Source organism: Gorilla gorilla, chromosome 8 (assembly GCF_029281585.2).
Source record: "Gorilla gorilla gorilla isolate KB3781 chromosome 8, NHGRI_mGorGor1-v2.1_pri, whole genome shotgun sequence".
In the NCBI taxonomy this organism is placed as follows: domain Eukaryota; kingdom Metazoa; phylum Chordata; class Mammalia; order Primates; family Hominidae; genus Gorilla; species Gorilla gorilla.
In genome coordinates, this window is record NC_073232.2 from 63,235,272 (window position 1) to 63,307,360 (window position 72,089).

At 38.2% G+C, this 72,089-nt stretch overlaps 2 pseudogenes; one reads left to right on the forward strand and one right to left on the reverse strand.

Annotated features, from left to right (window-relative positions):
- Window positions 1-19,603: 19,603 nt before the first annotated feature.
- On the reverse strand, window positions 19,604-22,185 carry LOC101147987 (52 kDa repressor of the inhibitor of the protein kinase-like; annotated as a pseudogene).
- LOC134759210 (large ribosomal subunit protein eL31-like) lies at window positions 19,924-43,989 on the forward strand (annotated as a pseudogene).
- Window positions 43,990-72,089: the final 28,100 nt, after the last annotated feature.

Below are 72,089 nucleotides of genomic sequence, written 5' to 3' on the forward strand. Positions count from 1 at the left end.
TCCATGTTAAATCCAATGATGACTTTCCTGTCCTTATTTTCCTATATGTACCTGCGACATTCAACTATTGACTCTCCTACTTCAGGAAAACAGCAGGACTCCTGGGAATTTGTTAGAAATGCACATTGCCAAGCACCAGTCCAAACCTATGCAAAAAAACTCTGAGGTGTGATTTAACAATATGTGTTTTAACAAACCCCCTAGGAGATTCTGATGCACACTCACATTTGAGAACTAATGAACTGAATGATTATACAAGGTTTCTTGGGATTCCAAGTTCTATCATTATCAATAATTTTATTATTCTAATCTAACATGTGGTGGGGGGGGTTTTCTTGGGAGTGTTCAACTTAACTTATGAATGAGATAAATCCCCAGATCCTGAGACACTCTTTGAATGGAGAGTATCACTCAAATTCCTATGGAAACATCACAGTGGGGATGGAGCAGGTTATGCAAATGACAAAGAAACAGAGGAGTAGAGATCATTTGATTTAGTTGCTCCACAGCCTGAAGGAAAAAGCATATATCATCCTTTATATTTCTCTCAAATTTTGTCACTAGAAACAATAGTTTTTATTGGGACATATTTCTCTCAAATTATGTCACTAGAAACAATAGAAAAAATTGTACTTCTGAAATATTATAGTTTATCCAAGCTTTATGTTTTTATTCAAAACTGAAATGAGCCCTCAAAGAACTAAAAACAGAACTACCATTTGATCCAGCAATTCCATTACTGGGTATACACCCAAAGAAACATAAATCATTCTACCAAAAAGACGCATGCACTCCTATGTTTATCACAGCACTGTTCTCAATAGCAAAGACATGGAATCAAACCAGGTGCTTATCAGTGTTGGATTAGATAAAGAAAATGTGGTTCTTACACCCCATGGAATACTACGCAATCATAAAAAAGAACAAAACTATGTCCTTTGCAGCAACATGGATGCAGCTGAAGGTCATTATCTTAAGCAAATTAACATAGGAACAGAAAACCAAATACCGCATGTTCTCACTTACAAGTGGAAACTAAACATTGGGTACTCATGGACATAAAGATGGCAACAATAGACACTGGAGAGACCACCAGAGGGAGGAGGAAGAAAGGGAAAAGAGGGGCAGGGGTTGAAAAACTAACTACTGGGTACTATGCTCACTACCTGAGTGATGGGATCACTTGCACCCATACCTCAGCATCGTGCAATATACCCATGTAACAAACCTGCACATGTACCCCTGAATTTAAAAATAAAAGTTAAAATTTTAAAGAAAAGAAAACTAAAATGAGCAATAGGCCAAAGAGAGGACTGCATGATTCCAATAGTTTTTGTCACGGAGCTTTAAGGCAACTAAAGCTGTGAGTTAGGTAGAGCAATTGAACATCTTTAGTGGGCAAATTAGAGAGGAAAAAAGGTAGAGGAAAGAAGATGGCCATTTTTTTTTAATCCAAACATATTTTCCATCCTTACAGAGGTAATCCATGGGCAAAGGAAGAATTATCCCCTTCTAAAACCCTCAAATGCTGGCTCATAGTATATAACTTTGAATGTATACATGGGTGTGGGGTTAAAAAAAAAAAAAAACAGACAAAGCTTTGTATCTTTGGGTGGCTAATACAACCCAGCCCCAGTGGCTTGTGCTTATGAGGCATATTTCTTAGGAGGCTGGCTGAGCTTCATCCATGACTATACAGGAGGCCAGATGCTAAAACCTAGATAGGTACAGTATTGGATCTAAAGGCAAGTGGAGGTTGGGCGCAGTGACTCACGTCTGTAATCCTAGCACTTTGGGAGGCCGAGGTGGGTGGATCACCTGAGGTCAGGAGTTCGAGCCCAGCCTGGCCAACATGGTGAAACCCCGTCTCTACTAAAAATACAAAAATTAGCCGGGCATTGTGGTGCATGCCTGTAGTCTCAGCCACTTGGGAGACTGAGGCGGGAGAATCGCTGGAACCCAGGAGGCAGAGGTTGCAGTGAGCCGAGATCATGCCACTGCACTCCAGCCTGGGCTGGACACCTGAGGGAGAATGCATCTCAAAAAAATAAACTAAAATAAAATAAAATTAAAATGGCAAGTGGAGAGCAGTAGTCCACGGGCCAGATGCTGAATAGTAATTTGCCTATTTTACCACATCACCTTCTAGGAAATTGTAATACATCCTGGAGATAAAATACAAGTAGGCTATTGGGCAGGCTTTATTCCTGTGATGAACTAAGTGTTTTAGCAGTCACAGAATTGACAATACATACTATGGGATGAGCCAGGAAACCCCAGGTGCGACCATCAAAATTATAAACACCTTCATCTGTAGGCAGTTTTGGAACATTACTCTCTCTGCCTCATGTAAGCAGTGGGCTCTTATAAAAATATTTCTTGCCAGTCGTGTAATAATAATAATACTGTCATATAACATGTTTTCTAGCCACTGTTGAGAGCATTTCACATATTTTCTAGCACGAATGAGAAAATTATGACCTCTTGAGGTATGTACTGCTATTATTCTCATCGTCATTCTATAGGGGAAACCTGAGGTAATTAATACGTCTAATGATGACCTCCTGAGGTATGTACTGCTATTATCCTCATCCTCATTCTATAGGAGAAACCCAGGTAATTATTGTGCCAGCAGTGGTGCTGAAAAATATGCTGGTCTTTAAACCAGGTTTATCTGGCTCTAGAGCTCACACGTGTCGTCACTAAGTCAGTGGTTCTTAAACATGAACATACAGAAGAAATATCTAGAAGGTTCGGTAAAACACATTGCAAAGCCCCACTCTCAGAATGGCTGGTCCAGAAGATCTGGGATGGGGCCTAAGAATCTGCATTTTTAACAAGTACCCACTTGCTGCTGATGCTGCCGATGGGCAGTCATACTTCCAGAACCACTGCATTAAGTTAACCTTGTGCCACATGGGCTACATTATATCTGGTTTCTTCACTAATGATACTATAGTAAGATAAAATTTCCTTACCAATTGGATTAGCAGTTAAAGATATCCCTCAGTGCGTTACAGCAGAGTTTCTCAAACTTTAACATACAGATCATCTGGGGATCTTGTTAAGATGCAGTTTTTGCCTCAGTAGGTCTGAAGTAAGACCCTAGATTCTGCATCTAAGGACCTCCCAGGTAATGCCCACGCTGTGATACCAAGGCTTTACGTCGGTGGTTCTCAGACTGGTCCCAGAACAACAGCATCAGCATCACCTGGGCACTTGTTATAAATGCAAATGATCAGACTCCATGCCAGACCTGCTGAAACAGAAACTCAAAAGGCAGGGTCCAAACATTTGTGTTTTAAAATGCTCACCAAATAATTCTGATGCAGGCTAAAATTTGAAAACCACCTACCTTATACCACTGCTTCTCAAACTTGGCTGCACACAGATTCATCTGGGAAGTTCTTAAAAATGCTGATGCCTGGGTCCCATCTCCGGAGATTCTGGTTTAATTGGTTTCAGGTGCTGCATGACCATCAGGATTTTAAAGCTTCTGGTAATTAACGTATAGCAGTATAAGAACAACTACCTTATAGTGTAGTGTAAAGCCTTGCTACTCAAATTATAATCTCTGCACTAAAAGTATTGGAACATGGAAGAACTTGTTAGAAATGAGGAGGTCATTATGTTCAGGGAAATAAGACGGGCATTGAAAGAAAAACATAAGGCCAGGCGTGGTGGCTCATGCCTGTAATCCCAGCACTTTGGGAGGCAGAGGCAGGGAGATCACTTGAGGCCAGGAGTTCCAGACCAGCCCGGTCAACATGGTGAAACCCCTTCTCTACTAAAAATACAAAAATTAGCCAGATGTGGTGGCAGGCACCTGTAATCCCAGCTACTCAGGAAGCTGAAGCAGGAGAATAGCTTGAACCTGGGTGGTGGAGGTTGCAGTGAGCCAAGATTGTGCCACTGCACTCCAGCCTGGGGCACAGAGCAAGACTCTGTCTTAAAACAAAACAAACAAAAAAGAAAAACATTGCATGTTCTCATTCATACTTGGGAACTAAAATAACAGATCTCATGGAGGTAAGGAGTAGAATAGTGATTGGTAGAGGCTGGGAAGGGAGGTGGGGATGAAGAGAAGTTGCTTAATGTGCACAAAAATACAGTTAGATAGAAGAAATAAGCTCTAGTATTCAATAGGACAGTAGGGAAATTATAGTTAATAATTTATTATATATTTCAAAATAAGTAGAAAAGAATTGGAATGTTTCCAATACAAAGAAAAGATAAATGTTTGAGGTGATGTGTATTCCCTTGATTTGATCATTATACATTGTATATTACACATCAGTGGTCCTCAACCCCCGGGCCATGGACCAGTATGGTCTGTGGCCTGATAGGAATCCCACAGCACAGCAGGAGGTGAGTGGTGGGTGAGCCAGCATTATCACCTGAGCTCCGCCTCCTGTCAGATCAGCGGCATTAGATTCTCATAGGAGCACAAACCCTATTGTGAAATGTGCATGTGAGGGATCTAGGTTGTGTGCATCTTATGAGAATCTAATGCCTGATGATCTGAGGTGGAACAATTTCATGGCAAAACCAACCCCCTCCCATAAAACAATTGTCTTCCACAAAACTGGTCCCTCGCACCAAAAAGGTAGGGGATGGCTGGTATACGTGTATCAAAATATCACATTGTACCCCCAAAATATGTACAACTTTTATATATCAATTTTTAAATTTTTTAAAGGAAATGAGAATCTCAAACCACATCCCAGACATACTGCACAAGAATGTGCATTATCACATGATCCTTATGCGTATTAAAATTTGAGAAGCGCTGGTCTAAACAAACACTGGAATAGCAGCATTATCTAATAGAATTTTCTGAGATGATGAAAATGTTCTATATCTGTGATATCCAATATGGTAATAACTAGTCATATGTGGCTGTTAAGCACTTCAAATGTGGCTAGTGCAACTAAGGAACTAGTTTTTTTTTAATTTTAAGTAATTTAAATAGCCACATATGGCAAGTAGCCACCCTATTGGACACTATTACACTCTATTAGCTATTGAGAAAGAACTATTATACCCTATTAGCTATAGGCAAAAAACAACGATTTCAATGTATAATTAGTTTTGCCAACGTTACAGCATTTGGCATCACCTCACTTGTGTAACAGAAAGCCAGGACTTGACAGCAGGTAATATTGTATGGTAGAAGAATTTTGTATCTGCAATTTTTTTTCTGGATACTTGGTAGCTAGATGTTCCAGAATCCCTAAAACTCTATGAACTTTGTTTTCCATTCTCTTCATAATTTATCTATCTACATCTTATTTAAGAAAGCTATGGATTCTTTATTAGTGGGAAATGACTAAATCCAGGATTTAGAACAGACAGGAACAAATTGAATAGAGGTAATATGGGGCAAGACTGAAAGGAAGCCAGCTCCAAAAAAAATCAGTGGAGAGGGAGATATATGGGAATAAATAAGACTCAGGAGATGCCTTTCTTCACATCCACTTTTAGGTCTAACTGGTGCCATAATATAATCACATGAATTAAGAGCTCAGGATGCTGGAGACAAATTGTCCATAAGATCCTACGGTTTCAGGGGCTTTTGCAGTCAAAGAAAGGTTGATGACTTAATAACAGTGTTGTCCCTCAAATCTGTATTAGTCAGGGTTTTCTGGAGGGGCAGAACTAATAGGATAGATGTATATATGAAGGGGAGTTTATTAAGGAGTATTGGCTCACACGATCACAAGGTGAAGTCCCACAATAGGCTGTCTGCAAGCTGAGATGCAAGGAAGCCAGTCTGAGTTCCAAAACCTCAAAAATAGCGAAGCAGACAGTGCAGCCTTCAGTCTGTGGCTGAAGGCCTGAGAGCCTCTGGCAAATCACTGGTTAAGTCCAAGAGCCCCTAAAACTGAAGAACTTGCAGTCTGATATTTGAAAGCAGGAAGCATCCAGAACAGAAAAAGATGAAGACCAGAAGACTCAGCAAGTCTGCTCTTCCATCTTCTCTTGCCTACTTTATTCTAGCTGCAGTGGCAGCTGATTAGATGGTGCCCACCCAGATTGAAGGTGGGTCTGCCTCTCCCAGTCTACTGACTCAAATGTTAATCTCTTTTTGCAACACCCTCACAAACACACCCAGGAACAATACTTTGCATCCTTCAATCCAATCAAGTTGACACTCAGTATTAACCATTACACCGTCTTTCATCTTACAGTAATAGAATATTTTTAATATTCAAATATCCAGTTGCTTACTACAAAAGAATAAATCATGGCCTGTTAGAAAAAGCTAAGTAAATAGTGTTGAAATGCTGATCTTTTACATGTTTTTGAACTTAAAAATTCTATAACTTGGCAATAATTCTTTTAAAGCATTGGCCAGTAATTTGGCAAATATGTACATTTTTTGACCCATATTATGTGGGCAGAAAATAGCTTTAAAAAAAAACTGATGAACAGGAATCCCTGCTAGTCTCTGACAATCTTTAAAGTCCGGCTATTTTGCTGTATTTGCAGTCAAATTAAAGTAGAAATACAAAAAACATTATAACAGGAACGTTTATTTCATTTGTCATGGGCGTGCTTTTCTCCTTGACACTCCCAGGAAAGCAGTATTCTCTGATCTAAAACAACAAAGTTTTTTTGTAGGACATAAATAGTCTTTTCCACAGTATGGCCTAAGTCAAGAACAAGTGTCATAACTGTAGAGTGTGCACAGCCTTCCGTAGTGAGGCTGGCAACACATGGGAGAGAAACTCAAAACAGAGTGATAGAAAGAAAAGAGTCAGGTTGGATCTGAACAGAGAGCAGCATTGAATTAGGAAACAAGTATACATGGCAGAGGAAAAAGTGCACAAATTGGGACCAGAAAATATAAGGGGGAGTTGTGTAGTTTTTTTTTGTTTTTGTTTTTGTTTGAGACAGAGTCTAGCTCTGTCACCCAGGCTGGAGTGCAGTGACAAGATCTTGGTTCACTGCAACCTCCTCCTCCTGGGTTCAACAGATTCTCCTGCCTCAGCCTCCTGAGTAGCTGGGATTACAGACGTGCACCACCACGCCTGGCTAATTTTTTGTATTTTTAGTAGAGATGGGGTTTCACCATGTTGGCCAGGCTGGTCTGGAACTCCTGGCCTCAAGTGATCCGCCCGCCTTGGCCTCTCAAAGTGCTGGGATTACAGGCATGAGCCACCATGCCCAGCCTCAGAATTTTTTAAGTACACTGATAGATTGATCTGGATTCAAGATTCAATTCTTTCACATCCTTATTAACTGACCTTAGATGAATTCCTGAGCCTGTAAAGGTCAGTTTCGTTATATGCCAAATGTGGGAAATAGTAGGACCTTCTTCACCAAGCTATTGTAAGGATTAAGTGAGATTGAGCACTTACATTCAGAAAGTACTCAAAAAAGGTGAGCTATTATTTACAAGAGACAGGAAGTAGTGTAGACTGCACGGAAGGCACCTAAACTGAAGGACGACTTCAGTATGAAGGGCAATGAAAGAGAAGGGATAAGGACATATACAGGAAAGTTTGTTTTTGTTTTTTTGGGGGTTTCTTGTGTGTGTATATGAAACCACCTTTGCAAAATGATGACTAAGACAGTGAAAGAGATCTAACTTAACTGACTCCATCTTGCTTCTAACCTATAACCCCCAAGCTGTACTTGTTCATTCCTGGCATGGGTGAACTAGCTTTGGGAGAAACTTATAGTTTATAGTTTAAACAAAGATGGTAACAGCCCTTTCCCAAAGCAGACCTCCTTCTTGCCTGAGGACTAGATTGCCTTTGTAGGACTAACATTAACCTTAGAAATTATGGTTTAGGAGTCATGCAGCTGGAGGCTACAAGATTCTGACCCTTCTAAACTGCTCCTAAGATCAGTGCTGGAGATATTTTGCAGACCCTGTACTTAAGAGATCAGCTGGCACCACCCAGATCAATAAACTGGCTCATCTGATCTTGTGGTCCCCACCCAGGAACTGACTGAGGGCAAGAAGACAGCTCCGACTCCCTATGATTTCATCTCTGACCCATCAGCACTCCTGGCTCACTGGCTTCCCCCAACCTACCAAGTAATCCTTAAAAACTCTGCTCCATGAATGCTGGGGGAGACTGATTTGAGTGATAATAAAACTCCGGTCTCCCATATAGCTGGCTCTGCGTGAATTACTTTTTCTCTATTGTAATTCCCCTGTCTTGATCAATAGGCTCTGTCTAGGCAACAGGCAAGGTGAATCCCTTGGGCAGTTTATTTATTTTATTTTTTCAGTATTCAGACATTAGGTAAATTGTGGAAAGAGTTCTAGACCAGGACAATAAATAAAAGTTTAGATGGCACAAAATAACTTAGAAATACCATGAGGTTTTGGGGGGTGTTTGGAAAACTTGAAAATGTATGGAAAATTTTAATAGGATTTCTATATAAGCATTTGGCCACCATAGCTTTGGTTGGATTCTCAAATTGGTCATAAATTATTTGAAAACATTAAAACCCACTGTTATAAAGTGTTGTAACCTACTTCAGAGTGTCCCTGACTCATTCTAGCAAAATTTACTAGCAATAACACTAAAGAATGTCTTCCTGATCTGTTCTTCTTCAGGCTATGCCAGGTCAATCAAGAGCCCAGTTGGGAGCCCATGGATGGATCATACAGATCTGTTTCATCATTTCTACACGTAAACACGGGGGAGTGCAACTGTAGTGACACTGTACCCAGATCACTGTTGGCAGGTAAATCAGGACATTTACCATTTCAAGTGGCTAAAACTCCATCAAAACTGGGTTAATCCAAAATATTTAATTGGCTCATATCATTGAAAATCTAGGTGTCTGGCTGGGCGCAGTGGCTCATGCCTGTAATCCCAGCACTTTGGGAGGCTGAGGCGGGCGGATCATCAGGTCAAGAGATCAAGACCATACTGGCCAACATGGTGAAACCCCATCTCTACTAAAACTAGAAGAATTAGCCAGGTGTGGTGGTGCACGCTGTAGTCTCAGCTACTTGGGAGGCTGAGGCAGGAGAATTGCTTGAATCCGGGAGGCAGAGGTTGCAGTGAGCCAAGACTGAGCCACTGTACTCCAGCCTCGGTGACCGAGTGAGATTCCGTTTCAGAAAAAAAAAAAAAAAAGAAAAGAAAAAAGAAAATCTAGGTGTCAAGCTAACTTTAGACATCCAAGGGCTCAAAGGATGACCAGACATATTGTGACTTGAGGGATATTCAAGGCTTCATCTCACTTGTTTTATTTCAGCTGCGTTTTCTTCTGTTTGGAATTCTTTCTTAGGTTTCAGCAGCTCCACACTTACATGCTCAGAGTTCTAAGTCTAGCAGAATTAAAGAATGTCTCTTTCCCCAGAAGAATGTCTTTTTTTTTTTTTTTTTTTTAATCACAGAAAACATTTCCACTAGAAAGCAAGCCCTGTGAGTACAGGGGCTTTTTCTGTGTGTTTTTACTGCTGTATCCCCAGAAGTTATGGTATCTTGCTCAATGTTGATTGAATGTATGACTAAGCTCAGGTTGAGTTAGTTAGGTCAGTTTTCTTCCCTGAACCAGTCACTGAGGCCAGGGGCATGAAAATACTGAGTCACGTGACAACCCCGATTAGACCAACCCAAAGTCTCACAGACTGATAGCACAGACTGTTGTGCTAGTTTCAGAATAGGGAGAGATGGATGCTGGAAGGCCAGAGAAGAACAGACATTCTTCTGCACAAGTTTTACATTTCTCAAGATCATACCAGATGATCAGAATCATTCCTTACAATTATTTTCTGAATTACAAAAATGCAAACACTTCTAAGATAAAATGAAAGAACATTAATGGATAGAAAATTAAGACTTTATCCTGATACAATTACATAGGGGATTTAGATTGACAAAACGTAATTATCTAAGTAGTAAATTGGCAGGATGCCTGATTTTTAGAGATCTTATCATGAGGATACTTATTTGTTGCTGATTTAGAAAAAGGGAGCTTACCTGTAACATGAGTCCTCCACTTATACAATGGTTTTCCATTTATCAGAACTGAAGTAGCTAGAAAGTGGGAATCACCAGAATGAACTCTGCACAGAGTATAAGGAGTCATCATCATAAATACACATCTGAATCTTCAAAAAAATACACATCTGAGTCTATTCCTGAATCAGCTGACGACAGATTACCCTATATGCCAATTTTCTTCAAATTGTTTGGCCAGCGAATGCTATAAAGATAGAAACAAATTCAATCAAACACTTTTTCATCAACTCCTCTGTTCACTGTGCATCATTTTATTTAATATCACATTTTAGAGAAGCATTTCATTATATATAATTTATAGACATAATTTATGTATTTATACATATCTATGCATTTTATACATATATTTATACAATAAGAAATAAGTAAAAGTATAATTTATTATTTGTATTTCTTATATTTTATCATTTTATGTCCTCTATTATTCCATGTAGATTATAACCATTTGAAGTTTAGGACCAGTCACTAAATTATGCCTCCATAGCACTTCAGTATTATACAAAGATCACATTACATACTTAACACATTCTAATTGAACAGATAAAATGACAGTCCTCATATTTTTACCACTAAAAACTGTTTTATAATACTTTACTATGAACAAATGTTTCAGAGATGTGGTCTCAAGCCAAATGAACTATTATATAATTTATTTTCCCATTTTTAATTAATCAAAGATATTAATATTTGATGAAACATTTTTTTGCACCACCCCAAACTCATACCTTTACCAGTCCCCTACCCCCATACCAATCAGTGAGAGAAGAAAAGACTTCGTCTTTGTCTGGGTGTACAATTTCTTTCAGGTTTTTGAAATACCAAGTGACCAACCTCTTGACCACCATTGGGAACCTATGATTGGAGACTGCTGATAGAATAGGGGCTTCTCCTAGAAAAGGAAGGCATATCTCCTGAATCACACTAATAGCTGGTCTAGTGTTTTTTTTGTCAAATGTACTTTTTGGTGCTGATCCAAGGCTATGAAGTGCAAGAAGCATTCATTTAACATGTATTTTTGAGTGTTTACGAGGTACTAGGTTCTACTCTTGACCTTAGAGAACCAGAAACAAAACATAAATAATCCTTGATCTTGTGATGCCTACATTCAAGTGGGAGAAACAGAAAACAAATGTGATCAATCAATAAAAATATATGTTAGATGGTGATAAGACGTAATTTTAAACATATTGTCTATTTTTTTATCTGAAAACATAGTTTGTATTTACACAGGGAATGTTAACTAGGCCAATATTTAAACAAAATAGTACATTTGAAACAAACATTTATTCTAGCCTGTAAAATGTAGTGTTAGTCAATTGTCCAAGGGAAGGCTACACTGAAACTATTACATTTGAGTAAAGACTAAAAAATGTGAGAGAATTAGATTTGAGGAAGAACAGCCAGGACAATGGCAGAAGGTCCCACACACTTTTAAGGACCAAGCAAGAGGGCTAATGCTCTCCACTGGGTTGCTCAGGTTTCAAGCTAAAGTTTAAGACAATTCTTTTTTTTTTTCTTTTCTTTTTTTTGAGACGGAGTTTCGCTTTAATTGCCCAGGCTGGAGTGCAATGCGTGATCTCAGCTCACTGCAAACTCTCCTTCCCAGATTCAAGTGATTCTCCTGCCTCAGCCTCCCGAGTAGCTGGGACTACAGGTATGTACCACCACACTGGCTAATTTTGTATTTTTAATAGAGATAGGGTTTCTCCCTGTTGGTCAGGCTGGTCTCGAACTCCTGACCTTAGGTGATCTGCCCACCTTGGCCTCCCAAAGTGCTGGGATTACAGGCATGAGCCACCACGCCCGACCAAGATGACTCTTAAAATCACATTTTGTGACTTTTTCCCCTGCCATATAACTGCCCAATGGGTTTGTCTTGCCCACTGTCCAAATAGAGCCCATTTATCAAGACAGGGGGATTATAATGGAGAAGGAGTTTAATACATATAGAGCCAGCTAAATGGAAGATGGAGTTTTATTATTACTCAAATTAGCCTTCCCCAAAATTTAGAGGCTACGATATTTTAAAGATAGTTTGGCAGGCAGTGGGCTAGGGAATGGTTGCTGCTAATTCGTTGGAGATACAATCCTAGGAATGTGGAAAATGGTCCTTGTGCACTAAGTCCACTTCTGCGTGGGAGCCACAGGGCCAGTTGTCATGAGTCATGGATCTGGGTGACCCAGAGTCAACCCATTATCAGAAATGAAAAAGTCTGAAAAGATATCTCAAAAGGCCAAGCTGAGGTTCTACAACAGTGATGTCATTTACAGGAGTAATTGACGAAGTTACACATCTTGTGGCCTCCAGAACAATGGCTGGTGATTGTTTACACCTATTTTTTAACAGAATTCAGGCCTTTTATTAGTTTTATAAAAGTGGCTTAATTTTGGGAAGGGCTATTATCATTTGAACCATAGATCACTCCCAAAGTTATCTTGGCCCACTCCCAGGAATGACCAAAGGCAGTTTGGAGGTTAAAGGCAAGATGAAATTGGTTAGCTCACTCTTTCAATGTCATAATTTTGCAAAGGCAGCTTCAACCAGTCATCACTGAGTTCTACATTGGTCATGGATGCCAATTAAAATCCAGGACAGTGGAAAACCAGTAAAAATCTTTGCAGAGCCTCTGGGTTATTTAGATCACAACTGCAAAAAGAATCTTGAAACCTCAACACTAACATAATGCAAAAGAAAAAATAGACAATTCTTTTTGAGAAAGGGATTATGGAATAATATTGCCTTCAATTCTTATGAATTATAACTACAAAGCAGCATGATTTTTAATAATTCACATCAGCTATAAAATTATTTAATTTAACCAGAGAGCATGAGATAAATCTTGCAAAAAAAAAAAAAAAAACTGGCTTAAATGGCATTGGTAAATGTATATCTATAAGAATGTTGATTTCTAAATTGCAATATCAAGAAAAAACAATTTCTTTATGAAAATAAAATAAGCAAGGAAAAGGTATGGTCACCAAAACATCGTGTAAAATGCAAATATACAAACATAGAGATAGACGGATAAACAGACTTTCGATATACATATATTTATTATATAATATATATTTCAACTGCTTGTGAAATAGGAAAAATAGTCCTTTCTTTTTAGTATATTAGTATGGTTTGTTTACCTGTTGTTTATCTTATTTTTAGGAATTTGCAAAATAAAGATGGGTGGAGATATGTAAACTATTTAACAGACAAAAAACCTGACTCCGAAGAGATAAAATGTGGTATATAATGGGATAGAATCATAAAGCTGAGATAGCAGGCAGCCCTCAGGATTCCCTAACAAAACAGGCCCTAGAGTACAAAATTCTGGTGACAGAGCTCAAAAATAGTTGGCCTTTACAGGAAGGCATAAATGAAAGGAATATTTCAAGGGAGGGAAGCCCTCTAAACTGGAAACATCCAAAGGTAATTCAGCCAATGTTATCCTTTTTGTTTTTTGTTTTTTTTAACCAAGACTATTCTGGTCAAATTTCATAGTGCATTTATATAGACATTTGAAAAATCATTGGAAGTCTCTATTCATAAAAAAGCTCACAAATTTTACCATTTTAATATCAATGCCTTTATTGTGAAATGGCCCCACCCTCTAACAAAGAACCTTTTATTACAAATATGTTGTTCATTCAAGGAACAGGCAAGACCCTTACAGACATGCCCTTTGGGTTTGGAAAGAGAAGAAACCAACAGATAGAGGAAAAACAATGAATAGACAGTATCATTTTATCATAAGACAAAGCCCAAAGGTAATTTAAATATTTAAACAAATATGCAGGCATTCCCCACTTTTAGGAGCCAAGTATATTTTGGCAGAAGGGAATTTCCATATTGTTTAAAACATGTGACAGTTGTTATAATTCTCTTTTAATTAAGATTGCTAATGAACAATTTTTTTTCTTTTTTTTCTTCATTGGCATTATTCATACCCAAATAACCAGACATCTCTCATAGGTAAACAGATATATTTGTAATTGTTTTATAATTTTAATTTAATTTAATTTTTTTATTTCTTAAGTTCAGATAAAACCTCATGAAGAAAAACTAGGTGAAATGCTAAATTTCAAACTCGGAATGTCCCTATTTCCACATGTTATTGTCGTTTGAAAAGTCACATTTTCTTGAGAGGGATGGAAAGAATACTAAGTTAATGTTACTTTCTGAATATTCCCAGAAAAAAGACAAAGAAACAGAAGGGAGGAAAATGCAGATATTACTTTGTTAATGTAAGTATATTACAGGGAAAAGAATGTGCCTCAGTGGAAAACTACGTGTTTTTTATGAGAGCTATTTTAGAACCTGTAAGTTGTAGAAAACATTCACATTAGTGAACAAATTTTATTTTTAACTTTTGTGAAATTTTCACATGTATTTACTTAATATTACTCATATTTTCAAGACCAAAATGCACTATTTCTACCTAGTCATCCAAACTCCAAAACTACCTGGACTAAACCTAAGATGCCACTAAAGGAAAAGGCTAAGTGATAATTGCTTGAGCCCAGGAATAATGCAATTCAGATTGAAAGAGATAGTGATACAGTCACTCAACTGTACTAATAATTTTTATCAGTCTAAGAAATGACATCATCTACCAAAACTCCTTTTGCATGGAAAAAGTTGGGTAATGTGGATAGGGGCTGTATATTCAGTTCCACAAGAGTGGGCTCCTTATTTTTATTTTATTTGAAGTGAATTTACAGAGTGTTATGCCCACTCACACACAAATCCAAGTAGCAAAATATCTGAGAAATTCTCCCACCATTAATCTAAAATTATTATCCTACAGATTCTCTGAAAGCTATTTTTTAAACTTATTCATCTAGTAAACTGAATGTCAGACACAAACCCTTGCCAAAAAAATATAGTGACTGCTAACAGGTATAGTCAATGCTCAGCAAAGGTAAAGATAAAGACCATTTTGGAGTATGCTAAAGTACACTCTACCTAGGCTTGTCTGAGCACAGAACCTCACTTGAAGTACAAAATATTATAACATGAAGGGAAAATGGATTGCCTGTAGAAAATATGACTGTGAAGAGGGTTTTTGTTAACTCACTAAAAACAAGCATGGAATCAAAATGCATTAAGTATTATACAATTTGTGTAGCAAAATCAAATCATATGAAAACATGGGAGCAAAACATGTGTTACACACAAGTCAAAATGTGGAATTCTTAGGGACCAGAACTAATTATGAATCAGACTTGCTAATATTTTAATTTCCTGAAACGAGTATCACCATCCAATTTTTGCCATCACTGTATTAGATACTATGGAGGATTCAATCTTAAAATATTATTACACATTAGCTCATGAGTTTCCTATAAGTTGTATGGCACATAAAAGTTTGTGATGTGGGCTGGTCGTGGTGGTTCACGTCTGTAATCCCAACACTTTGGGAGGCCGAGGCAGGTGAATCACCTGAGGTCAGGAGTTCGAGACCAGCCTGGCCAATATGGTGAAACCTGTCTCTACTAAAAATACAAAAATTAGCCAGGTGTGGTGGTGTGCACCTGTAGTCCCAGCTACTCGGGAGGCTGAGACAGGAGAATTGCTTGAACCCAGGAGGCAGAGGCTGCAGTGAGCCGAGATATGGCCACTGCACTCCAGTCTGGGTGAGAGAGTGAGACCCAGTCTCAAAAAAAAAAAAAAATTAGTGATGTGCCGAGTAGTTAAGTTTTTGTGTACTATAATATAAGAATATAAAGCAGAAATTGCAAACCAAGCAGTAAAAGACCAGGCAGGGGGGAAGTAGATTAACAATCATAATAAATACATATAATTTAATCTCTCAATTTTAAAAACAATAAAAAGAAATCTAAGCAAGAGAAAAAAAGCAGATTGGGTATGACACTATATGTAGTGATGGAGTCGGTAGTTAAACAGAGACTCCACAACCTAAAGGGGATCAGAAGCTATTGATTTCAGCTAGTTTTTGCCATGTAGGGATGTAGAACTAGTGTTGCTTGACTAGATTTTTCAAAAGAAGTTTGCATCCCAAGTTTTATGTAAAACCTCCAAATTTTAATAACTGATTAGAAAAGCAATTTTGAACTTCTATAGGTGAACTCTGTCCAGATTTGGCCACGAGGCTACTAGTTTATAATCTCTGAGTAAGAAATCAGAGAGAGCCCAAACAAAGCACAGAAAAATAGTATGGTGGATAGATGGAGGAATTGAGTGAATTGAGAAATTCAGGGTCAGTATGACACTAACTTTTATTATATATAGGATCAAATTTTCAGAACTCAGAATCCTTTTCTGTATTGTTTCTCACTGTTTTTCCAGCAACTAGCCAGAGTGTCTGGAATTGATGGTTTATATATATTTAATTAACTAGTTAATCAATTAATTGGTAGTTTGGGTTAAATAATTTCTTCTTGCTCTTATAGGCCTCAAAATAGTTTGAGTGATATAAAATGCCTTCTATGAGGAAATATTATAGAAATCAGTATTCATTTAAAATAAAGGAGGAAAGTCAAAGGGTGATTTGGATCATTAAACATTTTCTAAAAGATGATAGCAGGAAATGAACTCATTTATGTGTGTGTGTGTGTATGTGTGTGTGTGTGTGAGAGAGAGAGAGAGAGCGCGTCAAAATAGAGGAATGGAGCTTACATTGCAATTAGAATATTTGATTAGTAAGATAAAAGATTTTCTGGCTTGTAAGAGTAAGTCTGCTAAGAAGACTGTTAAAAGTTGGTGACCTTTAAAATAATATCAACAAACACCTTTTTTTTTTTTTTTTTGGCATGTAGGCAGTGACCAAACCAATATGACCTTATTGTTCTTTAGGAATCTATAGTGATTTTCAAACACTTCATTTCTAAATTATATAGCTCAAACAATATCCATTAAAAAGTCATAGAACTATGGTGGCTGCAGGGTGACAAAGGTATCAAGAGAGGAACCATGAAGGCACAGAGCTCAACAAAAGGGACCAAGGAGAAGAAGTGACCAGCAGATTAAGGGGACTGGCTACAGATGGGGATTGAACAAATAAACCACCATATACAGAAACCAGCTTTCTTGCTGTCTGAAAAAGGGTTTATAAAATTGAAGGGGGAAAGCCTAGAAAGTATCCCGAGGTTTTGCCTTGGAAATGAAGGTATGCAGGTGAACTCATGATTTTTAAAATATATATGACATATAAATAGACAAGAATGTGTGCATTTATGTGTGTGTGTGTGCATGTGTACATATTTGCATTTAAAGATCGCTCTATCCACTAAGAAGGTTAAATGCCAGGACAACTCAGCAAAAATGAGTCCACCTTTTGCCCAGATCTTGATTTCTAAATACCTTAGTGAAATGACTGGTCCCAAAGGGTGAAGCAGGGAAAATACAAAATGAGCCAGGAATATCTTGTGCCAGAAATTTGTTAAACGCGCAAAGAATTAAATGTCAAAAGGATCCAGGAGTTAGCCTGGAGATTCCAGTGACCATATCTGAGACTATTTGAACATCAAAATAAATAATGATGATAATATATTACCACACATTTAAAAATTGATTCAGGAGTTCATATTTATATAAATAAATTAAAAAACATATAGGAGAGAAAAATCTTTCTTACGGTAGAATGCCAAGTAATTAATGGAGAAGAAATGGTAGAAATAGAAAATCACCATTTTACACCCATCATTGTTGTGGCTAATTCAGGCAGGTATCATCAATGGTGGGTAGATTTTGATGTGACACTAGACACTGCTGTAATTTCAGAGTATCTCCCTACAAAATACTTATAAATTATGAAGGAATTGAATGGTATATTTTTGGTGAAAAAACAAAGTTAACATCACTTATTAACCTTGACGTGTGAAGGTTGTAAAGTGTTAGCATTGTGTACCTTCTCATGTGATCCCGTAAGAAGAGCAGAAATTATTTCTGAGGTGTTCCTTCCAAGAAAGGACAGCTCAAGTCCAGTGATAAAGAAATATTCCACGGACCACACTGAAGACACCCTAAAGAATGAAAGACCTGTACTCTTTTAAAACTGTCAGGGTAATGAAAAACAGAGAAAGATAGACATGGTTTCAGATGGAATGTCACCAAAGGGCTGTGACAAGTGCATTGTGTATTCCTGAACTGAATCATGTGCCAAAGCAGAGAAGAAATATTGTGGGTAAAGTTGGCAAAACTTGAATGAGGCCTATACATTGGATAGTGGTATTGTACCAGTGTTGATTTCTTGTCCTGTGATGGAGAGTGTCCTTGATTTGGTGAAATACACACTGAAATTTTAGATGTCCTGGGGCATCACATTTACAATTTGCTCTCAGAATTTTTGTAACTTTTAAGTATGAAGTTACTTAAATATAGATAAAAAAACTAGAAGGCACTTTTAATATACATAGTAAGAGAATAAGAGGATGGCATGAAGAGAAAAAAGTCTGCATTTGTACAAATTTAAATCTTTTCAAAGAAAAAGACAAATTTTTTAAACAAAATTCACATTCTATTTAGATTGAAATAAATGATACAAAATTGACTTTCTTCACCAAAAATAACAGCAATATTTTCCATATTTTTCTAGATAAACCACAACACTTATTTTTGTAGGTTTTCCAGGTTTTGCTTATAAATGAAGACAAGTCATGGAAAAAGACAGAAAAAAACAGACAAATGAGTTGTCAGTATCCATGGCCTCTGATTCTGTCTTATCCATGAAACAGAAGTGTTCAACACATACCTGCTAAGAAGCTTAGGAAGCTGTAGGCTCCACAAAGGAATGTAAACAGAAACAACCAGATGTGGAACAATGGCAGACTTCAATTCAAACTTTAACTGTCACTTGTTCCCTTAAGTTCATTTGAGAAAGACAAAATCTACACTGAAATCCTTGTTTGGTGAGCTCACTAGCTTTTCTTTCTCTGGTAATTTCTTGTAACTGTCCAGTATAGATTTTAACATACTTAAAACTCCTATTAGTCAAAGGTCAATTGTGGGCTTCACTATAACATTTTATAAAATGTATTCCTTCCTCCCATACCTCTTCAAAATATATTTCTTCAAAGCATTCATTAACACCCAATGAGTAGAGATCCACAGTGATAATAAATGCTATGTCTAAAATGACTTAACTAAAACAATTCCAGAGTGCCACCAGCAGAGAACATGCAGAAGGAAACATGGCACTTTCAATGTTCTCTTCTGGAAGAACAGATAGGTCCTCAAAACATGAGAGTTCAAACAGGGGCTATTTAAACAGGTAGATTACCAATGGCTAATGTATTCAATGGAGTCCTATACGCAAAGATACTTAGTGATTAAGTGGCCTATATACACCTTATTGCTTTACTTCCAAATATCAAATATAAGAAAGCCTATTTATTTGGGAGGCCAAGGCAGGCAGATCACGGGGTCAGGAGATCGAGACCATCCTGTCTAACACAGTGAAACCCCGTCTCCACTAAAAATACAAAAAATTAGCCAGGCATGGTGGCTGGTGCCTTTAGTCCCAGCTACTCGGGAGACTGAGGCAGGAGAATAGGGGAACCTGGGAGGCAGAGCTTGCTGTGAGCCAAGATCGCGCCACTGAACTCCGTCTCAAAAAAAAAAAAAAAAAAAAAAGCCTGTTTTTAAAAGTCTCTTAGGTATTTTCCATGGTTTCCCAATTATCTGTGGGAAGCTCTCTAACTTACTTGTATAGAGTTTAATATACGTGTCCACCATTAAATCCAGGTCATGTTTTATATCAAAATTTATGTTAAGCAAAGCCAAGTTACTTGATCTTTGGTCTGTCAAAGTGTACTTCAAATATGCTTTAAGATGCTTTCATCCATTTTCATACCACTCATTTTCAACCTTCATCACAGGAAGAATACACAGGACCTTCAGCAAATGCATACACATTAGGAAAAACTTGATGTCAGGCAGATGGAGGGCTTCACAGATGGTGGATGGAAGCTCTGTATCTTTCCCCCTGTGTTTCCATTTGATTCTCCAACAATGAAGCTCGGCTGAGAGCATGTTGGGATTAGGTAAGCCACTTCTACAACATGTCAGCATGATGTTCCTCCTAGGTATTAAATTTGAGTTGTCCCATGACTGCGGGTACCAGAGATAAGCATTTAAGAGCTTTGAGGTGCTGTTCTGAGAATATATCTTTAAGTTCCTGAATAATGTGCTCCACTTTTGGGACATTTAGGGTTTCTTTATAGTAACTCTCAGAGGTTAGCTGAGATTCCAAGTTACCCTGGTGAGCACTGCGGAATTTCCCAGGGAGTTTCATTTGAAGATCAAGTTTGGTTGCCAAATTTGTGGCTTCCTCAAACCAAAATTCATGATAAACTTCAATATTTTCTATCACTTCGTTGAGTGAATGCAGTACTGCAGTCAAGCTACCGGCTGCAAAGAAGACATCAGGTTTGACCCTGGAGATTTTTCCCAAAGGCTCTTGTAAAAGGACATTTTTAAGAACAACAGTAGTAACAATGAAATCAAAATCTGTTACTGCACTGCAGAGTACAAAGGCGCGGCCAGCTATACAGTTATTCCATCTAATATTTGTGTCACTATTTATACTCTCTAAACATAAAACAAGTGCTTGCTGGAATTCAAAAGCATCATGCCTGCCTGTTCACTGAGAATGGCAGATTTCCTTCAGTTCTTTACCCCTTTCTTTACTATTCTGAAAAAGGACAGAAATTACATTGTCAAGTTCTAAAAGCAGTTGTGGCGATCGATAGAAAAAAGAACAAACTTCCTCAATTGTTCCTAATGCAACAGATACTCCCATAACAGGTACTGATTTTGCCAACCACATGTTTATGGCACAGGAAGAGTAGAGCATGTAAATAGCTTGGGGATATTTCTCTAAAAGTCTAGAAGCAACAACTTTCATTTTTGAAGAGAATCCACTAGACGCAATGTAAGCCTGGCCACGACAATACTCCGTATTTAATCCCCACTTCTCAGTGATCATAGTGTGAAATTTCACAGCCAAAATTTCTGCATCAGCTTTGTAAGGCAGGAAGCCTACAAATTCCTCTCTCAGGTTATGAGATTCATCAACAAACCTCACCAACACAGGTAGGTGCTCTTCCCCTGCTATGTCCACTACATTGTCAGTGATAATGGAAAAGAAGTGTGAGTCTCTCACTTCCCTGAGAGTTTATTCTCGAATACAGCTCTCACAGATCTCTAGCATCTGTTTTTGTTGTGTTTTTGAACAAAACAACGTGTTAACTGCTGTTGTCTCAAACTGCTTTCTCAGAACCTCCTCACCAGAATTTATCCGGGCCGACACTCCAGCAGTGCTTGAAAGTTATCTGGAGTAAAGAGATCTTCTGGGATTTCATCAGCCTCATATCCATCCAGGGGTATGTTTTGCTTTCCCATCAGAATCAAGATTTCAAATAGAGATTTTAGTTATTCTTTGTTTTCCTTCTCTTCAAGGGTTAGAGGTAAAATGACCTCATCTTGTCCTTCACCCCCTTCTTCACTGGGGTTCTGAGCATTGCTGTTGTTGGTTTCTTTACGTTTTTGTTCCTGCTCAGAAATTTCATCAACTTTTTTTCTGTTTCAGTGTCCTGATTTCGTCTTCACTCAGTTCTTTTATTCGTTTTCTGTGTCTACTCTGTGTGTTGTTCAAATGACTGGTAAGATCAAATATTGTTGGTATTGCATTATCTCGAAGAACTGTCCTGTAAGGACTCTCCCAATGACTTCACGAGTATCTGCTTCAATTAGTTTTGAGAAATAAAATAAAACAATTATTTAGTTTTCTGATGCCTCTGCAAAATGTATAGTTCTACAGATCATAGAGGTCTCAAAATGTGTGGCACATAAGTGATAATGTTTATTTAGCTGATCAGGTGTTTTATCTTCTAAATCTGCTCTCCTACAATTGTCCACCCACTTCTGGCATCTGGCCGGGTCCCGCGGGAACTTGAAGAAGGCCAGGTCGGACTGCGTGCTCTTCCGCGTGCAGTTAGGGGCAGCGCAGAAGTGCAGAAGTTCCCCATCCTTGCCCGCCGCCGGCCGGCTCAGCCCCCTCCCCTCCTCCTCAGGGCAGTCCGCCCGCCCATGGGGCCAGGGAGGGGAGCCAGGCCGGCTGGCCAGCTCAGCAGGACTGGCGCGCGGGGACGACAAATTTTTATAGTTTGACTTTCCATTTTTAGTTTTAATTATGTTATGCCACTTATAAAAGAAAATATTCTGACTGCTCATTCCCAAAATATCTCAATTAAGTGCAAGGCAGAAACATTGGGTTAATTTCAACGTTTGTGAAAGTTTTCCCCAGAAAATTAAAATCTCCCATAGGTATAGAATGCCCAGTCAGGACCACCTAAATACAGCTCTCAAAGACAAAACTGTAGGCACAAATATTTCTAAAGTAAATGATAAACACATGCATCTACCAAGGATATTTTCATGATGCTGTAACTTGAAGCTTCTTCATGTATTGAGAAAGTATCTTTTTAAAATAACTCTGGAACTGTGGAACATTGAAAATGAGTGTGTTTCTGTGCAGCATTTGTGGAATGCTGGCCACCAAAGAGACATTTACAGCAATTGCAAATTTGCTTTTAAATGGATCCCCCATGACCCCAAAATATTTTTATCCTTTGCTAGTTATCTATTTTCTCTCTTAAATAATCCTGCTTTTTTATAACACTTTACTACTGTTGCAAATTTTTTCACCAAATGCACAGTTAACTTTAAGTCAATTTTAAAAGGCAAAGAGAAGATACCAGTAACTCTTACTTTGAACCTATATATGCTTTTGTCCTATTTATGTTCAGTTTGTCAGACTTTCCCCAAAACTGAGTTATTCTATTTAATTCAATTTAGCCAAATATCATGGGCTATAAAGTCAAGATTATACCAGAAGGGGCAATTGTCATAATTTAAGGTTTTGAGGCCACTAATGTCATGCTATTTTTAGAAATAACTAGACAAGACACAAAAGAACCTCATTGTCACTGTTTCAGATATCATCTCATGAAACTGGTTTATTGGCCAGAATAATCCCAGGAATTTCTCAATGAAACTCAATTATGAACAATGAGACATGTCAATGAGGCATTGACAGGAAATGAAACATTCCACGTATGCAAATATCTGACTAAAAGCTTTTCTCATTTAAGCTGAATTTTAAGAAATTCAAGGACTTTATTCCTAAATTGTACTTACTGTCATTTATTTATATAATTTAGAATAATCGTTTTGAGCATTAGTGTGATGGACACTGCAAATGTATCCATTAAAATGTATTTACTCCATCTGTTAGTGAAGACTTCAGGTTTGGGAGGTTGTACCTCCTAATCCCACCTTCCTTGGCATTTGAAATTGGAGGGGATATGTCTAAGGTACTATGTATTGTACTTTGCTATGACCACATTTATTGTTTCACAAGTGGGCTTCTCTATTCCATTTAGGCCCATGAGACTGCAAAAGGTATTTGCTAGGGACATGTAATTAAAAAAAAAAAAGTCTAAGTCTTTATGCAAATGGTTGATGATGTCCCATAAACTTAGCAGCCATGGTTTAACCACAAGAGTCACCAGATGAAACTGCCTTAGTACAGTGCCTGTTACAAAACTAGAATACAGAACAGAACAAACACAACGAGCCTGTGATGCCATCATAGAGTTGCTAAATTAAAAAATCCAGGAAGTTTCCCTTTTGGATTTCCAACTTGCATCAGGCAACATTATTTGAGCTGGGTTGTCTGTCACTTGTAACTAAATGCATACTACCAAGACAATATTTATTCTGTCAGTGATGCCTGCAGGGCTAATAACAGTATTTGCCATATTACATAAAGTTACTCAGGACTTTCTATGTTTTCTAACTCATGTGTTTAATTTGTATAGTGTATCTCTCTTCTCCTGTTGTTAGCTATTACTCTATGGACTAAGAAATTAATTACTAAAAGAAAAGATTTGTCAGCCAGTTTCCTTTGATCTGCTGTGACCCTGGAGGAGGGGCATGTGCCAAAGGCCTCAGCTCCCTCCTTACTTTCTTAGGAAGGACTTTCCAGACCTACATCAAAGTCAAATCCCCTTGTTAAGTATCTTTACTGAGCTACTATACAACAAGCTCTCTTCTAAGCATTTACCTGAATTAATCTATGTAATCCTCACATAATCTATTTAATCCTCACATAAACCTTATTTTACAGACCATATCATTCCCATTTTAGGCCATTTGTACTGCTTTAACATAAAACTTGAGAATGGGTAATTCATTAAAAACCAGAAATTTATTTTTCACAGTTTGGAAGGTGGGAAGTCCAAGATCAAGGTGCCGGCATTTGGTCTAGTGAGGGCCTTCTTCGTACATCCTTCATGCTTTCGCAGAAGGGCAAGCTAACTAAATGCTGCAGGAAGCATTTTTTCTAAGGGCCTTAACCTCATTAACCAGGAGGAAGCTCTCATGGCCTATTCACTTATTAAAGACCGACCTCTTAATACGATGACATTGGCAACACCTGGATTTTGGAGGGATAATATTCAAACTGTAGCACAAATGAAGAAAATGAGGCACAAAAGGGCTGGTAGGTAGTATAAAGTCACAAAACAAAGAAGAACTGGGAGTGTGATTTAAATAAAGGCAATTAAAAGCCCTGCCCCCTTAACTTTCAGGCTACACGACCATTTAGTTTTGTTTTATTTTTTTGAGATGGAGTCTCACTGTGTTGCCAGGCTGGAGTGCAGTGGCACAGTCTTGGCTCACTGCAACCTCCGCCTCCCGGGTTCAAGTGATTCTCCTGCCTCAGCCTCCTGAGTAGCTGGGACTACAGGCACCTGCTACCACGCCTGGCTAATTTTTTGTATTTTTAGTAGACATGGGGTTTCACCATGTTGGCCAGGATGGTCTCGATCTCTTGACCTCTTGATCCACCCTCCTTGACCTCCCAAAGTGCTGGGATTACAGGCGTGAGTCACCGTGCCCGGCCCCATTTAGTTTTTTCAGAACTCTTGCCTCACATGTTTTTTAAACATTTCCTAACACAATAATTCAATTAACATTCAACCCTCCCACTAGACTACTGGTTCCATACAAGCAGAGATTATATTCAGATTAGTTCATCATTGTCTCCTCAACCCTTAGCACAATGCTCACATCTTTATAAGCACTCAATAAGTGTTTGATAAAAGAGAGAAGAAAAGAAGGAAATACACAAGGTAAGCACAGAGGAAAAGGAATGAAAGATGGAAATTAAGACCTAAGCAAGAACCCAAAAGGAAGCTATAGATAAGTCATAATTGAGGGCTGTTTTAGCTGCACAGAGGCCTTTTCTGCTTCCTTCTAAGTAGCCAAATTTACCAGATAAATGAGCTGTTACTGTACTTCATGTCCAATAATAACATTTCTTCTAGCAATTAACTGACAGTATGTCCAACACTTCATGTAATGAGGAAAGCTGAAAAGAAAACACACATTAAGAATATAAATAGGCCGGCGCAGTGGCTCATGCCTGCAATCCCAGCACTTTGGGAGGTTGAGGTGGGCAGATTGCTTGAGCCCAGGAGTTCAAGACCAGCCTGGGTGACATGGTGAAACCCCACCTCTACAAAAAAATTAAAAAACTAGCCAGGTGTGGCAGTGCATGCCTGTAGTCCCAGCAACCCAGGAGGCTGAGGTGGGAGGGTCGCTTGGACCTGGAAAGGTCAAGGCTTCAGTGAGCTGTGATTGTGCCACTGCACTCCAGCCTGGGCAACAGAGTGAGATCCTTAGAACTGGCTACATATTCAGGATTTAAAGATTTAGAATAGAGAATAAAAGTACTAACCCTACAGAAATACAAAAACCCTCATAAACCATTATGAACACTTTTATGCACACAAACTAGAAAACCTGGAAGAAATTGATAAATTCCTGGAAATATACAACCTCCAAAGATTGAACCAGGAAGAAATAGAAACCCTGAACAGACCAATAGTGAGTTCCAAAATTGAATAAGTAATAAAAAGCCTACCAACCAGAAAAAGTCCCCGGACCAGACAGTTTCACAGCTAAATTCTACCAGATGTATAAAGAAGAGCTAGTACCAATCCTACTGAAACTATTCCAAAAAATTGAGAAGGAGGGATTCCTTCCTCTCTCATTCTGTGAAGCCCGCATCAGTATGATAGCAAAATCTGGCAGACACACACACACACATACACACATGCACGCAAACTTCAGGCCAATATCCTTGCTGCACATAGATGCAAAAATCCTCAACAAAATACTAACAAACCAAACCTAACAGTACATCAAAAAGCTAATCCACCACAATCAGGTATACTTTATTCCTGGGATGCAAGGTTGGTTCAACATATGCAAATCAATAAATGTGATTAATCACATAAACAGAACAAAAAGCAAAAACCACATGATCATCTTAATAGACACAGAAAAGGCTTTTGATAAAATTTAACGTCCAGTCCGTGCTAAAAACCATCAACAAACTAGGTGTCAAAGATACGTACCTCAAAATAAAAAGAGGCATCTGTGGCAAACCCACAGCCAATATCATACCAAACAGGCAAAAGCTGGAAGCATTCCCCTAGAGAACAAGAACAATACAAGGATGCCCACTCTCATTGCTTTTATTCAACATAGTACTGGAAATCCTAGTCAGAGCAATCAGGCAAGGGAAAGAAATAAAAGCATACAAGTAGGAAAGAGGGGAAGTCAAACTATCTCTCTCCACAGATACTATGACTCTATACCTACAAAACCCCAGTTACTCCTCAAAGGCTCCTAGATCTGATAAATAACATCAGCAAAGTTTCAGGATACAAAATCAAAGTACAAAAATCGATAGCATGTCTATACATCAATGTGAGAGCCAATTCAAGAATGCAATCCCATTCACAATAACCACAAAAAGAATAAAATATCTAGTGATACATTTAATCAGGGAGGTGAAAGATCTCTACAATGAGAATTACAAAACACTGATTAAAGAAATCAGAGATGAAACAAACAAAACATTCCATGCTCATAGATAGGAAGAATCAATATTGTTACAATGGCCATACTGCTGAAAGCAATTTTCAGATTCAATGTTATTCCTATGAAAACACCCATGACAATTTTTGAAGAATAAGAAAAAACTATTCTAAAATTCATACAGAACCAAAAAAGGTGCTCAAATAGCCAAAGCAGTACTAAGCAGGAAGAACAAAACCAGAGGTATCACTTTGTCCAACTTCTAACTATACTACAAGGCTACAGTAACCAAAACAACATTGTACTGGTACAAAAACAGACAGATAGACCAATGAAACAGGTTAGAGAACCCATAAATAAAGCTGCACAACTACAGCCATCAGATCTTCAACAAAGTTGATAAAACCAAGCAATGGGGAAAGGACTCCCTGCTCAAAAACTGGTGCTTGAATAACTGGCTAGCCACATGCAGAAGACTGAAACTGGACTCCTTGCTTATACCATCTGCAAAAATCAACTCAAGGTGGATTTAAAGACTTAAATATAAAACCTAAAACTATAAAAGCCCTAGAGGTAAACCTAGGAAATACCTTTGTGGACATAGATCCTGGCAAAGATTTCATGATGAAAACTCCAAAAGCAGTTGCAACAAAAACAGAAATTGACAGATAGGACCTAATTAAATTAAATAGATTCTGCACAGCAAAAATAACTATCAGCAGAGTAAACAGACAGCCTACAGAACGGGAGAAAATATTTGTAAACTGCATTTCACAAAAGTCAAATATCCAGAAACTGTAAAGAATTTAAACAAATTAACAAGCAAAAAAACAAACAACCTCATTTAAAATGAGCAAAGACATGAACAGACATTTCTCTAAAGAAGACATTCATGTGGCCAACAAGCGTATGAAAAAATGTTCAACTTACACCTTATACAAAAATCAATTCAAGATGGATTAAAAACTTAAATGTTAGACCTAAAACCATAAAAACCCTAGAAGAAAACCTAGGCATTACCATTCAGGACATAGTCATGGGCAAGGACTTCATGTCTAAAACACCAAAAGCAATGGCAACAAAAGCCAAAATTGACAAATGGAATCTAATTAAACTAAAGAGCTTCTGCACAGCAAAAGAAACTACCATCAGAGTGAAGACGCAACCCACAAAATGGGAGAAAATTTTCACAACCTACTCATCTGACAAAGGGCTAATATCCAGAATCTACAATGAACTCAAACAAATTTACAAGGAAAAAACAAACAACCCCATCAAAAAGTGGGCGAAGGACATGAACAGACACTTCTCAAAAGAAGACATTTATGCAGCCAAAAAACACATGAAAAAATGCTCACCATCACTTGCCATCAGAGAAATGCAAATCAAAACCACAATGAGATATCATCTCACACCAGTTAGAATGGCAGTCATTAAAAAGTCAGGAAACAACAGGTGCTGGAGAGGATGTGGAGAAATAGGAACACTTTTACACTGTTGGTGGGACTGTAAACTAGTTCAACCATCGTGGAAGTCAGTGTGGCGATTCCTCAGGGATCTAGAACTAGAAATACTATTTGACCCAGCCATCCCATTACTGGGTATATACCCAAAGGACTATAAATCATGCTGCTATAAAGACACATGCACACGTATGTTTATTGCAGCACTATTCACAATAGCAAAGACTTGGAACCAACCCAAATGTCCAACAATGATAGACTGGATTAAGAAAATGTGGCACATATACACCATGGAATACTATGCAGCCATAAAAAATGATGAGTTCATGTCCTTTGTAGGGACATGGATGAAGTTGGAAATCATCATTCTCAGTAAACTATCGCAAGAACAAAAAACCAAACACCGCATATTCTCACTCATAGGTGGGAATTGAACAATGAGATCACATGGACACAGGAAGGGGAACATCACACTCTCGGGACTGTGGTGGGGTGGGGGGATGGGGGAGGGAGAGCATTGGGAGATATACCTAATGCTAGATGACAAGTTAGTGGGTGCAGTGCACCAACATGTCACATGTATACATATGTAACTAACCTGAACATTGTGCACATGTACCCTAAAACTTAAAGTATAATAATAATAATAAAAAAGAAAGAGAAATGCAAATCAAAACCAGAATGAGATACCATCTTGCATCAGTCAGAATGGCTAGTATTAAAAAGTCAAAGAATAACAGATGCTGATGGGGTTGCAGAGAAAAGATACTGCTTACGCATTGGTAGTAGGAATGTAAATTACTTCAGCTACTGTGGAAAGCAGTTTGGATATTTCTCAAAGAACGTAGAACTAACATTCAACCCAGCAATCCCACTATTGGGTATATAGCCAAAGGAATATAAATTGTTCACCATAAAGACACATGAACTCATATGTTCATTGCAGCACTATTCACAATGGTAAAGACATGGAATCAACCTATCAACCTAGATGCCCATTGGTGGTGGACTGGATAAAGAAAATGTGGTACATATATACCATGGAACACTATGCAGCCATAAGAAATAATTAAATTATGTCCTTTGCAGCAACGTGGATAGTGTTGGAGGCCATTATCCTAAGTGAATTAATGTAGGTAAGAACAGAAAAGCAAATGCAACATATTCTCAACTATATGAAAGGGAGCTAAACATTGAGTATACATGGATACAAAGAAGGAAACAATAGACACTGGGGCCTACTTGAAGATGGAGGGTAGTAGGAGGGTGAGAACCAAAAAACTATCTATCCAGTACTATTCTCAGTACCTGAGTGATGAAATAATGTGTACACCAAACCCCTGCAACATGCAATTTACCCTGTAACAAACCTGCACATATATCCCTTGAACCTAAAATAAAAGTTGGAAAGAAAAAAAGACAGAGAGAATAAAAATCTCCCAGGAGACCTGAAAGAAGCTATGACTGACTAAAGCAATGGATAAGGATATAGTCTGCCTCTGTTAACTATTGCTGCGTAACAAATTATCCCAAAATTTAGCATCTTAAGAGAGCATGCATTTATTATCTCACAGTTTATGTGAGTTAGGTATAACTTAGTTGGATCCTTTAGCTCAGCACCTTTCACAAGGCTGCAATTAGGTTTTTAGTGCAGGTTCACAGTCATCTCAAGGTTAAATTGGGGCAGGATCTCCTTCTAAGCTCATTTAGTGGTTGTCAATAAGATTCACTTCCTCGTGTGCTGTTGAACAGAGGCCACCTTCAGTTTCTTGAAATATGAGGCTCTTCATCATGGCAGCTTGCTTCATCAAATCTAGTAAAAGATAGCATCTGCTAGCAAGGAAAAAGTCATGATATTTTATAACTTAATATGGAAAGGACATCTTCTCACTTTTGCCATATTCTGTTCATTAGGTGCAAGTCACTAGGTTCAGCCCACAATCAATAGGAGAGGATTACTCAAGGTCATGAATACCAGGAGGTAGGGATCATTTTAAAAGTTTGCATAATATGTAGCTCTTTCTATAGCTAAAAAAACTACATATAAATCACATAATGTATACTTTATAATTATGTATTTTTATTCTTAAGCCAAGGACAATGTAAGTGTAAAATAACAATATGTACTCATGTATATCATCATATAAACTCTTATTATTAAAGTCCATTTACTTTCAAGAAAAGTGGTCCAAATCACAGATTAAAACAGAAAAAATGTTAAGTTCAAATAAAATGTATGTATGTGGCCGCATATTTGCCATTTTTTAACTGTGGAATATGAAATAAAATTGTAAGTTCCTGTCACGCAGCTGTGCCTTCTAAATGGTACTTAATAAATAAACATTAAAAGCAAGGAATATAATTCAGACACTAGGTAAGGAGGAAGTACATGCAAACTGACAGAAAATAAAAATGCAGTTCAACTAAATGATGAATATAACAAACCCAATTTCCAGGCCTGAAAATTCGAGAAAAAATTTCCAGTAAATCATTGGAGGGATTCACTCGTCACCTCCCCTCCTCTGACCACCTCTCACTAGCTTTCTGCGAGGAGAGGAGATGGTGTCCCAAACCAAAATCTGTGTGTCTCTGGGTAACTTCTTCAAGATATAGCCAAATCAGAAAGGTATTATGAATATTTCTGGGAACATTACTGGGCCATTATGCATAAGCATTAAATTGAATATTCAAGAGGCACCACATTATTTTTTCAAAAAGAGCCTAGTCCCTTTTACCAATACCAGGAATGAGCTTATTTTCATGTGGTTTTAATTGGCCTGAGGTTTGACACAGCTTTACTTTGTCAGTAAGGACTGTTTTATTTTAAAATACAACAGAATAATTGAATGTCAATTTAAAAGGTAGAGAAAGCCAACAGACTACCTAACCTGATGCACAGTTTTTCGCCTCAGCTGAAATCTGCTTGGCTTATGTTCCAGGTCACTGGATGGGGAGTAGGGGAGGGCACCATGATGTGCATTATGGTTATCTGAAAGCCACCCAACAATATATACATTTTCTTGCCTCCCCTTTGGCTTTGTAGACCAAGGAAAGTAAGTGGGAAAAGGTTGAGAGGCCATTTTTAAAACATAAGAGAAACAGAATAGGAAAAAAGCCACAGAAAACACCTAGACTAAGACTTAAGGCAAAGAAAGAAATCTGGGCTCCAGGATTTCCAAAAAGAAAAGACAAGAGAAGACAAAAAGACTCCTGGGTACAATTGGCATATATCAGGATATCCAGTCACTTGTATCTTTTTGCAGACTGAAATTCTGAAACTGGTAGGGAACATTTGTTAGGATTTCAGCACAGAACAAAACTTAAACATTAATTCTATGTGAAGTCTGTGTGGAATTGACTTCAGGTGCATGAAGGAAAGATCGAGGAAATAGTCTTAAAATCAATCCAACAGAGTTGAGATAAGGAAGGGAGTAGTATAATAATTATGCTTCCAGATCATCATCATATTTCCATCAAAATGACTTAAATGCTTATATTTTATAATCATATAGTCTTTAGAAAACCCTCCAAATCATTTATAATCCAATGATTGAGAATTATCTATGGGCCCAGCATTTTTAGATATCTTAGAATTAGGGGGGAGGGGGGCATCTAATGGATGGTGTGTGTGTGTGTGTGTGTGTGTGTGTGTGTGTGTGTAGAGGCAGGAGGTGACAGGTGGCTTTGGAGGCCATGGAGTACAGCTATGGATTCAATACAAGAATCATTTCTATACTCTATCTGGCCCATGAGTACAGTGAATCCAGTTTAAGATCTTCAAGGACAGAAAATGCACTACTTTAGAGAGCCTGTCTGCTTCCTTTTCAGGAAATATAATTGACAAAATGTATTTCCTTATTGCAAAAGGTGATCATACAAATTGGGTCATTCTTGTTATACCAAACTGAAACACAGTCAAAAGGCTGGGGGAGAAAGCACTCAGGGCACAATAACAGTGATCCAAGAATGTAATTCTCTGTGAGCCTGGCTGCTGAAACTGCCTGCTGTGACCTGAAACCAGTTTTATCTAATAGCTTCTGAAACAACATCGTGCAATTCTAAGAATAGTTTTACTCACGTCTGTCACTTACTAATCTAAACTTGTCATTTTTCCCAAAATCTTACCAGTGCTAATGGACTTTCTCAAAGAGTAATACATAATATTTCTATTTATTTATTTATTTATTTATTGAGACAGTCTCGCTCCATAGCCCAGGCTCAAGTGCAGTGGTACAATCTTGGCTCACTGCAACCTCTGCTTCCTGGCTTCGAGAGATTCTCCTGCCTCAGCCTCCCAAGTAGCTGGGATTACAGGCACACACCACCACGCCCAGCTAATTTTTGTATTTTTGGTAGAGACGGGGTTTCGCCATGTTGGCCAGGCTGGTCTCGAACTCCTGACCTCAGGTGATCCGCCTGCCTCAGCCTCTCAAAGTGCTGGGATTACAGGTGTGAGCCACTGTGCCGGGCCTCATTTCTCTCTCTCTCTCTCTTTTTTTTTTTTTTTTAAATAAAACCGCTAACCTTCTCTTTGATCTTTGGACATGCCAAAGACCATCCAGTCTGCATGTATGCCCTGAATTGCAATTCTTTCTTCCCCAACAAAATGTTTTAATTTCAGAGATTCATCTGCATTTTATTTGACTTTGACACTTACTACGAAGTTGAAATTTTCACTCTGTAATGTCCGCCATTAATATCTCAGAATGAAACTAAATTATGCCTTTGGAGACACACATGTACACCCACATGCAAACACGCATGCACAAGACAATACATAGAACAAGAGAATGATTATACTTTTCCCCAAATATATTTCCCAAATTAACTATTTCTCAAATTTCAAATAGAAATATTTTACTATCCATATAGCTATATCCTGGATATGGATCAGTTTAATCTTCACACTATTCAGCTCAGAAAAGAAAATATTATTCCAAATCTTGGTTGATTAGTACAGAAGAGAGTACAACTGTATAAGGCTGTTTTCACGCTGCTGATAAAGACATACATACCTGAGACTGGGTAACTTATAAAGAAAAAGAGGTTTAATGGACTCCCAGTTCCACGTGGCTAGGGAGACCTCACAATCATGGCAAAAGGTGAAAGACATATCTTACATGGCAGTAGACAAGAGAGAATGAGAGCCAAGTGAAAGGGGAAACCGCTTATAAAATCATCAGCTCTTGTGAGACTTATTCACTACCATGAAAACAGTATGAGGGAAAGCGCCCCCATAGTTCAATTATCTCCCACTGGGTCCCTCCCACAATACGTGGGAATTATGGGAGCTACAATTCAAGATGAGATTTGGGTGAGGACACAGCCAAACCATATCAACAACTCTTTCTTAACTTGTTCTGGTCTTTCTAGTTTTTTGAATGCAACAGAGAATACATTCGAGTAGATTCAAATAGGCCCCAAGTAAGCTTGTCTGGCAGGAGGGAGAACTGAGGAATAAAGACATAACTCCATGTTAAAATTGAGTATAAGATAGAACTGAAAGCCACTTATATAGCCTAAGAAAATGAGACACGTCTACAAAATAATCAGAGACTTCTGACTTCCCCAGGCAAGGACAGCTACCTTCTTTCAGATACACCTTTGTTTTGATACCACTAACTATAATACTTAACCAGGTGAATGAGTATGGGAAAGAAAAAAAAAAACTGACTTTTTAAAGGATTTTATTCACAAAGCATTTATTAGTTTCTAGGATCTCATTCTTTCCAGACATACCTATGGAACAGAAAGGCCAGCACTGAGTTCCTAAAGATCCTCAAAAGGGGCATTCAGCAAGGAGGTAGGATGGGGAAGAAAGACCTGCCCATGGACAGATGAAACAAAACAACAGGTCCTGGCCTGGGGCAAAATTTTCCAAAGACAATGGAGATAAAGGCCTGTGAGTTTTTTGAGTTCTGGGGACCTGTCTACATTCTTCCTGATAGCTGCATCCAGGAACAATCATAATATCCCAGTATGAGCTGTTTGATATAGACAACTTAGGGCATTATTTTATTTTATTTATTTTATTTTATTTATTCCAGACGGAATCTCGCCCTGTTTTCCAGGCTGGAGTGCAGTGGCACGATCTCTGCTCACTGCAACCGCCGCCTCCTAGGTTCAGGCAATTCTCCTTCCTCAGCCTCCAGAGTAGCTGGGATTACAGGCACGCACCAGCACTCCCGACTAATTTTTGTATTTTTAGTAGAGACGGGGTTTCGCCATGTTTGCCAGGCTGGTCTCACACTCCTGACCTCAGGTGATCCATTCGCCTTGGCCCCCCAAAGTGCTGGGATTACAGGCGTGAGCCACGGCGCTCAGCCCACTTCGGGCAATTTTATCTATTAAAGTCTTTGGGCACCATACGCCCTGAGGCTATGACAGAACCTCAGTGAGCGTGATGGTGCCATGCCTTGTGTGCAGCAAGACCAGAAATTCCATGACTTCCAGTCAGGAAAAATCTCCTATGCTCCACTTCCACCCCCAGAGAAACACAGCTACTGCCTTCAAGGGATTAGCCAGCTTGGGCAATGAGCATTTTATCACTGACCACTCTGGGCAAAGATAGAAGCGCCTCCCTGAATACTCTGAATTACCTAAGAACTCCAGGCTTTCATACAACCTTGGAGGAAGAGGAGATGAGGATCCCCAATAATGGTGATGGTTTAAATGCCTGCCTACTTTCTAGGAAGGGGTATGGAAACAAAGTAAATTTTACTTAGTGAAATAAAAGATGTGACATTCCTTACACCCCATATTACATAGTAAAATTCAAATTGGATACATATTTTTAGAGGCAAGAATAAAGAAACTGATGTTGGAGAAAGTTGAGTAGCTTACCCAAGGTCATTAGGTTGTTAAAGCTAGGACTATAACCCAGCTCCGGATTCCTGATACAGTATTCTCCATCATTTATAACTATATTTGTTCTTAATTTTAACATGAGATTTTTCAAACCATTTTTAACATGTAAGTGCTTGATATTGAGGCTCAGAGAGTAGGGCTTGCTAGTGAGTGGTAAATCATTCAATACTTACTGGATTAAAGGTTTACTTGATAGAAAATTGTATTGTGGCAAAGAAGGCAGATATATTCAAAAAGACCTAAATAGATTTTAATTTCTAAAACAAGTATTTATGAACAGGAATTTTTCCTAAGTTATTTTATATTAGGGACTGGTTGGAACAAAAAGATAAATCAGTGTGTATCCTCAAAATGTGTTTAAAATATGTGTCTGTGACAGAACAAAACAGAGAGTGAATAGTTCACGAAGACTATCAGTCATGGATCTTTAAAATTCCGTTCTGACACTGATATACTAGGTTAAACCAAGTGTGTCTACAAGATAAAGATGCATTTATTTCCAAAGTTATTTAATCACATAACTTTTCCACAAAATATTCAATACGACTAGTAAAGACATATAAGCTCTTGTCACAACTCTCTTACATCAATTACGTAAAATAATTTTAACACGCCAAAAGTGAGAGTATCTTCCTAAAGTAAAATAATTATCAATAAAATAGTGACAGGGTGAAATTGCTTTAACTTTGAGACAGTCTATGATAATTCGACATGGTGAAGTTTTTATGGTCTGAGAAGCCTTTTCTTTAAAGTGAGAAGTTTCAGTAGTTGAGCTCGCAACTACAAACTTAAATAAAATGACTCTTTAATATTGGTGTCCATAGCAATATTAATAATGCAATAAACAAGAATGAACAATTGGCATTATACTTAAAATCCTATTATTTCAGTTATTATCAATAATAATTATTGCCTGAACTGAGCTGCCCACTTTTGTTAATTTCCAGTGCATGTTGGTGATTCTATTGCATTTGAATTTCCAAAAATATGTTTGAATTTCATATATTTGGACTTTCTGACATAGACAAAATCTCTTAACCATATTACACGTTGAGTGTTCATTCAAACAAACTTTCAACAAGTTGTGATTCAGTTCTTACCAAATGCAAAGTGGTTCTGTAAATTAAATCATATGTCCATTTAAACATAGAACATTGTCCCTGATAACATTTAAGATGATTGATGGCATTTTCTTTATTTTCCTTAAACCTTCTCTCTAGGATGATGAGATCACCTAATCTCAGACACTCAGATCCTAGAAGTAACCTTCCTTCACACTAAGGCCTAACATTTAAAAAGTAATGAACCTAGTAATGAACCAATGCCAATTGTCCTTACAGCAAAAGCTAGAGAATCAGAAAGCTGAGTAATTTTCTTGCAATCTGGTGGCTATTCTGTGAAGATAGAAGTTTGGTAGCAGTTGGTGTCATTTGCTGGCAGTTGCCAACCAACTGTGCATTGCCTGGTAGAGGGAAGCAGTTGAGGATAGAGGGAGAAGGGAGTGGCTTATATATAAAGCAAACTCTTATAACCCCAGAAGATCAAAGCCTGAACCAAACAGGTGAGAATTGTTCACTTAGAGGGTCATCTCTGGAAGCACTATCAAGAGGAGTTACAAAGCTTGCTAATTTTATTTGAGATTCAACACTAACCAAGAAAAAAATATATAGAAACTAAGGGGCCTATTTCCAAACAGTTTAAAGGAATGTGTCACATTTGTCTTCCTTCTGCAGCAAGTACCAGCTATGTGTCCACATTGCTTGATGAGACAGGCCTCTTAACATTTTGGTTTAACAAAGACAATGAGTTCCTTAGTAGAATGAAAGTAATATAATGTAGAAAAGAAGTCAGGAAACCATGTCTGATTACACAGTCAAGACTCCAAACCATTACAAGAAAACACTCAGTAAAATAATATGATATAGAATAAGGAGAGAAAGAGAAACCAAGTTTTCCTGTAGTAACTCTGTAGGTTTGCACAGAAGAGGGAGAGAACAGAGAGTCACTGGCATATAAGGTATATCTGTAAGGAATAAATGTGACATACCTCTTATAGTGTCTACATACAAAAGTCACTGAAGGAACATTTGTTGAATGAATAACTAATCAGCTTAATAAAGAGGAACTAACCCTAAGTTCTAAGAAACCTAGTATTTAGGCCGGGCACGGTGGCTGATGCCTGTAACCCCAGCGTTTTGGGAGGCCGAGGCGGGTGGATCACCTGAGGTCAGGAGTTCAAGATCAGCCTGACCAACATGGTGAAACCCCGTCTCTACTAAAAATACAAAAATTAGTTGGGTGTGGTGGCACATGCCTGTAATCCCAGCTACTCGGAGACTGAGGCAGGAGAATCCACCTGGGAGGTGGAAGTTGCAGTGAACCGAGACTGCCCCATTGCACTCCAGCCTAGGAAACAAGAGCAAAACTCCATCAAAACAAAACGAAACAAAAAACAACAACAACAACAACAAAAACTAGTATTTATCCAGAAAGAATAAATACACCAAGTGTGATTGACACACAATGAATGACCAATATCAAGGTATGCTGTGTTTCTTAAGCACATACCCAGAATGTAGCATCCCATGGAGACCACCGTTCATGCCAATTTGACTGAGAATCAACAATACCACCAGAAGAGATCAGGGGAAAAATTTAGGGAAAATTTAAAAGGATCCAGTAATACATATAAGAAATAATAAACTTGGAAAGGGATTGAAAAAATACACACACTTGTAATCTCAGATGTTCATATATCAATGCACACATCATGGAAAAATAAAATTTGAGATTTATGATGCAGAATAACAAATACTGATTGATAAGTTGTTAGGATAAAACTTAAAATTTATATAGGAATAGATTTTTAAGGTATATATTATTGAATAGGAACAGATTTGGCTAGGAGAAGAGAAAGAGAAAGAGGTAGATTGGTGCTAAATGTCTAAGATAGATCTGATCTTATTTCTGACAAAATTACGTGGAATAAATGATGTCTAACATATAGGAGGTGATTGATATGCATTTGCTAAGTTAGAGAAGAAAAAATAAGCAACAAAACAAGTGAAATTTTAAAATAAATGTAGAAAAACCAGCTAGAGAAAAATGGACAAAGATGAATGAAAAGTTCAAAGTGTTAATTTAGATATAAAAAATTAAATGAGAAAAAAAGTGACTAAAAGTGACAAAATATAAAAAGTCAATGTAACTGGATATCAAAGAAAAAGAGGTATTGAGACATAGTATTAAGATATACTGTGTCACCCAAAAGAAGAGAAAATAAGTTTAAAAATATAGGATAATTAAAACTAATAATTTTAAAACAAACAGGAAAAAAATAGCTAGTCACAGACAAGTCATGTGGGTCCACAGGGAATTTCTAGGACAGTCAAACTTCCTGGACTAATAGTTTCCAGCTGAAGCAGATGGTGTGCATTCTTCCATGTTAAGGAACAAAGAGAGAAAGATCCATATGTCATCCTTATGCTCCTCACCTTTATAGTTGAGCATAAAATCTCACATCCCAACCACTGTATCTCTCATTATTTCATTGCTCTGTAGGAAGAGAAAGAGAACATTGCAGAACATCTAAGGGTATTCTTAATTCCTGTGATTGCACTGCTAAACGACAGGACAGTTGAGCCACTACCAACACTACCATCATCACAAAGAGTGTAACAGCATGTCCTCAGAAAACTTCTCTCGTTTCTCAGATCTCTAAAACAATTAATACATACTATATAGAATTTTATGATCAGGTAAATTGAAGCATACAAGAAGCCACTGAATAAAAAGAACAACTGTTACATACTATATGACCACATAAAGGAAACTGATGCTATACTTGCTATACTATGCAAGATGTAGATCCTAACATTGGCATGGGGGAAAGATCCAGCAGCAATGGGGAACTCCAATGCAACATACTACGGTAAAACCAATGTATCTGGCAGTTTCTTATTATGTCTTCACTTCCTTCCCAAGGGAGGCACAAGAAGTAATGAGGAAACCTAATGCTGTCTCAGAAAAAGGAATTTGTTTTAAAACTGAATGAGAAAAAGTGATCATGGTATCCTGGCAGCATGGTAGCATGGCGCAGAAGTGGGAAAAATGAACATAGAGAGTTGATTGCACAAACTCTGAAGAAAAAAGAAGCATGAACCCTGTACCTTAAGTTTCTGAAATGGAAGACATAGAGTGTAGAATTCTTATAAATTATCTGCAAGAGGAAAAAATGGGGGAGGGGGATCTGAGGAAACAGAATATTTAAAAAATAAGTTCAGAAAGAAAAAAAAGAAAGACAAATTTTGGAAAACGCTAGTGACATTAATAACTGAGTCACAAAAGCCATGGATAATGAGGGCAATGGCAAGATTTCCTCCAAAAGTGAAATTAAGATAAAATTAGGAGAAAGGCAGAATAATGAATGAGATAAGCCATTTGCAGGAGAAACCCACTCTTACTGATAATCTGTAAATGGAATTGCTAACTTGAGTGCCCTTCAGGAAGATATATCTGGAATGTGATTATAAATAACAAAAGCTTAAACCTAATCAACGGTATGCACTGTGGAGAAAAGAATGCGTTTACAGAAGGTGATGGTTGATCTGCACAGAGTCTAAAATTTATGGACTTAGATACAAAGTGATTTTTCTTTTCCTTTTTTTTTTTTTTTTTTTTTGAGGAGTCTCGCTCTGTCGCCAGGCTGGAGTGCAGTGGCACAATCTCAGCTCACTGCAACCTCCTGGGTTCAAGCAATTCTCCTGCCTCAGCCTCCTGAGTAGCTGGGACAAGAGGCGCATACCACCACACCCGGCTAATTTTTGTATTTTTAGTAGAGATGGGGTTTCACCATGTTGGCCAGGATGGTCTCAATCTCTTGACCTTGTGATCTGCCCACCTTGGCCTCCCAAAGTGTGGGGATTACAGGCGTGAGCCACCGCGTCCAGCCCGTGGTTTTCAAAATATCACTACCATTACCCTGCTAGAGCTCAGATCCAAGCAGTGAACCTCTACCATTCATTTATTGTTCCTTTCCAAGTTCCTTACTGTTTGTGTTAATTCATATTGCCAACCTTAATGTTTTTCTGAAATTTTGTATTTTATAACCTGGCATATGTAGAAGTATCACTACACTCAACAGACCAGGATATGTGTCCTTATTCTGTTAATTACCGACTTGGCGTCCCAACAGCAGATTATTTAGCTTCGAGTAAGGTTATGATTAACAAATAAAAGAATATGCGTGAAAACGTTTTGAAAACTGTAAAACATTATTCAGATGTTGAGCATTGCTACTTAAATCTTTGTAACATTCTGAGTTGGTTGCTTTAAGGAATTTTTTAAACTTTTGCAAATGAAGTAGCTTAGAAGCATATTCCTGTGGTGTGAGCTAGCCTCACAATGTATAATAAGAGTTTTGCAGACTGAGTCAAGCTAGGTGTGGTTGTCAGGTTGCTGCAACAAGGTGCTTTTGTGATCATTTCTAAAAGGAACCTACCTGCAGCACAGGTTGGTCTTCTCCAAAAATACCTCTCTACTGAAAGCTGGCACAAGCTGCTGAAATGGCTCTATTTCATGAAAGGCACACAGAGCATAAGCTTACCTAATTAATAATTTTCACGGTTGTTTTCCTTTTCCTCTTTGCAGCTGCTGAATGGAGTGGCTCTGATTAAGCCATACCACATCGTGAGAAACGTCGCTTCGCAAGGGTGTTACATTCTGAATTTCCCCCTACTTTGATCCCTGCTCATTGGCCCCTTTGATCTCTAAACAGGATGTACAAGGTTCACTAATCAATGCTTTCCCTCATTTTTGGTTCTTTGTCTGTGAAGTGTTTGTATTTAAATCATTGACTAGAATAGGTGAATATGTATGACCTGTGTCTTTTTCCATTTGGTCTTTCCATTTTCAAGAGACAGAAGGAAGAAAATATTTTCAACTGAGTTTTCATTCAAAGCTGAGTTAAGCAGCAAAGTATATCTTGGGGATTGCAGGTGGTGCTCAATTCTTCTTCTTTAAAAATTTGAATCACTTTCTAGGGAGAATTAAAGGATGGCAGAATGAAAGAATCGTGCCCATTGTTGTCCATTCGAAACCATGCAAAGTGGAACATAAGTCCCTTTAATCTCAGATGCCAATGGAGAAATGTACCTGCAGCAGGCTTAGTGCTAACTTTTCCAAGCACTAAAGGGTCTCCTTCTTTTGAGGACTCACAGGTGTATGGAAAAGTAAGAAGCCTAGCACTGAGGAAAGAACCAATAAAACAAAACCTAAATGTTAAGTGAAAAATGGGGAACACCCACAGCAAGTACTATTGGCGTTTAGAAAAGGGAGAGAGACCTTGATAGCTGGATAATCAGGAGAGACCTCTTAGAAGAAGTAGGTTTTGTTGGTTCAAATTCATCCCAGAGAGTGGGAACTGTGTGCAAAGTTTTGGAGCTGGAAATGCCATACCACTCTTACTCCTTATGAACATGTGAAGAATCAACCCTTGTTTGAAGGTGACATGTCTTTTGCTATCCATTTATCCCCCCATCCTTCAATTTTTATTACAAGAGAGAAAATGAGGGCAGGTATCAACCATACCAAATTATTCTATGGGATATCCTGTTTTCCATTTTACCTTGTATCAATACCTTACCAGATTAGACATGGCAGGGCTAATTACTGTATTCCCTCTCCTTTGATATAGCATAGACACTTCCAATGTAGCCTAAGTCATTAAGCCTTGACCAAAGAGCAAACAATTCTCAGTTCCATAGTTTCATATGGAGAATTTTATCAAAAACTACTTACATTTTCCACTTTCATAGAATCACAAAATTGGTTATTGGAATATGAAAGCCAAATGACACTTGAAATTTATTGTGGTCAATTCCATCAATTTCCAGATGAGGAGACTTGAATCTCAGAATGGTTATGTGGTTTGCCCAGAGTTTCACGGCTAATTAAATCCTAGGCTTTTCATCCTGTGCTTTCCCCTGCATCAACTTTTCCTTATTTATTAAGCAAAGGAATTATATCTCTGAGAGTTTATCTATCTCTAAATTCTATGATGTCTTTCTTTATAAATCTTGGAAAAAATCAAAGCCTGAAAGGCAGATTACAGCACTCTAATTTTGGTTCACAAAGGACCACACTAAACTGGCCTGCTGTGGTTCAAATGTAAAGTGCTAAATGGTAGAGCAAGTTAATGCCCTGGTTGTTTGCTGTTGGAGGTAAAAATATATCTGTAGGTCTCAGCCAAGTTCCTGTGGATATTTGTCCACATCCCCAAAATACCACACACACTTGGCAAGAATGGAAGATTACAGCCAAGCAAGGCCCAGATCTTGAATAGCAAGAGTATTTCGAGTAAAGAACAACATACAATGGCAAAGCTCTCATTCTTAGGTATGCCATTTATCTCCATAACGTTCTGTAATGTTGTTCTTTTCTCTTTGTTTCTTCTGCCTTTCCCCATCCTGTATTCCAAACTCTACAAAATTGCAAGAATGACTTTCATTTTAAGTTATATTTGAGATAGGATAAAAATTACAATGAAATAGTTCAGCTATTCATTGCATTTTCTTCTATTTTTCTATATTTTCCAAATTTTCTCTGAAGTGACAATATGTATTAATTATAGAATGAACAAATAAACCTCCTTACAAACAATTTAGATTACTGAGGTACTGACAGCTAGAATTTTGAAATTCTCTCTCGAAAGTCATTCCAAATTGTTTTCTTCCTGGTGTTTTATAGCCATTATATTGCTATCTGTTTTCCTTACAAGTGAACTTGAATGAGATGCTTAAATTTGCTGTAGGTAGAGTTCTTTTGGAAAAAAAAAAAAAAGGTGTATCATTGGAACTGGTGAATACTACTTTAGCATATTGGTGAAAACAGAGACTGGATATGGCAGCTATCTGAGCAACATATTATCCTAAGATGTTTAAATAAAGCTTACTAAAAGTGATTAGGGCCACTAGATCTCCCTATTGACTTGGATTAATGCCATAATTCAGAAAGAAGTTGACTTTATATATGAATGTTCACATTAAATTGATTGGCAAGATAGAATTTAAGACCAAATTCATTAAGAATTTCAGAATCTTGAAAGACATGCCTTCTAACTCAATGCTATTAAAGCTTTGATTGATATATTTTTTTTAAATTTACCACACTCTAAACACATATTGTCAAACCTGCTTACTTGTTTCAAAGATGAGTTGAATTAAAGCCCTAAAATGCCATTTAGCATGCAATAATGTTTACCCTATTGCAGACCTACTGGAGATACATTATAGTAGTCATATTGTAACTCTTGTACACTTAGAGAAGGATGACAAGGAATCCCTCGCACTCTTCCTTTCCAACTTGGACCTGGCAGAATGGTTCCCGCAAAGAAGGGTGGAGAGAAGAAAAAGGGCCGTTCTGCCATCAACGAGGTGGTGACCCGAGAATACACCAACAACATTCACAAGCCCCATCCATGGAGTGGGCTTCAAGGAGAGTGCCCCTCGGGCACTCAAAGCGATTCAGAAATTTGCCATAAAGGAAATGGGAACTCCAGATGTGCGCATTGATACCAGGCTCAACACAGCTGTCTGGGCCAAAGGAATAAGGAAAGTCCCAAACCGAATCCGTGTTTGGTTGTCCAGGAAACGTAATGAGGATGAAGATTCACCAAATAAGTTCTATACTTTGGTTACCTATGTACCTGTTAACCACTTTCAAAAATCTACAGATAGTCAATGTGGAGGAGAACTAATCGCTGACCGTCAAATACCTCAAATAAAGTTATAAAATTGCAAAAAAAAAAAAAAAAAGACAAGAAGGAATACGTAAAGCATTTTTAAAGAATTCTTTAAATTTGACGACAGTAGTCTAAAGACTCAAAGTGAAATTTACCAGGTTAAAGTCTTGGATCATTTTCCCATAAAAAATCCCCACCACTTCTTTTGATGAGAGTTGAATTGCGGGTCCCAGAAACCTGTGCATCTCTGTCACTTTTTCGTATTCTGCTTCCTACCAAGTAGAATCATAGCTTGTTTCTCATATACTGCAACCTGCTCCCCTCAAGATGTGACTCAAGGGAAAAAAGCATTCATCATATAAGGCAGCATCTATTAAGCACATTTTGCTGTGCTAGACCCTAGGCTAGGTGCTTTCATGCCCTGTCTTACTAAGTCCTTATGGTAAAAGTCCATCCATCTTTACAGATAATCCAAAGAACCTTCAGAAGGATTATTTGCTAGGTATATGTAAGTATAAAAGTATTAAACCATAGAGTTGCAGAGAAAATCTTCTAACTCCTGTAGCTGCAGCCATAGTGTGTCTAATCTATCATCATCAATATTCGGACCCCAAGAGATATCAAACAGAGTTATTATCACCTTACATAGGCTAGAGAGAAAAATCTGATCAAAAGCCTTCATATTGAAAATCCTTTCCTGATTCCTTGATTGGCCTTTTGCCCTTCAAGTAGGAGAGGAAGTGCTTATGAGTTTCATTCACAGAAGAAAAAAACCACCTACTTTGAAATTTACTGGCAACTCTTCAAAATGTATACTGATGTCCTAAAGGCTTTGTTCGTAACTTGAAACACTGGGTAACAAAAGTACTATTTCCCTTCTTCTCTTTATTTTTCCTTTCCCAACTTCCTTTATTTATTTCCCTCTCTTTTTCTTCTCCACTCCACCTCTGTATGAGTGTGTGCACGTGTGTGCCTGTGGATATCCATTTGAGTTTATAGAATTGACTATACAGGTATTTTAGTCTAATGCAAGCATGAAATCAGAGGGGCAAATTGTAAAGAAGGAAACATGTATGCCTGGTGCCATCACCTCATCTCGTAGTACCTCATATTACCTACTCTCTCCTCCCAGTGCTTCACCTGCCTGATGAGCAATGCCTTTGTCACGCTTCTTTGGCTGACCTTGCTTCCAACCTATTGTTCATTTGACAATTTGTTAGTTAATTCACACTGTGTGCCAGTCTTGTGCTGGACGGCCATTTTTCAGAAACTATTCTATGCTCCGCATTCTCGAGTCTCTAGGTATGTTCAACCACATACACTCATCAAGCTTTTTGGAGAAGGGGAGAGTTTGGTGGTCAAATAAGTTTGGAATTAAAGCTAGGAGCTGAACCCAATCTGATTTCTAGTTCAAAACAAAACAGAAACAGCTATCAAAGACATTCCTGTCACAATTTGGGAAATTTCAATATAAACTGGGTATTATATCATATTAGGAATTATTGTTTTGCTTTTATGTTATTGTAATATAGTTATATGGAAAAATGGCCTTATTCTCAGGAGATATATGCTATGTTCAAGAGTGAAGTATTTCACGTGTCATGATGCCTGAAACTTATTTTCAAATGGTTTCAATAATCGTAAATAAATTTATCTGTAATATTAAAACTAATATACTGATATAAAAATATACAGTTCTGCAAAAAATGCTTATATTTATATATTATATATACATTTGTTACATACTGTATGTTCATATAGTAAAAGTATATGTTTATTATCATTTACTACTATAAAACAACTATATATGTTTATCACTTATAAATCAATATGTATATTATATTGTTACATATATGAATATATTTATACATAATGCATATGCCTATATATTATATATGTGTATATTATATATAATAAACACGAATATATAAATATATAATATATAAGGTAGTAATTTTTACTGAATTTATATATTGTATGTATAAATATATTAATAAATACATAATATAAACACAAACCATTGCTGTGAATATTAAGTAAATATATTTTTATTTTCTGAAGTATGTTTACCTATTTTGACTAACCTTGGGCACACAGCATTTTGGAGTACTGGGAAATTAATTTGGATAGCATGAGGAAGAGAATGAAGTTAATTAATGAGAAATACTGTTCACAGGTAATTAAGAGTTGACTTTCAAGGACTGAAAATGTCCTTATGCACTAGACTTTCTGAAGTAGGAAAGACCAATTTGTGAGGGAGGAAGAGGGGGATGCTGTTCCTAGACCAATTTGGGGACTTCTAGACCTCTGCAGGAAGTACCTCACTCCTCACCGCACCCCTTAAACTACTGCTTACAGGGATTGCACTGCTAATTGCAGAGTGGTAAGGGTTGGGATACATGATGAAAAGGTTTGTTTTTGGAAAGAAACTTCCCTATTTCACTTAGATTATTGTGAAAGATGTTTCTGATGCAGGCAAATGAGCCAGGCAAAGACTCTGCATATCTAGTATAAAAAGCAAAATTCAAATATTAGCTGATTACCCTAAAGAAATAAACACTCATAACAGTGACTCTGTAATGTGACTATGATAAATAGGGTGTTACTGTTTTATTTTACCTCTTCTTTGTCCTTGTGAGATAGAGATGAAGGTCATATCTCCTCTTGGAAAAGTAATGGCTCAGAGGAAGTTTCTTTTTGGTCTTAGACATATTACATGACTTTAGTTAACTACCTTTGTTTTTCCATTTAAGAGATGGAGATAACAATAAAAATTTAGCTTAGAGCATCTTTATGAATTATAAATTACTTATAAAAGTAATTATAAATTATAAACTACTTTGTAAAGCAAGCTGCTATATAAACACTCAATAATACAGTCCTTTGCAGCACATGGCACCCCCTAACGGGAGCTTATTAAGCGGATTCTATTTAACTTGGATTAATTCTTTCAAATATTTTTTCCTCTTAAATGAACCCAGTACTATGACTGGGAAAACACTCATAGAATATTTTTATAATTCAAGAAACATTAAATCCAATGATTGTACCCTATTCTCTCTTTTGATATCTGCTTTTTTAAAAACAGAACTGAAATTAACTTCAAAAGGTGTCCTGCAGTCTAATAAGAAACAAGGTAATTGGAGGCCTGAGCATGGGATCTCCTTGTAATCACTTAGAACCAGAGAAAGAAGTTTAATTTAATGAGATGGAAAAGTGGTACCTTACGGAGATGGCACAGAGAAAGGTGCCCAGACGTTAATATAAACATGGATATAAATTCTCTATTCACATAGTAGGTATCAGGAATTATATTAAGTGCCCTTTGCAAGTTATATGTTTTAATCCTTACATCTGTCTTTTGAGGAAGACACTATATTTCCCAAATTATAGATGAGAAAACTGAGACTCTGAGTAGTCGAGCAATTTAGTCAAGTTCACATGGTTGGTACATGACAGAGCTAGGATTTGATTACAGGTATTTCTCTGCACAGAATTTCTGTGGATGAGAACAAGAATTAAAAGCTAAGCCACATAAATTAAAAACTAAACCACAGAATGTAAAAACTAAAGACTTCGTATGGGCATTTTCCATAACAAAATACTTTACATTCTCATTATCCCAGAAAGTCTCTTGTGAGATCACAATAACTATTTCTTGTTGAATATGATATTATGACAAAGCATTTTGCCAACTTAGCTTAGCAGAAAACCCATTTTGCTACTTATCTAAATAAGTTGCATTTCTTTCTTCAAAGTAAATACTTCATATGACTTTTAAACATCAATTAAGCTTTATACTGACCATAGACTATAATATTTTGCATTATACAATAATGGGCATTTTATGAAAAAGAGCAAAGAGAGGGTACAGTATTTGCTCTCTAGAGACGTCCACAATCTGAAAGATGTGTCAGACAAGGTTTAAAATGTTGAGCTCTGTGTCTAAGAGACAATGTCAGTTAACTACCTGAGAAAACATATTTTACCTAGGTTGTAACTAAAACACCATTCAAAAAATGTCCCCATTCGCTTGCAGACATTGAATTAATGCATATGAGAGAAAAGATATAATTTCTTTATTTCCATTTTCTTGCCTCCATTCAAACAATGCCTCACCAAACTGGAAAACAGAGGACAGAATTAAAATCTGAGTTATAACAAAGAAAGCATCAAGCCTCATAAAGTAAGTTTAATTTTGTGACCCTAGAAGAATCACACCCAATACGGGGAGCTTTTAGAAACATGATAAATTTGGAGAAGGCAGTTGTCACTTTTTTTAAATGGCGCATTCCTAACACTGCAAACTAATAAATTTACTCAATTCCCAGGAACAATTCTAAAACAGTGAATTAAATTGATACTTTCACTAAAACTGCATCGCGCAAGACATTGCTTTATTCTTCTTCTTCATTATCTGTTATGATCACATATAATATATGGTCACAGTAAATTATAATTTATGTTATAATTTACTAAATCAGCAAATTAAGGAAATGTCAGTATAGTGAATCTTGATTTCAACAATACAATGAACAAAGCCTAACACTGTTTCTCTGGAATGGAGAAGATATATCATGACAGAAGAACCAGCATATATGTTCTCATGACCCCATGTTCATAATGTCTGGACAGAAGCACAGGTTTGAGTGACAGGGGAGTGTGGTATGCCCTGCAGGGGAACCAGTCATGCCCCTACCTCAGACACTTACAAAAGCCATCCTTTTCTGCCATTTGCAGAAAAAATAGAGTAAGTGTAGAGATTTAAAATGACCATGATATGAAGGGTCCTCTGGAATTATGCAAAGCCTATTGTACACAACTATAAGCATGAGCTATTGTGTGATGCTTCAATCTGACAATTTTGTAGACTGAATGCCAGATAATATGTATTTATCTCACTCTTTCAATCTATTTGCTGAATAAGAACATTCATTTGGGCCAGGTATGGTGGTTCACACCTGTAATCCCAGCACTTTGGGAGGCCGAGGCAGGCGGATCACCTGAGGTCAGAAGTTCGAGACCAGCCTGGCCAACATGGCAAAACCCCGTCTCTATTGAAAAGACAAAAATTAGCTGGGCATGGTGGTGGGCCCCTGTAATCCTAGCTACTCTGGAACCTGAGGCAGAAGAATTGCTTGAACCCAGGAGGCGGAGGTTGCAGTGAGCTGAGATGGGGCCATTACAACAGAGCAAGACTCTGTCTCAAAAAAAAAAAAAGAACATTTTTTGTTTCTTTATCTTGCTTAGTGGATGCCAGACTTTATTCTTTTCTACCCTTTTTAAAGTCTATATAGTTATAAGAAGAATGAATCACTGTACTAATATATTATTCACCACGTAAAAAACTGAAAATGAAATTTTTAATAACACACACACACACACACAAACCCATAAACAGAAGTTCTAGTATTTTCTTACTCCAATATCTTACTTTGAAGCTTATGGATTTAGATCTCCTAGGCTACAAATGACAGAATGAAGCTGGTTCTCGTTTCTTGTCAGAAACAGGCATATTTTTTACTAGGACCTTGTCTGAATGTGTGTGTATATCAGCACGTGGATGCTTCTGTAGTCACCCACGTGAGAGTGTATGGGGAGATTCGCATGCAGAAGCTATTAAAGAGATAATAGATTTTTCAGAATATTTTATTTGTCCATCTCCAGGTGCTTTTCCAATGTGAAGTCATATTGGTAAACTTACAAGGCTGAATGTTTCAGTTATTCATGCCCAGTTTTTCAGGGACGGCCTGGCCTCTTAAAAGCATGCTATTTCCAGTAGATAAAATCAACAACCTAAGTTAAGCACTGAGTTAATTGCATCATTTGTCTCAGAGATGATTTCCTACTCTGAGGAGCCCACAGAAACCAGGATCTGCCTTTTTTTTTTTTTTTTTTTTGTCTTGCTCTGTCGCCCAGGTGGGACTGCAGTTGGCGTGATCTTGTCTCACTGCAAGCTCCGCCTCCCGGGTTCAAGTGATTCTCCTGCCTCAGCCTCCCAAGTAGCTGGGACTACAGGCGCCCGCCACAGCGCCCGGCTAATTTTTTATATTTTTAGTAGAGATGGGGTTTCACCGTGTTAGCTAGGATGGTCTCGATCTCCTGACCTCGTGATCCGCCCGCATCGGCCTCCCAAAGTGCTGGGATTACAGGCGTGAGACACCGTGCCCAGCCAGGATCTTCCATTTCTGAGCCATTTCTTTGCTTCTGTGCTGCATAAGGATGGCCCCAAAAGTATCCTGCCGATAGTGACGGCTCTGGTTCCTTTCACATCCTGTTCTATCTCCGTTACAAGGAATGTAGGAAAAAGAGCCCTATGATTCATTTCGCTCTCTCAAATGCAGTACAACATGCAAGCCATACTTATTATCAGTCTGTATATCACTGCGTACACAGGAGGATGAACAGTTTTATATTTAATCTGGGCCTTGTTTTGAATAACGGCATGGTTGACATGTGTACTATGGAGTCAGAGTTTAGGACTGAATTCTTTCTCTGTCATTTTACAAGCTGTGTGACCTTGAGCATTGAAGTTATTTAAATTTTCAAAGCTTCACTTTCCCTTTTCTATAAAATGAGGAATGTTAATACTGCACAACCAACACCACAGGGTTACCACAGTTACTGAACACGATAATTAATAAAATGCAGCTTCTGTAATGACCAGCACCATAGTCAATCTCAATAAATATTAGCTATTGCTATTAGCATAATTATACGAGCATAATCTTATCCAAAAACCTCAAGGCCAAATGTTTTCCTGAATTCAGCGTTTTTCGGATTTAAGAAAGGCAATACTGTACAGTGAATGCAGGGCATATTACATAACACTCCCCGCAGCATCTGCAGCAGATCAAGTTTTGGTATTACATCAATGTTGAATTTTATGAATTTTGGAACTGTAAAGAAGAGGCTGCAGATCTGTATTGGTGTCCATTTAAATTTTTACTTAAAATCGAAGCATGGTAGCAAATATCCACTTTCTTCTCTTTTGAATTTGCTCATAACACCATTAAACTCTTCTTAAAACATTCTGCTACCTTTGTTTCCAGCAGCATTTCCATCTCTTGCCGGGTAAGAATCACCTGGTTTGCTTATTAAAAACATTGTTTTCAAGGTCTGTCTTAAGATTTGTAACTCAGCAGATGTGAAAGTGAGGTTCGAGATTTTGATTTGTAAGGCCGGGTGTGGCGGCTCACGCCTGTAATCCCAACACTTTGGGAGACTGAGATGAGTGGATCACCTGAGGCCAGGAGCTCAAGACAAGCCTGGCCAACATGGCAAAATCCCATCTCTATTAAAAATACAAAGAATTAGCCAGGTGTGGTGGCGGGCACCTGTAATCCCAGCTACTCGGGAGGGTAGGAGAATGGCTTGAACCCAGGAGGCAGAGGATGCAGTAAACCGAGATCGCGGCATTGCATTCCAGCCTGGGCTACAAGAGTGAAACTCCATCTCAAAAATAAAAAATAAAAATAAAAATAAATAATGATTTTTAAATTGATACTCCTAGACAACCATTACCATCTGTTACACTTGGAAACTCACCTTACCACACATCATGTTGATGGCTCACCTGCCAGCCCCTTTTACATGGATTCTGGAGACTCAAGATGCGTAGCTCCAGCTGGATTCCATCACAGGTACTAGACATTCCTTCTTTCTCTGCTCCTCTTTGGTACCACAGTATCTGGCCAAGGGGAGTGATTGCTCCCTTTTTTTTTTTTTTTTTTAAATCTGAAGTCTGTTTTGCCTGAGATTCTAGTTTGCTCCTCCAGGCTTAGGCTTTATTCCCTTCCTTACCCCGTTGTCACCGGCAGGTTCTCTGTAGATCCTCTGTCCTTCTTTCTCCACTGGCCAGTCTCACGTCATCCTTCTCATGGAGAAACTTAAGAAATGTGAAGTCTATCCAAGTCTATCACAATGGTTTCAAAGCTGATAGAAGGGGTACACCTATAGGGAAATTTACTGTAGCTTTCATCAAGGCTCTGAGATTGAACTTGCCTGGTGAGGTTGCAGAGAAAAGGGAATGCTTATACACTGTTGGTGAGACTGTAAATTATTTCAACCGTTGTGGAAAGCAGTACGGCGATTCCTCAAAGAGCTAGAAACAGAATTACCATTTGACCCAGCAATCCTATTACTGGGTATATATCCAAAGGAATATAAACCATTCTACCATAAAGACACACACACAAATGTTCATTGTAGCACTATTCACAATAGCAAAGAAATCAAATCAACCTAAATGCCCATCAATGACAGATTGGTTAAAGAAAATGTGGTACATATACACCACAAAATACTATGCAGTCATCAGGAAGAATGAGATCATGTCTTTTGCAGGAACATAAAACCAAATACCACATGTTCTCACTTATAAGTGGAAACTAAATGATGAGAACTTACGGACACAAAGAGGGGAAGAGACGCTGGGGTCTACTTGAGGGTAGAAGGTGGGAGGAGGGAGAGGATGAGAAAAAATAACTACTAGATACTAGTGTTAGTATCTGGGTGATGAAATAATCTGTACAGCAACCCTCCATGACACAAGTTTACCTATGTAACAAACCTGTACATATATCCCTGAACCTAAATTAAAGTTAAAAGAGAAAGAACTTTCTCTCCTCCACCATTTCTCTGCTTCTCTAGCTAGCTCTCTATTATCAGTATGAACCCATGAATTACCATTATTTTCCAATGAATTATAAGTCCTTATTGTCCTTAATTATATTTGTTTATTTTTAATGACAAATATTTGTTTTTAATTCTTCAGCTTTAAATACATAATGACGATCACATCTTACATTTGTTGGTCATTCCACACTTTTAAATGTAATTATCCATAGCATTTCCATGTAATTATCTAATGTTATCCTCTACAAAAGATGTAAAATTCAGTGGGATTAGTGTTTAGATTCAAGGAAGTGTCTCAGTACAATTTCAAGACTCTAAATTAGTAACAAATTTCTTAAGATTCAACATTGATTGCTTTTTAAGCAATCACAAGAAAGAGAGGCAAGGAAATACCTTTACAGCCCACAACAGCAGAAGAACATTCAGCAACCTCTTTCCAAATATATTTATAGTTGCTATATTAGTTTTTATAGAGTTCTGCATTGTTGCAAATAAAAATAAATGTTTACATGTGTACTGAGTTAACACATTGCATTTGTATTGTTACAGATTCTTATTTGCTTTAAAAATAAATAAGATTTTGGTATATAAAAATGAATGCAGATGATTTCTTTATTTCTTCATGAGAATCAACAAAGTAGTTCTGAGGAATAAAGCAAGCCATGCTCTTTTCCTTAAATGTTTTGTATATTTCACCATTCAACTCTGGACCATCTTCATTTTGAAAAAAAAAATTTTGCCGGGCGCGGTGGCTCACGCCTGTAATCCCAGCACTTTGGGAGGCCGAGGCAGGCGGATCACGATGTCAGGAGATCGAGACCATCCTGGCTAACACGGTGAGACCCCGTCTCTACTAAAAATACAAAAAAAAAAATTAGCCGGGCGTGTTGGTGGGCACCTGTAGTCCCAGCTACTGGGGAGGCTGAGGCAGGAGAATGGCGTGAACCCGGGAGGCAGATGTTGCAGCGAGCCGAGATCGCGCCACTGCACTCCATCCTGGGCGACAGAGCGAGGCTCCGTCTCAAAAAAAAAAAAAAATTGTTATTTGGGGGAAATATCAAATACATTTTATTCAGGTATATAGCATTTTAATGGAGTTCTCAAAATTTGATCATATTAATGTTACCAATGCCAAAATATTAATTCAAGACATTAAATAAATGATATGCATGTAACTGAAAGTGGATCATTATAACAAATTTTAAATAAAGCCCACAAATTATAAGATTGTGAAAGTTATATAATAAATGTATATATGTCAAAAATCATAAAAGCGTGGACATAAATAAAAAAAGTAGAGAATAACTGGTCCATACCTGTATGTCTGCAATTCAGGTAAAATGTCTATGGTGGCCAAACCCAAGAAGAACATGCCTCTCTCAGTCAGATTTAACACAATTCGTGTGATTTAGAGATAAGAACTGAGTAATAAAGAAACTCCTGCTTTGGTAGTGTTTACACAATATTACTTATAGTCTATGCTGCTTTTAATCAGCTTTGAGTCTGCTTCGAGATTCATTGAAAGCAGATTGTTAACAAACTGACAAGAAAACCCATCACAGTTAAATCACCCACCAGAGAAACTTAATTTCTTTCATGATCTGTACTTTCTACTTGCTCACAAAGATTCTTACTGCAGTCATTACACCCTAAACATTCCCAGTGTCATAGGCTATAATATTGCAAACAATAGGATTATGACCTCTTTCAGCAGGTTTCTTGCTAGATTGAAGCAGGAAGAGGAGACGGATTATGTGGAGAAAAGGCCTTATTTGAAAACATTAATCTTCAGTAATTAGTAATTGCGGGAGGAAATACAATACATTAAAGTTAAGTTATCTTCTGCAAAAACCGATTTCAAAAGCTGATTGAATCTGACAGCTGTCTCCTAAGATAAAACATCTACATATGTAAAAGTAAAACATTAACAATTGTTCAGTCAGCCTCATATTAAAAAAGCAGAACCAGGAGGTTGTTTTCTTTAGAAAACAAATGTACATGCTGTGTGTATGGGTCTGTGTCTTTGTGTGTGTGTGTTTATTTTCTAGCTAAAATAAAATTAATATTTCTTCAGGTACCAGGAGAATAGAAAAGTATCTGGACCCAGGTTATTGCTTATTTTCAGTGTTTTGGATAAACTTCCCTTTCTTATTATCAATGTTGCTCTTTTCAAAATGTATTGCCATACATCACAAATACCCCATATTTATTCCTCTTACCTTTTATTTGTTTGTTTTATAAATGCTTCCTCTGCACTTGGGGGAAGATGTCCAATTGAACCTGTTAAAAATGGAATGCCACACGTTTTAAAGTAGCTAACAATAGTCTCATTAAAAATAGTCTCTTCAAAATGTGGAAGTATAGGTACTGAAAAAGATAAAACCACTAGCTGCTATATTTGCAATTTAAAAAAGGCAAATTCAAGATGTGTCAGATTTAACAAAGCTACTGCTGGGGGGTCAATTTCAGAGATAAAAGATAAAAGGCCAGCAATCCACTTTACCCCCAGCAGTTCAATGAAAGTTGTGTGATTCCTATTGCTTCATCAGGTAACTACAAAGAAGTTTCCTCCCAGTGAATTCTGTGTTTTTGTGGATTCTAAAATATCTGACTGTGGAATGAGAAAGGTTTGTTTGAGTATGATAGAGGATATCTAAAAACCCTTATGCTCAGTTCTGACACATAGCCATTGACAAACTAACACCCGAACTCAAACACTCATGTACCAAGCATAAGATACAGCACTTGGGAGTTTCCATCACTCACGTGAATTTGCCACTTTTTTGTCCACCCCCACCATCTGCCAATTTTTTCTTTCTCATTGCTTGTTTCAGTTTACAAACTGATTATCATAGTGATTCAATATTTTTATTTCCGTTTGGAAATTTTTTTAAGATTTTGAGCTGCATTAAGATGTACAAAACAACATAGTGCTTCTAATGATTTTTCTGGCAACCAAAGATTTATCTTTGCCGATCTCTTTAATTATTCAATTGTCAAAGCCAGGTGTGTATATGACTTGCTTAGTTAACTTTTTATCTTCTAGGGAAGAGTCTGGAATCCTTACCAAGATATTCATTAAAATTGTGGACTGGAATGCACTCTTGTTTCTTTTGATAAAATGAGTTCTGTGTTCAAATAGCAGATGTAATGTCCAAAGATTGCAGCACCGGAGATAGTCTAGGAGACGGATAGAAAAGTTGCAAACAGGTCTGTGAACTGCTTTGGTGGACGCAGATTTACTTTGAAGATTTCACTGAATCATTTCGACTTGTAAGCCACTCATGGCACAAAAAAAGCAAGTTTACCGGGCAAACCTTAACCAGATACTAGCTACAATGGGGGAACCTCAACAAATGTAGATGTGCAGTTCAGATAATTCCCTTGAAAGTTCCGATAATTGCCTAAAGCTTATTTAAGTCTATGGAAAGACTTTACCCTCTTCTTCACTCCATCTCATCTTTTCTTCTTTCTTCCATAATCCTCCCCACCCCTACTCTGATCTTTTTGTTATTCTCCAGATCACCCTACTTTAAATCTCTCTGTTTTATCCTGAATTTCCACCTCACTTTTGAAAAGACCCTTCCATGCTGGCAAATTCCTGAAGTCAGAATGTAGTAAGTTTCCTTGCCATGCTGTTTTCTTACGCATCTAGTGTTTTCAAGGGTCAAAAAAGTTTTTTTCTCGGCTCTTTGGAAAGCCAAGAAATGAAAAGGTGTGAGTCAGAGCACCTACCTTCCAAATGTTGCTATGAAAAGAAAAAATATATTGACTGAGCAATGGAAACGTTCACAACTACCTGTAAATCTAATACATTTGTCTTGCCACTGTTTCAAAATGTCAAATGTGTAACTGTGAATACTGTTCAGTATTCACATTCATATAATTCACATTTGAATACAATATTCCTCACATTTAACTTTCTGAAATGTCTTACAATTGGTTGGGGGGAAGGGCACTGCCCTTTGATCTTTATGTTCAAAAACAGTCACCAAGACCTTGGAAAACAGCAGATAAGAGTCTTACCCTTCTGATAAAAGAAAACACATTTTAATCAGACTCAGTAACTCTCTCGTGAAGAATTAGCAAACCTTTGTGGACTTAAGCAAAGTTCCTGGGCTTTGAGTTCAGATAGTGCAGTCTATCAGCAAATAGCTTACTGTTAAGCCTGTAAGGGCAGTTACATGTAATATTATTCATTCATTCAATCAAAAAACAGCGATTGAGTATCAACTGAACACAAACCAAACCCTCTCTCAAAAAACTTTTAATTCCACAATGGAGACAGGCATTTTCAGAACTATTATAATGCAAAACAGAAAATGGCACATATCCAAAGGCATACAGGTTGAGAGCCATGGTCATGCAGAGGAGAAAAGATCACATCTAGTAGGAGGAAGGCTTCTCAGAAGAGCCATCAGTGAAGTGGGATTTAAAATGAATAGGTAAGATTTAAACATCTAAAAATGAGGCGGAATAATGTTGTAAAGTAAGTAACTAGATTTAATTGGAAAGCATAACACATACTAGGAATCAACTGATTTAGGTTAATTGGTACACAGAGTAATGGAGAGGAGTGAAAGATAATACTGAGTGTGAATACACTGTGATGTATCCCTGAGGCTGGGGGTGGGAGAGCCACAAAGTCAGGCTGGAGAGTTTGAATGGATTCAGCAGGCTGTATGGAACCATCAAAAGCTAATGACAGTCCGTTAATTTTTAATGAATTTTCAAGCAATGGGGTAAGAATTGTCTTTTCAACAAATGGTGCTGAGACATTTAGATGTCTATATGCAAAAAGATGAATTCATACATTTATCTCTCTCTCCATATAAAAAAATTAGTTCAAGATAGCTGAATCTGTATGTAAAGGTTAAAAATATAAAGCTTCTAGGAAAAAAAAAAAAGAAGAAAATTTTCATGTCCTTGGGTTAGGCAAAGAATTTTTAAATAGAATACAAAATGCGTAACAGTAAATTTTTATTAGTAAATTGGACAGAATCAAAATTTAACTTTAAAAATACCAGTAGAGAAATGAAAAGACAACACATGGACATTGAGAAAATATTTGGAAATAATAAATCCAATAAAAGACCATATCCTGAATAAATAATGTGTTCTTACAACTCAATAATAATAAGACAACCCATTTTTTAAAATGAGGAGAAAAGATTTGAGTAGAAATTTCATATAATAATGGCTAACGTGAAAAAATTAAATGTAGCCTGGGCAAGATGGCTGAATAGGAACAGCTCCGGTCTGCAGCTCCCAGCAAGACCAATGCAGAAGGTGGGTGATTTCTGCATTTCCATCTGAGGTACCCAGTTCATCTCACTGGGACTGATTAGACAGCAGGTGCAGCCCACAGAAGGCAAGCAGAAGCAGGGTGGGGCATCACCTCACTGGAAAGCACAAGGGGTCAGGAACTCCCTCCTCTAGCCAAGGGAAGTCGTGAGGGACCGTGATGTGAGGGACAGTGCTATTCGGCCCAGATACTATGCTTTTCGCACAGTCTTCACAACCCACAGACCAGGAGATTCCCTCGGGTACCTACACCACAAGGGCCCTGAGTTTCAAGCACAAGATTGGGCTGCTGTTTAGGCAGATGCTGAGCTAGCTGCAGGAGTTTTTTTTCATACTCCAGTGTCACCTGGAACCCTAGCGAGACAGAACCATTCACTCCCCTGGAATGGGGGCTGAAGCCAGGGAACCAAGTGGTCTTGCTCAGTGGATCCTACCCCCACAGAGCCCAGCAAGCTAAGGTCCACTGGCTTGAAATTCTTGCTTCCAGCACAGCAGTCTGAAGTCGACCTGGTAGGCCCAAGCTTGGTGCAGGGAAGGGCATCCACCATTACTGAGGTTTGGGTAGGTGGTTTTCCCCTCACAGTGTAAACAAAGCCACTGGGAAGTTCAGACTGGGTAGAGCCCATGCAGTGCCACAAAGACACTGTAGCCAGACTGCTTCTCTAGATTCCTTCTTTCTGGGCAGGGCATCTCTGAAAGAAAGGCAGCAGCCCCAGTCAGGGTCTTATAGATAAAACTCCCATCGCACTGGGACAAAGCACCTGGGGGAAGGGGCGGCTGTGGGCACAGCTTCAGCAGACTTAAACATTCCTCCCTGCCGGCTCTGAAGAGACCAGCAGGATCTCCCAGCACAGCGCTCAAGTTCTTCTAATGGACAGACCGCCTCCTCAAGTGGGTCCCTGACCCCGTGCCCCTGACTGGGAGACATCTCCTAGCAGGGGTCAACAGGCACCTCATACAGGAGAGCTCCAGCTGGAATCTGGCAGGTGCTCCTCTGGAACAAAGCTTCCAGAGGAAGGAGCAGGCAGCAATCTTTGCTATTCTGCAGCCTCTGCTGGTGGTATCCAGGCAAACAGGATCTGGAGTGGACCCCCAGCAAACTCCAGCAGACCTGCAGAAGAGGGGTCTGACTGTCAGAAGGAAAACTAATAAACAGAAAGCAGTAGCATCAACATCAACAAAAAGGATGACCATGCAAAAACTCCATCCAAAGGTCACAAACAACAAAGACCAAAGATAGAAAAATCCACAAAGATGAGGAAAAACCAGTGCAAAAAGGCTGGAAAGTTGCAGAAACTAGAATGCCTCTTCTCCAAAGGATCACAACTCCTCTCCAGCAAGGGAACAAAACAAGACAGAGAATGAGTTTGACGAGTTGACAGAAAAAGGCTTCAGAAGGTGGGTAATAACAAACTCCTCTGAGCTAAAGGAGCATGTTGTAACCCAATGCAAGGAAGCTAAGAATCTTGATAAAATATTAGAGGAATTGCTAACTAGAATAACCAGTTTAGAGAAGAACATAAATGACCTAATGGAGCTGAAAAACACAGCACAAGAACTTCGTGAAGCATATACAAGTATCAATAGCCAAACTGACCAGGCAGAAGAAAGGATATCAGAGATTGAAGATCAACTTAATGAAATAAAGGGTGAAGACAACATTAGAGAAAAAACAGTGAAAAGGAATGAATAAAGTCTCCAAGAAATATGGGACTATGTGAAAAGACCAAGCCTGCATTTGATTGGTATACCTGAAAGTGACTGGGAGAATGGAACCAAGTTGGAAAACACTCCTCAGGATATTATCCGGGAGAACTTCCCCAACGTAGCAAGACAGGCCAACATTCAAATTCAGGAAATACAGAGAACACCACAAAGATACTCCTCAAGAAGAGCAACCCCAAGACACATAATCATCAGATTCACCAAGGTTGAAATGAAGGAAAATATTTTAAGTGCAGCCAGAGAGAAAGGTCGGGTTACCCACAAAGGGAAGCCCATCAGACTAACAGCAGATCTATCTGTAGAAACCCTACAAGCCAGAAGAGAGTGGGGAAAAATATTCAACATTCTTAAAGAAAAGAATTTTAAACCCAGAATTTCATATCCAGCCAAACTTCGTAAGTGAAGGAGAAAGAAAATCCTTCACACACAAGCAAATGCTGAAAGATTTTGTCACCACTAGGCCTGCCTTACGAGAACTCCTGAAGGAAGCACTAAACATGGAAAGGAACAACCAGTACCAGCCACTGCAAAAACATACCAAATTGTAAAGACCATCAACACTATGAAGAAACTGCATCAACTAATGAGCAAAATACATAGCTAGCATCATAATGACAGGATCAAATCCACACATAACAATATTAACCTTAAATGTAAACAAGCTAAATGTCCCAATTAAAAGGCATAGACTGGAAAATTGGATAAAGAGTCAAGACCCATCAGTGTGCTATATTCAGGAGACACATCTCACATGTAAAGACACACATAGGCTCAAAATAAAGGAATGGAGGAAGACTTACCAAGCAAATAGAAAGCCAAAAAAAAAAAAAAAAAAAAAAGCAGGTGTTGCAATCCTAGTCTCTGATAAAACAGACTTTAAATCAACAAAGATTAAGAAAAAAGGGCATTACATAATGGTAAAGGGATCAATTCAACAAGATGAGCTAACTATCCTAAATATATATGCACCCAATACAGGAGCACCCAGATTCATAAAGCAAGTTCTTAGAGACCTACAAAGATACTTAGACTCCTACGCAATAACAATAGGAGACTTTAACAACCCATTGTCAGCATTAGACAGATCAACGAGACAGAAAATTAACAAGGATACCCAGGAATTGAACTCAGCTCTGTACCAAGTGGACCTAATAGACATCTACAGAACTCTCCACCCCAAATCAACGGAATATACATTCTTCTCAGCACCACATAGCACTTATTCTAAAATCAATCACATAATTGGAAGTAAAACACTCCTCAGCAAATGCAAAAGAATGGAAATTATAACAGTCTTTCAGACCACAGTGAAATCAAATTTGAACTCAGCACTAAGAAACTCACTCAAAACCACACAACTACATGAAAACTGAACAACCTGCTCCTGAATGACTACTTGGTAAATAATGAAAAGAAGTCAGAAATAAAGATGTTCTTTGAAACCAATAAGAACAAAGACACAACGTACCAGAATCTCTGAGACACAACTGACACAGTGTTTAGAGGGAAATTTATAGCACTAAATGCCCAAGGAGAAAGTGGGAAAGATGTAAAACTGACACCCTAACATCATAATTAAAAGAACTAGAGAAGCAAGAGCAAACAAATTCAAAAGCTAGCAGAAGACAAGAAATAACTAAGATCAGAGCAGAACTGAAGGAGATAGAGACACAAAAACCCTTCAAAAATCAATCCATCCAGGAGCTGGTTTTTTTGAAAAGATTAACAAAATAGATAGACTGCTAGCCAGGCTAACAAAGAAGAATAGAGAAAAGAATCAAATAGACATAATAAAAAATGATGAAAGGGAGATCACCACTGATCACACAGAAATACAAACTACCATCAGAGAATACATAAACATCTCTATGCAAATAAATTAGAAAATCTAGAAGAAATGGGTAAATTCCTGGACACATACACCCTCCCAAGACTAAACCAGGAAGAAGTTGAATCCCTGAATAGACCAATAACAAGTTCTGAAACTGAGGCAGTAATTAATATCCTACTAACCAAAAAAAAAAAGCCCAAGACCAGATGGATTCACAGCTGAATTCTACCAGAGGTACAAAGAGGAGCTGGTACCATTCCTTCTGAAACTATTCCAACAACAGAAAAAGAGGGATTCCTCCTTAACTCATTTTATGAGGCCAGCATCATTCTGATACCAAAACCTGGCAGAGACACAACAAAAAAGGAAAATTTCAGGCCAACATCCCTGATGAACATCAATGCAAAATCCTCAATACAATACTGGAAAACTGAATTCAGCAGCACATCAAAAAGCTTATCCACCATGATCAAGTCAGCTTCATCCCTGGGATGCAAGTCTGGTTCAACATATGCAAATCAATAAACATAATCCATCACATAAATAGAACCAATGACAAAAACCACATGATTATCTCAATAGATGCAGAAAAGGCTTTCAATAAAATTCAACACCCTTTCATGCTAAAAACTCTATATAAGTATTGACATATCATGTCTCTAAATAATAAGAGCTATTTATGACAAACCCACAGCCAATATCATACTGAATGAGCAAAAATTGGAAGCATTCACTTTGAAAACTGGCACAAGACAAGGATGCCCTCTCTCACCATGCCTGCTCAACATAGTATTGGAAGTTCTGGCCAGGACAATCAGGCTAGAGAAAGAAATAAAGGGTATTCAAATAGGAAGAGAGGAAGTCAAATTGTCTCTGTTTGCAGAAGACATGATTGTATATTTAGAAAACCCTATTGTCTCAGCCCAAAATCTCCTTAAACTGATAAGCAACTTCAGCAAAGTCTCAGGATACAAAATCATTGTGCAAAAATCACAAGCATTTCTATACACCAATAATAGACAAACAGAGAGCCAAATCATGAGCAAACTCCCATTCACAATTGCTACTAAGAGAATAAAATACTTAGGAATCCAACTTACAAGGGATGTGAAGGACCTCTTCAAGGAGAACTACAAACCACTGCTCAAGGAAATGAGATGACACAAACAAATGGAAAAACATTCCATGCTCATGGATAGGAAGAATCAATATTGTGAAAATGGCCATATTCCTCAAAGTAATTTATAGATTCAATGCTACTCCCATCAAGTTATCATTGACTTTCTTCAAAGAATTAGAAAAAAACTACTTTAAATTTCATATGGAACCAAAAAAAGAGCCTGTATAGCAAGACAATCCTAAGAAAAAAGAACAAAGCTGGAGGCATCATGCTACCTGACTTCAAAACATACTACAAGGCCGCATGCGTAACCAAAACAGCATGGTACTGGTACCAAAACAGATATATAGACCAATGGAACAGAACAGAAGCCTCAGAAATAACACCACACACCTACAACCATCTGATCTTTGAGAAACCTAACATAAACAAGCAATGGGGAAAGGATTTGCTGTTTAATAAATGGTGTTGGGAAAACTGGCTAGCCGTATGCAGAAAACTGAAACTGGACCCTGTCCTTACACTTGAGAATAAGAGTGGTCAAAGATGGATCTATAGTTTAAGACTAGAGAATTTGGAATAATCTATTCCTTGTGGAAGGAGGAAGAAAAAAAATATGTACTCAGTGTTATTATTGCTTTATAATCACCTTTGCTCTATGAAAGAGTTGCTGGCTTAATAATAACTCAGTGCAGCCAGGCACAGCAGCTCATGCCTGTAATCCCAGCACCTTGGGAGACAGGAGTGGGCAGATCACTTGAGTTCAGGAGTTCAAGACCAGCCTGGCCAACATGGTGAAACCCATCTTTACTAAAAATAGAAAAATTAGCTGGGCATGGTGGCATGCACCTGTAATCCTAGCTACTCGGAAGGTTGAGGCATGAGAATCACTTTAACCAGGGAGGTGGATGTTGCAGTGAGTGGAGATCACACCGCTGCACTCCAGCCTAGGAGGCAAAGTGAAACTGTGTCTTAAAAAATATACATATATTTCAATTTACATTTCCATGCCTTGTATTTGTGGCTAGAGAATTTAATAAAAGGAAGTCTCTGTGTCACTGATCTAGTGTTCAATAGTAAAACTGAAAAGATATTGAAGCAAAAAGACAGGAGGGATGTGCTGCTGAAAAGTGTTTTGTTCAGGATATCAACCAAGGCAAACAGTATCAATTTTAGCTACATTTTTCTGTTTTGTTTTACAGGATAAAAAGGAAAAACTAACACACAATAAAGAGATAAACTAATGTGGGGGATGGGGGCTAATTAACAGACACTACAATTTAAACTTACGAGAACCAATGCTAAAACAGAATAACTCTGCTGCTATTTAAACCTATTATAGGTAGAAGTAAAAGAAGACAGAACAAAAGAATTACCGAAATTTTAGCAATATAATTATAAGGTAGATAGAAATTGAGAAAGACTAAAAACACAGATGAATAACTCGGACTTGTCCAAAATCAATAAGTTTTAGACATGCAGGATCCTATGGATCTTCACAGATATGGCATCTGGCATAGCTTCCCAGCTCCTTCCAACATAACACAGGTAAAGAAATGCTGCAAAAAATAGGATTATGTCATTGATTTTTTTTTCTATTATGGGGATACACTAGTCTTACTAGGATCAGCTAATTCCTTAACAATGCCTTATTTCTACATGGAATCACTTTGCTCCAGTCAATAAATTTAGACAAAAGCAGTGCAGTGGCTTCTTCAGAGTTTGAAAGTAAGCAAGACTTTTTTTATTTTCCTGCTATTTCCCAGGTGCATTTGGGAAATGCTTTTCCTTAGCGTGCCTTGGACATTGCCTCTTCTTTGTTCTATTTGCTGTCATTACAAAGGAGATCACAATCATCATTTTGGCCTTCAAGTTAAATCACGTCTGTTGAGTCAGGGGTTTGGGGCTTAGCATCCATGTGGAAAGAAATGCTCAGGTCATAGTTCTTTCCCCGACATACAGTCTTTCTAGGTCATCTTCATTTCTTCTCCCATCACCATTGCCCCTCCTGCTGGCCAAACCCTCACCCATCTGTTGATTCGAACTTTTTATCCATTTGCCCTCTGCACACTTCCCAGTCTAGTTGAATTGGCTTCACTCAATTTTTCAACACTTACTGAGAGCCTGGCATGTGCCAGGTGCTGTTTAAAGAAAAGGTATCATTAGAAATGAGTAGGGCTTACAATTTCATCATGGAAAATTCAGCTTTGCAACTGAGTAACAAAACCCACTAATATTTGAAGGGTATACTTTCTCTTTAGGGGGTCATTCTAAACAAAAGTTGGCTCAGTTAATGAAAACAGTGCAGATCAAAATACAAAAACTCAGCCAAGTGCAGTGGTGCATGCTTGTAATCCTAGCTACTTGGGAGGCTGAGGCAGAAGGATCGCTTGAACCCAGGAACTTGAGGCTGCAGGGTGCTCTGATGGCACCACTGCACTCCAGTCTGGGTGAGAGACTGAGACCTCATCTATAAAAAGAAAAAATAGAAAACAAAACAATATATAAAATCTCAAAATACGGCCAGGCGCGGTGGCTTACACCTCTAATCCCAGCACTTTGGGAGGCTGAGGAAGACGGATCACCTGAGGTCAGGAGTTCGAGACCAGCCTGGCCAACATGGTGATACCCAGTCTCTACTAAAATTACAAAAAAAATTAGCTGGGCACGGTGGTGGGGACCTGTAATCCCAGCTACTTTGGAGACTGAGGCCGGAGAATCGTTGGAACTTGGGAGGCAGAGGTTTCAGTGAGCTGAGATCATGCCATTACACTCCAGCCTGGGCAACAAAAGCAAAACTCTGTCTCAAAAACAAAACAAAACAAAACAAAAACCTCAAAATACTACTAGCATAAAACCAAGATCTGTGAAGAATAAACACACATTCAGAGCTGAGGACAAGCTTCTAAGGGGTAGGGAATACTTTGAGAACATAAACATTTGCTGTTGTTCTGGTCAAGCCTAAATTGTAACACATTTCTATATTACTGTCTCCTAAATTGGATTTTCACATTCTCTATAATTTTAGTGAGCTTTTACTGACATCTTCGTATAAAACCCCACAAGTTTGTCGGCCATTTAAATGTACATGTTTTCCAAAGGACACACACACACAAACACACCCACACATATCCATTGAATTAATCTGAAGAACTTGATTAGAAAAAAAAAACAGAAAGGAAACAAAAAGCCCAGTTTTACTATTTTTTTTCTTCACAATCCTATAAGCTAGGTTCTGAAGTCATATACACTTGTGCTGGGGTTTTGGTTCTACCACTTTTGGAAAATTTATTCATTCTCAGAACCTCTGTTTTCTTTTTTGTAAATCAGGAGTGGTAACACCTATCCTGCTGAACTGTGGTAAAGACTGTAGATAATTGAAATATTGTCTCAGGAAACACTTAGTAAATATCAGCTGTTGTTATAGTTCTCTTTTGGACTAAAAAACTAAATTATATGTGACATATATTCCTTAATTAGTAAAATTTAGGTCATGTGATTTCCAAAACCAAGGACTAAATTTTTCACCAATATCAGGAATCAATTGGATTGATTTCTCCCTGGTTCTATCTATACTTTTCTGTACTCTCTACAATTTCTCTGGCAGAAAAAAAAAGTAGTTTTATTTGAAGTAGCAATATCAGCACTGATTTCACCTCCAGACAAGATTCTTACTCCGAGGGGAAGAAATATGGATTACAGGTACGGAAGTACAGAACTCCTTCAGAAAAAAATGTGTTTATAATAGTTTTTCTCTTTTTCTTTTCTTTCTTTCTTTCTTTCTTTCTTTTTTTTTTTTTTTTTTTTTGAGACAGAGTTTCACTCTTGTCACCCAGGCTGGAGTGCAATGCCATGATCTCGGCTCACTGCAATATCTGCCTCCCCAGTTCAAGATATTCTCCTGCCTCAGCCTCCCCAGTAGCTGGGATTACAGGCACTTGCCACCATACCCGGCTGATTATTGTATTTTTAGTACAGATGGAGTTTTGCCATGTTGGCCAGGCTGGTCCTGAACTCCTGACCTCAGGTGATCTGCCCACCTCGGCCTCCCAAAGTGTTGTGATTACAGGCGTGAGCCAATGCACCTGGCCAATTCAGTGTTTTAATCTCATAAATGTATATGGTAGAGCTCCAGCCATAGTGGTACAAAGAAAAAAACATGAGTTTCATGTCCCACAGGGTTAGTTAGGTTTGACTCCTGGCTGTGCTACTGATTGTCTAACCTTGGGCAAGATATAGGAATCTCTGATTCTCAATTTTCTTACCTGTAAAATGGAGATAATAACATCAACCTTCTAAAGATGTTGATAATAGTGATAAGACTATCGTGTGTACGATCATTTTATAACATTCTGAACACAAGGCCCAGCACTTAATCAAGTATACTCAATAAACATTATTTATTCTTTGTTTTTTGCTATTTCCTGTCTCCTTAAATAATAATCAAGAGAACGTTCTAAAACAATCCCACTTGTAGTCTAAATTGTCCTTATAAATGAACACGCATATTTGAAATTTCTTATGACCCCATCTTTGATTCTTAAACCAGTCTTAGAATCTGATACAGTAGAGTTTATTTCACTTTTAAAAATAACTTCTGGGGGGAGGAGCCAAGATGGCCGAATAGGAACAGCTCCAGTCCACAGCTCCCAGCGTGAGTGATGCAGAAGACAGGTGATTTCTGCATTTCCATCTGAGGTACCAGCTTCGCCTCATTAGGGAGTGCCAGGCAGTGGGCGCAGGACAGTGGGTGCAGCGCACCGTGCATGAGCCGAAGCAGGGCGAGGCATTGCCTCACTCGGGAAATGCAAGGGGTCAGGCAGTTCCCTTTCCTAGTCAAAGAAATGGGTGACAGACGGCACCTGGAAAATCGGGTCACTCCCACCCTAATACTGCACTTTTCCGACAGGCTTAAAAAACGGCACACCAGGAGATTATATCCCACACCTGGCTCGGAAGGTCCTACGCCCACGGAGTCTCGCTGATTGCTAGCACAGCAGTCTGAGATCAAACTGCAAGGCCGCAGCTAGGCTGGGGGAGGGGCGCCTGCCATTGCCCAGGCTTGCTTAGGTAAACAAAGCAGCTGGGAAGCTCGAACTGGGTGGAGCCCACCACAGCTCAAGGAGGCCTGCCTGCCTCTGTAGGCTCCACTTCTGGGGACAGGGCACAGACAAACAAAAAGACAGCAGTAACCTCTGCAGACTTAAATGTCCTTGTCTGACAGCTTTGAAGAGAGCAGTGGTTCTCCCGGCATGCAGCTGGAGATCTGAGAACCAGCAGACTGCCTCCTCAAGTGGGTCCCTGACCCCTGACCCCCGAGCAGCCTAACTGGGAGGCACCTCCCAGTAGGGGCAGACTGACACCTCACACGGCTAGGTACTCCTCTGAGACAAAACTTCCAGAGGAACAATCAGACAGCAGCATTCACTGTTCATGAAAATGCGCTGTTCTGCAGCCACCGCTGCTGATACCCAGGCAAACAGTGTCTGGAGTGGACCGCTAGCAAATTCCAACAAACCTGCAGCTGAGGGTCCTGTCCGTTAGAAGGAAAACTAACAAACAGAAAGGACATCCACACCAAAAACCCATCTGTATATCACCATCATCAAAGACCAAAAGTAGATAAAACCACAAAGATGGGGAAAAAACAGAGCAGAAAAACTGGAAACTCTAAAAAAGCAGAGTGCCTCTCCTCCTCCAAAGGAACACAGCTCCTCACCAGCAACAGAACAAAGCTGGACAGAGAATGACTCTAATGAGTTGAGAGAAGAAGCCTTCAGACAATCAAACTACTCCGAGCTACAGGAGCAAATTCAAACCAAAGGCAAAGAAGTTGAAAACTTTGAAAAAAATTTAGACGAATGTATAACTAGAATAACCAATACAGAGAAGTGCTTAAAGGAGCTGATGGAGCTGAAAGCCAAGGCTCGAGAACTACCTGAAGAATGCAGAAGCCTCAGGAGCCGATGCGATCAACTGGAAGAAAGGGTATCAGTGATGGAAGATGAAATGAATGAAATGAAGTGAGAAGGGAAGTTTAGAGAAAAAAGAATAAAAAGAAATGAACAAAGCCTCCAAGAAATATGGGACTATGTGAAAAGACCAAATCTACGTCTGATTGGTGTAACTGAAAGTGACGGGGAGAATGGAACCAAGTTGGAAAACACTCTGCAGGATATTATCCAGGAGAACTTCCCCAATCTAGCAAGGCAGGCCAACGTTCAGATTCAGGAAATACAGAGAATGCCATAAAGATACTCCTCGAGAAGAGCAACTCCCAGACACATAATTGTCAGATTCACCAAAGTTGAAATGAAGGAAAAAATGTTAAGGGTAGTCTGAGAGAAAGGTCGGGTTACCCACAAAGGGAAGCCCATCAGACTAACAGTGGATCTCTCAGCAGAAACTCTACAAGCCAGAAGAGAGTGGGGGCCAATATTCAACATTCTTAAAGAAAAGAATTTTCAACTCAGAATTTCATATCCAGCCAAACTAAGCTTCATAAGTGAAGGAGAAATAAAATCCTTTACAGACAAGCAAATGCTGAGAGATTTTATCACCACCAGGCCTGCCCTAAAAGAGCTCCTGAAGGAAGCACTAAACATGGAAAGGAACAACCGGTACCAGCTGCTGCAAAATCATGCCAAAATGTAAAGACCATCGAGACTAGAAAGAAACAGCATTGACTAACGAGCAAAATAACCAGCTAACATCAAAATGACAGCATCAAATTCACACATAACAATATTAACTTTAAATGTAAATGGACTAAGTGCTCCAATTAAAAGACACAGACTGGCAAATTGGATAAAGAGTCAAGACCCATCAGTGTGCTCTATTCAGGAAACCCATCTCACATGCAGAGACACACATAGGCTCAAAATAAAAGGATGGAGGAAGATCTACCAAGCAAATGGAAAACAAAAAAAGGCTGGGGTTGCGATCCTAGTCTCTGATAAAACAGACTTTAAACCAACAAAGATCAAAAGAGACAAAGAAGGCCATTACATAATGGTAAAGGGATCAATTCAACAAGAAGAGCTAACTATCCTAAATATATATGCACCCAATACAGGAGCACCCAGATTCATAAAGCAAGTCCTGAGTGACCTACAAAGAGACTTAGACTCCCACACAATAATAATGGGAGACTTTAACACCCCACTGTCAACATTTGACAGATCAACGAGACAGAAAGTTAACAAGGATACCCAGGAATTGAACTCAGCTCTGCACCAAGTGGACCTAATAGGCATCTACAGAACTCTCCACCCCAAATCAACAGAATATACATTTTTTTCAGCACCACACCACACCTATTCCAAAATTGACCACATACTTGGAAGTAAAGCTCTCCTCAGCAAACGAAAAAGAACAGAAATTATAACAAACTGTCTCTCAGACCATAGTGCAATCAAACTAGAACTCAGGATTAAGAAACTCACTCAAAACCACTCAACTACATGGAAACTGAACAACCTGCTCCTGAATGACTACTGGGTACATAACAAAATGAAGGCAGAAATAAAGATGTTCTTTGAAACCAGTGAGAACAAAGACACAACACACCAGAATCTCTGGGACACATTCAAAGCAGTGTGTAGAAGGAAATTTATAGCACTAAATGCCCACAAGAGAAAGCAGGAAAGATCCAAAATTGACACCCTAACATCACAATTAAAAGAACTAGAAAAGCAAGAGCAAACACATTCAAAAGCTAGCAGAAGGCAAGAAATAACTAAAATCAGAGCAGAACTGAAGGAAATAGAGACACAAAAAACCCTTCCAAAAATTAATGAATCCAGGAGCTGGTTTTTTGAAAGGATCAACAAAATTGATAGACCGCTAGCAAGACTAATAAAGAAAAAAAGAGAGAAGAATCAAATAGATGCAATAAAATATGATAAAGGGGATATCACAACTGATCACACAAAAATACAAACTACCATCAGAGAATACTACAAATACCTCTACGCAAATAAACTAGAAAATCTAGAAGAAATGGATAAATTCCTTGACACATACACTCTCCCAAGACTAAATCAGGAAGACGTTGAATCTCTGAATAGACCATTAACAGGCTCTGAAATTGTGGCAATAATCAACAGCTTACCAACCAAAAAGAGTCCAGGACCAGATGGATTCACAGCCGAATTCTACCAGAGGTACAAGGAGGAACTGGTACTATTCCTTCTGAAACTATTCCAATCAATAGAAAAAGAGGGAATCCTCCCTAACTCATTTTATGAGGCCAGCATCATCCTGATACCAAAGCTGGGCAGAGACACAACCCAAAAAGAGAATTTTAGACCAATATCCTTGATGAACATTGATGCAAAAATCCTCAGTAAAATACTGGGAACGGGATCCAGCAGCACGTCAAAAAGCTTACCCACCATGATCAAGTGGGCTTCATCTCTGGGATGCAAGGCTGGTTCAATATATGCAAATCAATAAATGTAATCAAGCATATAAACAGAACCAAAGACAAAAACCACATGATTATCTCAATAGATGCAGAAAAGGTCTTTGACAAAATTCAACAACCCTTCATGCTAAAAACTCTCAATAAATTAGGTATTGATGGGACGTATCTCAAAATAATAAGAGCTATCTATGACAAACCCACAGCCAATATCATACTGAATGGGCAAAAACTGGAAGCATTCCCTTTGAAAACTGGCACAAGACAGGGATGCCCTCTTTCACCACTCCTATTCAACATAGTGTTGGAAGTTCTGGCCAGGGCAATTAGGCAGGAGAAGGAGATAAAGGGTATTCAATTAGGAAAAGAGGAAGTCAAATTGTCCCTGTTTGCAGACGATATGATTGTATATCTAGAAAACCCCATTGTCTCAGCCCAAAATCTCCTTAAGCTGATAAGCAACTTAGCAAAGTCTCAGGATACAAAATCAATGTACAAAAATCACAAGCATTCTTATACACCAATAACAGACAAACAGAGAGCCAAATCATGAGTGAACTCCCATTCACAATTGCTTCAAAGAGAATAAAATACCTAGGAACCCAACTTACAAGGGATGTGAAGGACCTCTTCAAGGAGAACTACAAACCACTGCTCAATGAAATAAAAGAGGATATAAACAAATGGAAGAACATTCCATGCTCTTGGGTAGGAAGAATCAATATCGTGAAAATGGCCATACTGCCCAAGGTAATTTATAGATTCAATGCCATCCCCATCAAGCTACCAAGGACTTTCTTCACAGAATTGGAAAAAAACTACTTTAAAGTTCATATGGAACCAAAAAAGAGCCCACATCGCCAAGTCAATCCTAAGCCAAAAGAACAAAGCTGGAGGCATCACGCTACCTGACTTCAAACTATACAAGGCTATAGTAACCAAAACAGCATGGTACTGGTACCAAAACAGAGATGTAGATCAATGGAACAGAACAGAGCCCTCAGAAATAACGCCGCCTATCTACAACTATCTGATCTTTGACAAACCTGAGAAAAACAAGCAATGGGGAAAGG